Below are 58,172 nucleotides of genomic sequence, written 5' to 3' on the forward strand. Positions count from 1 at the left end.
GTACTCTATTGTATGGTAGATACAATGTTTGGCTAGACTTTATTGTTTGTTGTTGTTTAATAACATTTTTATTGTTTGGTTTGACTGTATCATATTGTATTGTAATTTATAAATTTACTAAAATATCCTTAATTATTCTAGGGTAGGAGGTTTGACTAGAATTAAATAATATAAGGTAAAGGGTAAAATAGTACTATGAAATATTATGTAAAGATATAATTGGAAAAAAAAAATTAAGTAACTATGGAAACACACCAAATTGGTTGTTCCATAAAATGGGAGTTTTCATTGTTACATAACAACGGAATTTAACAATACATTTTAAGTAACAATCAAAACAAACATTAATTGTAGGTATAGTAACGATACAATACAATGGGTAACAATGATCCAAACAGGGTGTAGGTATTATGTTGTTGTTCTCTATTTTGACCGACAAAAGGAAGGAACAAGGGTACTGAATCCTGTTTTAACAGGATTTAATTTTGTGGTACTAATGTCTTTGAAATGATGTACAAGTTGGTCTGGTTGTTGTTATTTAAGCATAATAATAGGTTTGAAAGCATGCTACTCATTTCAGGTTTCTAGTATACTCGGAAATCATCTCGATCTTATGGAGGGTTTTAATGAATTTATAGAGTGTTACAAACGAGATGGTAAATCTTGAAATTTCATGACGGTAAACTTGTTATGTCACACACACATATATATATATATGTGATTCCATTTTGACTGGCCTGGTTACTACTTTTGCAGTTGGAATTTTTGTAGGTGAAGTGACTAAGTGGGATGAAGGGCATACTAAGTCCACAGAGAAATACAAAGAGCAGAAGTGTAAAATTGAGGCTCCTCCACAGGGAAGTAATTTTGAAGAAGCTATCAGTTTTGTGAAGAAAGTAAAGGTTATTCTCTTGCTTCTTAGTTTATCAACATATCTATCGGATTCTCATACTTTTATAATAATACAGATATATGTACTATTATAATTGTATATGAGTCTTTGCGGTTATCACTTTGTGCAGGTTCGTTTCCAAAGTGATAACCCTGTGTATGGATCCTTCTTAGCCATTTTGAAGATGTACAAGGAACACAAGAACATTGATAAAGTCTATCATGAGGTGATAAACCATTTTTAAGTTGGATACACAAATATATATTATTATATAATTGATTTGTGACTCTTTTTTTGTTCTTTTTGTGTATAGGTCGCCATACTTTTTAAGGATCATCCAGATTTGCTTGATGACTTCACAAAATTCTTACCAGATTCTTCACCTAATGTGGTGCTTAAACGTTATATGGATGAGTTAACCATCCGCTTTAGTTTCTTATAATAATATTATTGGTTGCTTGGAATTATTTTTCCTATTTCTAATGACTAGAGATTCAGTTTTATTTCTATAAAACACTGATGATCATTTTGTTCTTGATTGTAGTAGAAGCAGGGGAAAACCAATTATCCCACCATAAGCTAGAAGTGCCTACTACGAAATATTAGACAACACTTCAATATCTATTAACCTTCTATTCTAATCTCAATCTACATACCCTCATATCTAGATCATGTCATCGATAAGTTGCAAGTGTGTCGTGTCTTCCTTGTCTAATCACTCCTCCCCATTGATATTTCGGGATATCTCTATCTTTCCTCAAATCCACCATAATCAACCTCTCATACCTCAAAATTGAGACGTTTGTGCATCTTCTCTCCGAGTAATCGAAATTAACGAGAGTTTTTTTTTTTAGGGATTAAAAGAGTCGGGAAGGAAAGAAGAAGGAGCAAATTATTATTTTTTAAAATGCAAAAAGATAAAAGAATATTATTGCTTCAATATAGCACTTATGTCATACTTTTTTAGTCAAATTTACAGCTAGCGTTGCTACTGGATTTAATAGAATAACATACTTTAAATTGTTTAATTGAAAACTTATTTGATTGTTGTATTCAATTATTCATCATTTATTTTCATGTACCCCAGAATTTTTATTTGATAATAAACTTTGATCATATTTAAGGTATATTAATATTTTCTTCTACATTTTTATGGTTTTGAGTGATAAATTAGTAGAAATATACAATTGTTTGTCATGGTGATAAAATTCATCAAATGTTCTCACACATAATGGTGATAAAATTAGCTCATGAGATATAACTTGTCTACTCTGTCAAATTTTGGGTTAATTTATCCATTTATTAGCCCAATCAATTTTAATCCAACCCATAAATATGTAGTCCAAAAATGATTCAGGAAAAATATTGTCAAACTATTTTCAAAAGTACTTCTTTTCTTATTTGATATGTTGTATATAATTATATAAGGAAAAAATAATTTTATTAAGTCTCGAAAATTTATAAAAATAAATAAATAATGCAACTAAAATTTAGTAATAATTGGACGAATTGGGTTATGACCCACATTTTACCCAATTAATTTTAATTCAAATAGCTTTTGAGTATATTAATAATTCATCTATTTATTAACTTTAATTCATTTTGATTCGCCTCAATTTAACACAACTCACCCATTTTGCACATCTACTCATCCGAATAATGTTGAGGAGAGTTAGACTTCAAATCACATAAAATTTGATGAAAAAAATATATGACCACATAATAACTTATTTGCCATTTGAGGAATGCATTGAATGCGGACTTATCACTAATCCTCAAAGTTCAATTCCATTTTATGATAATAATTTAAATAAACCTCATAAGTCATCTAATTCAATATTTTAGAATAATTGTATATTATAGTCGGATATAATAATTCATCATCACCAAAATTGAAGTACAATTTCAAAAATTAAATATCCAATATAGTCTTAGAATTTTGTCACATATCACACAGACTATAAACATGCATGATGTTGGTGAGAGATAAAATTGACGATATAATTTTTTTCTATTTCAGGTGTATTGCATTAATTATGAATTTATTACATAACTCAAAATACTACAAAATAACTAACTATACTTTGAAGATTTCACATGATTATCATTTATTATAGTCAAGTGTGATGCAACACAGTCTAACATGATTTAATTATAAATCACAAAAATCAAGGAGTATAATTTAAAAAATTAAATAACATCTTTTTTAGTCTACGTCGATATAAATTCCATTATATCCCGAATTTACAAATGAATGAAAAGGGAGTTGTTTAGATATAAATAAATGGAAGTGCTAAATGATCAGAAAATTAGGTCAGAATTTGGTCAGAAAATTAAAAAAACTATAAAAAAAATTATTTTAAAATAAACTGATCTTTTTTTCCATTTTTTAGTTAAAATGTATTAAAGTTAAAAGGGTAAAAATGTTTAAAAAGATAAAATAGCATAGATAAAATATCATTCTTGCCAAAAAGATTTTTCCTAAATAAAAAACAACCAATTGTTTAGTGAAAAACTACTCAATTAATGTACGAATTTTTTGAAGTAATAAAGTTTAAAGATGTCATAGTTTAATGTAAAAAATTATTAGTCAATAATAATTGTATGGATAATTTCTAAAAATATTAGTCAATAATAATTGTATGGATAATTTCTTCATGTCGAGCATGAGTCCTTTTTTATATATATAAAGTATAAACTTATGGGTCAAACTTACATTTAAAAAATATATTAAAATTATGATTTAGTAAAAACTCCAAAATAAATTGAGTATTAGAATTTTAAAAATTAAACATCTACCAGTGCTTCTTATCTTGTTCATATAACTTTATTGGATCTAATTTTGCAAATAAATGATAAGAATTTTTTAATATGAAAAAAAAATCAATCACCGATGAAAAACCTCTTCCATTATTATTTGATTTCTTAGAAGTAGTATTGTTTCAAAAATGGAAAAAACTTACTTATGTATAATAAGTTTACAATGAGGATTACAATGTCGAAATTTAAACGTTCAACAAGTTTAGTATTTTATTGTAAATCACATAAACTCAAATTAATACCGTAATACGTATATTGGTGAAAGAGATCTCTGGCCATATAAAAAAAATCCATTTTGAAATTGATTGCATTGACCACAAATTTAGAACTTAACTAAAAATACTAACAAGAAAATTAATTGTTCTTTTGGGGAAAATTAGTAAAACTTATAATTTAGTCATATTAATATAATCTGATCCAAAATAGTTTAATTTCTAATCATAAAAGTTAATAAGAATAATTTTAAATTTTAAAATATTCAATACCATCTTTAATGTCCAATAAACATGAACTCCAATACATCTTAATTTTTCAAATATACATAAAAAAAAATTAAATTCGAATAAATTGACAATCAATTGTAGCATATGTTGTGCTTTTTGAGTAATATTTTTGTGACTTGGTATTGTTTCGTGATGAAAAAAAATTAATTATACGTAATAATTGTATAATTACAATTTTAATGCATAAATCATATGCTTATTGGTTACTCAAACACATTTGTCTGTGTTGTGTTAGTTATTTATGAATATATGTATATCTCGTCATCTTATTTGCTTGTGATATACTTATTTTTTATTTAATGTATCAGTGGAACTACCTTATTTTTAAAATATGTAAAATTCAACTTCTTTCTAGCTATTGATTTAAGGAGGTTTATTGCCTTATTTAAAATGTGAAGGGAGTATCATTTTCCATACTCAAAATATTAAGGGATAAAGTTTTTATAACAAATTTAGTTGAGTGATTTTGTAAGGGAAGAGTCATTAGTTGAGTAATTTTATCGATACAAAATAAAGTTAAATAACTTTGAAACATAATTCTTCATAATTAAAATGACTCAAATGTGACATTAAGTAATGTATTCAATTACGAAAAATCAAGTTCTTTGCATTTTGCTCCCCTATCATGAACATCTTTTTGTGATTTAAATGTTCAACGATTTTAGTTTTTTATCACAACTCACACAAACTTGTACGGTTGTACCAATATGTTTATTGATGGAAAGAGATCTGACCGTGTAATTTTTTATTTATTTTGAGTTGAATTACATAAACCGCAATTTTACCACTTAATCAAAATACTAGTAACAAAAATCAATTGCTCTATTTTGAAAAATTAGTAAATCTTATAATTGCAGTCAAATGTAACCTAGAGTAATATAGTATGATCTAAAATAGTTTAATTTCTTATTATGAAAGTTGATAAGTATAATTATAAAATTATAAAGATTCAATGGTATCTTAATGTCTAGTTAGTATGACTTCAATTATCTCAAATTCACAAAAAAAATAAAAATCTTTAACAATTAATCAATCATTGCGTAAGTGGTGCTTTTTGAGTAATGGAGTATCTATTTTTTTCAAATTCTAATTAGTTTGAGATGGAAATTTTACTTATATGTAATAAATTTACTATGACAATTTCATTACATAAATCAAATCTATGTTTATTAATATTCCAAGCACATTTGTTTGTGTTGTGTTACTTTTGAAAAAAATAATTTAAGAGGAAGATTTTTGTCCAACTTGATATCCTAATTTTAATTTATCGATGTTATATATTTACATTGTTTCAATATATGTTTAATATCTAGTAAGTTACTTATGAATATTAATATATGTATATCTCGTCATTTCAATTGCTCGTAAATTACTTATCTCTTACTTAGAGCATGTTTGGCTTTGTTGTTATAAATTTTAAAAAATTAAATTATTTTTTAAACGAATTTTCAGAAAAGTGTTTTTTAAAAAAATGATTTGTTTTTGGCTATTCATTTGAAAAATATTTTTCATAAGTAATTTGTGTTTGACTGATTTTTTTTAAATTAAAAAGTGTTTTTGAGAGTCAAATACCGAAAATGACAACTATTGATATACTTTTAATATTAAAATTGTTTTATAGATAAAAATTATTTTAAAATATCTATTATAAAAAAGTTAATTAAACTTTATATTTTTTAAAATTAAAATGTACATATTTAAATTTTCAATCAAGAATACCTTTTTTGGGAGGGTTGAAATCTTTAATTGTTATTTTCTTCTCTTTTTTCTAACCTTGCAAAATTATTGTTATTATCGTTTTTTTCTTTCTAATTCTTTATAATTCTGTTAAATTATATGTAAAATATAAAATAATAATGTATAAACATAAAATAAAATATAAAATTTATTATATAAAAATATAAATAAATTTATTTAATAAAATTTAACCAAACTTGTGAGATATGTTAATTAATAAGAGATATATTGGTAAATATGTATATATGAAAGGGATATTTTAGTCTTGAGAAAAATATATTTTTTGTTTCTTCTTTTGTTTTTCTTCTAAGAAGCAATTTTTTTTAGCTTCTTCCCAACAACAACAAAAACTGTTTCTACTTCTATTTAAAAGCGCTTTACTGATTTGCCAAACACGTGATTTTTCAATAAAAGTGTTTTTTCTCAAAATAAGTGTCTCTAGCCTCTCAACAGGAATGTCAAACTGACTCTTAATGTATTAGAAGAATCAATTTATACGCGCCACGTTGCACAATATTCCAATAATTAATAATTATTTAGTTTAGATTCGGATAAGATTTTCAGTGCAAAGTAAGAAAAAAAAAATTGTCGTCATGTAATTTGGTCGTACTCTGTTACAATATTTATGAGTTTAGTTACCAAACTAATAAAGGAAACATGATTTGCACAAAAATGAGTGTAAATATATAATTGTGTTGAAATATATATTATTTCTTAAGTAATTAGGGCACGTGCATTTTATAACCTTCATAAGTTATGACGGTAAAAGTTACTATAACTACATTAATAAATTGTTAGTGCTGTTATAACGTTATCGTGCATGCTTTTTTTGCTTTTACGTAAACGCATATTATTAGGTTAAAATCTAAACTTAGAAGAATATTATAAATATAACTCAAAATCTTAAAACCTGTCAATCAAATTGGGGATAGATGGTAGTCGTGGTTGATTTTGATTCGAGGATCTTACGCGGCGGAGCGAACTCTTCTATCATGTTGCATTTTCTCTGGCGGACCCCCCCCCCCCCCCCCGCCCGGTCCATCGTACTGGAGCGATTCGAGAAGAACGATTAGGCTGTTATAACGTTATCGTACATGCTTTTTTTGCTTTTACGTAAACGCATATTATTAGGTTAAAATCTAAACTTAGAAGAATATTATAAATATAACTCAAAATCTTAAAACCTGTCAATCAAATTGGGGATAATATATTGAAAAATAAGACCCGGGCATAACAAATGAAAACTTGGGCTCATTCATAAACTTGAAAATGTGTACACTTGTCACTATATTCGAGCCCATTTCAAGACTTTTTCCATTTTAGCCCCTCAACCAAATGTTTTGGACGATATATATGTGCAATAGTCTGATATTACTTATTAATTTATTAAATTAAGATAAAATTTAATTAATTTTTTTCTCATTTTATCCTTACAATTAATGCTCTTAAGAAAATATTATTAAAAAAATTAATTTAACCATAAAATAATGGACATTTATTAAATGTTTTGAATTTCATGAAAACTAGTAGTACTTACTCAACATGAAATATAATTACAATAAAATCTTTCTAAATTAAAATTATATTATTGAAATTATAAAATACTATTATTTTGTAGAGGTATTAATTAATTAATAAATTAATAAATATTAATTTAAAGAATAGTTTGAAATTTAATGAATATACCTTATTTTTTTCCCTTAAAAACAATATAGACATACTTGCTCATGAGATGAAATTTATGAGCAAAAATAGTGGAAAGGAAGAAGAATGGAAGAATAAACAACAATGAAAAACTAAAAGATTGGAAGAAAAAAAGTGAATAGAATATTAGAGTGAATATAAATAAATGCTTTCTTGGGTAAGGTTTTTGATTTGAAAGGAAAAAATTATTGGGCAGTGTAATTTCTTGAAACCATCTAGTGGTTTAGGACTTTTCTCAGTGATTTGACTTTAAAGAACAATTTGGGTGAAAAAAATGAATTTACAGCAACACTATTGTCTGCCCTCTCTAATTACGAAAATAACCCCAAAAAGTAGAGTCATGCCAAATTTGTGCTTAAATAGTCGTGCAAAATATATTTAGGAAAAATTACAGAAATCCCACCTTTTAGTTTACTTATTACCATTATCCCCTATAAGTTTTACAAATCTCCAAAATCCCTCATTTTCGCGCATCAAATTAGTGTATCTCGCGCATTATATTTAATGTATCAGCGCTGATATTATTGTATCTCGCGCATCAGATTAGTGTATCATGTATAAAATGTAATGTATCTTACTTAACGATTAATGTATCTCGCACATCAGATTAATGTATCAGTGCTTATATTATTGTATCTGTTTGAGGGATTTCTGTAATTATAAACTTTTAAGGGATAGATTGTAATTTTGCTTTAAAAGTATGTGATTTCTGTAATTTGCCCATATATTTATTGTTTTACTATATAACTCTTTGAATATAATTAATACAATGTTTTGAAAAAAGTAATAGATAAATGATTATAATTTGTGATAAGGGTAAATTAGGAACTAGGTGTAAAATTATCCATTGATTTCATAAAATGGACAAGTATTGTTGGACATCCCAAAATAGTATAGTGGACAACTATTATTGGACGGAGATAGTAGTAAGTTAGTTATGAATATGAATATATGTATATCTTGCAATTTCAATTGCTCGTAAAATTACATATGTTTTAGTTAATGTATCAACGAAATCAATTTTTACGCGCCACGTTGCATAATATTTCAATAATTAATAATTATTTGGTCTAGATCCAGATCAGATTTTCAGTACAAAGCAAGTATTATTTTTTTGTCGTCATGTAATTTGGACGTACTCGGTTACAAAATTTGCGAGTTTAGTTACCAAACTAAACAAGGAAACATGATTTGCATAAAAAACGAGTGTAAATATATAATTATTTCATAAGTGATTATGGCGCATGCATTTTATAACCGTCACAGGTTATGGCGGTAAAGTTACTATAACTACAGTAATAAGTCGTTAGTTCCGTTATAACATTATCCTGCATGTTTTTTTACTTTTATGTGAACACATGCATATTATTAGGTTAAACTCTAAACTCCGAAAAAAATTATACTCAATAGAACTCAAAATCTTAAAACCTATCAATCAAATTGGGGTTAATAGATTGAAAAATAAGACCCGATCATAAGAAATGAAAACTTGGGCTAATTCATAAACTTGAAAATGTGTACAGTTGTCGCTATATTTGAGCCCATTTCAAGACCTTTTCCTTTTTTGCCCCTCAACCAAATGTTTTGGACGATATATATGTGCAATAGTCTGATATTGTAAGTACATATTTTGTGTAACTGAGGCCGCGTTACATAATATATAACAGCACCAACATTATTTTTATCAATTCATTTTTTTCTGCCTCACCTCTTCGCCTTTTACCTCTTTGTTTCTCAAAACTTGTCTTCTGTGTTGTGTGTTGTAGTTCTGAGTCGGAGAGGAGGGAAAGAGAACAGGGGAAAGGGAAAAAGGGCACAAAGAAAATGAATTGAGAGAATTTTTTTATCTGATCTAAACCATTGGATTAACTCTTTGTTTGTGTTGATAGATCTGTTGTTGAGACTTTTGGTTTTTCATCCTCAGAAAATCTGAGGAAAATCTCAAAAGTGAGTTGTTTTGAAAATGGAAGCAGATTTTTTTCTATTTTTTTTCTTTGTTGATGTTAAAAAACTTCTTCTCGCTGTTCTGTTTTTTTTTTACAGGATGAAACGATTGAGAGATGATGGGTATGATAGCCCTTCATTTAAGCGGCCATTTGGTTCTAACCGAGGAGAATCGTAAGTTGTTTGGCTTGTGTTCATTTTGTATGTGATGATTTTTTTGTATGTACTTGTTTTTGATGGATTTTTTTTTTTTGAATTCTTGGTAACTCTAGGTAAATCAGTGATTTCTAGTTGTTATATCTTTATGTGTTGTGTCTAACTTTGTGATAAAAAAATGTTTAATGAATTAGAATAGGTTTATCATTTTTTTTTATCAGTCAGAATTATCAAGCAGATATGAAAATAAAGATTGGATCTTTACCCATGTTGTTTTTGTTTGGGTGAGTCTTGTTTGCTTTTATTTTTTTGTCTGTTAGTTCATTTTTAGGGCAAAGGCTATAAACTTACCAACATAACCATTATTTATTTGGTTGTATCAAATCAAGGGATTAGTCAATTTTGAATGAACTATGAATTTGCTGAATTTCTGGTAATTCTAGGTAAATCAGTAATTTTTAGTTTTTCATCATGTGGTGTGTTGTGTGTGATTATGTTACCAGAAAATATTTGGATGCCATTTTCTGCTTTATCTAGTGTTTTAGGGTAGGTCCTATCATTTTTCTTACATCACTCAAAATTATCAGGCACAATTGAAGATAAAGATTATCTTTATCCATGTTGCATTTGTTTGGGTGGGTCTAGTTTGCTTTTTGTTTATCAATTAATTCATTTTTAGGGCAAATGTGTTAACTTAGCACCACAACCACTATTTATTTGGTTATATTGTATCAACAGTTTTTTCAATTTTGAATGAACTATAAAAATCATTGGTTTGAAGTGGATGAGAGTATAATTTAACCTATTGTAGCATATGGGGATGAGGTCTGTGACAATAAATTTGACTGGCAAATTTTCGCTGTGGTTCTCTGTGTAATGTTTTTCTTCTTTTCTTTTTTCCCCGATGAAGCTACAGTCCATCACAAGTTCCAGGAAGTGGTCCGGGTGGAGGAGGTGGTGGCAGCAGTGCTGGTGGAGCTGGTGCTACTGCTAGTAACCCAAAGCTGACAACTGGTGATGCGTTGTCTTATTTGAAGGAAGTCAAGGACATGTTTCAAAGCCAAAGGGATAAGTATGACATGTTCCTTGACGTTATGAAAGACTTTAAAGCTCAAAGGTTTGCTACTTTAATTTGCCTAGTGCCATTTTCATTTCTATTCATATTTGGTGATTTATGTGGGACTTATCTCAGAAGTCTGTGATTTTTTCTTCGCAGAATTGATACTGTTGGTGTCATAGAAAGGGTAAAAGACTTGTTTAAAGGGCATCCTAGGTTGATCCTTGGATTCAACACTTTCTTGCCCAAGGGTTATGAAATAACCCTCAATGATGAAGATGAGGCTCCTCCAAAGAAAGTTGAGTTTGAAGAAGCTATTAGCTTTGTGAACAAAATAAAGGTTACATTTCTGCTACCTTCCAGTTTAAACAATAAAGGTCTGCCTTTTTCTTTTATAAAATACTCTAGTCCTAACTTACAAGGTTATCATTTCCTGCAGACCCGTTTCCAAAATGATGATCACGTTTACAAATCCTTCCTAGATATTTTGAACATGTATAGGAAGGAGCACAAGGGAATCGATGAGGTGTACCGTGAGGTAATAATTTTTTAAAATTGGGTTACATTACATAAATATGTTATAGATGATCTTTATGTTTTAATTTTTTGTTACTATTTGTCATATCATATGTGTAGGTTGCCGTACTTTTTAGTGACCATCCAGATTTGCTAGATGAGTTCACTAGGTTCTTGCCAGATAATTCAGGAACTGCATCAGCAGCACAAACTTCAGTTGGCAGGCCTTCATTCCATCGTTATGATGAGAGGAGCTCAGCTATGCCCATTCTTAGGCAATCACACATGGACAAGGTTTTCCTTTTTTGCTTTTTCTTTCCTGGTTGTTTTATTCATCTATTAGTGCTGGTTGCCCTACAACTATACTCACCTCCTTCAATCTGTTGTATCTGAAGCGCTTCCGGCGGGATAGGATTATTGGTCCTTATGCTGAAAGAGACCTTAGCATTGAGCGGCCTGATTTGGACGACGAAAAAACAATGATAAAGTTGCATAAAGAGCAAAAGAGACGTGCTGAAAAAGAGAGCAGGGACAGAAGAACTCATGATCAGGATTATAAAGAACCTGATAATGAGAATAATGAAGATCTAAGCATGCAGCGTCACACTGATAAAAAGAAATCTGCTCGGAAGGTTGAAGAATTTGGAGGACCTCATGAAGATAAAGATGCCCTGAAAAGTGAGTGCATGATTACCATTGTCTGAATGTATGTGTTTGTTGTGCTGCATTAAAACTTCCACCATTAAGGGCTATGGTTTGTGATAAAACTGATTTGAAGGCCATCTATTTGCTTTGTGTTAATTTATGGTGAATTACAAGGGCTCGTTCTTAACTACTCTAAAAGTTGCTAAATGTTCCCAATTTCTTTTCAGGCAGTTTTACTCTTCATTTTTGGTGTTCTTGATGTATGCATCTGTTTTCAGAGTAGACTGTTGCTGAGTTTGATTATTAACCTTTTAATATAATTTGCTTGATTTTGCCAGATATGTATAGCCAAGAGTTCAGCTTCTGTGAAAAGGTCAAGGAAAGACTACGAAGTCCAACTGATTATCAGGCTTTCTTAAAATGTCTTCACATTTATAGCACAGAAATAATTACAAGGACCGAGTTACAAAGTTTGGTACGTCTATCATGCAATTAGTTTAATCCTTTTTGCTCCTATGTGATGGTAATCTTTGTTTATAATTTTTGCTATCTATGGTTTGCTTTGGTTCCATTTGGTTTTTCCGTACACAGTATTAGTTGCTCTGCTTATGCTGCAAAATGGTTCTGATGGTATGCTAGGACTAGATCCATTATGCTAAACATATCCTCTCTTTTGACTGAAAAAAGGGATAAAAAAGGTTCCCCTCTTTGTTGAGGTGGAAAATGAACTGAATCCCGGTTTTACTGGATTTTGTGGTACTAATATTTTTGAAATGATATACAAGTCAGTCTGGGATTTGAAAGCATGCTCATCTCAGGTTGCTGATCTGCTTGGAAAACATCCTGATCTTTTGGAAGGTTTTGGTGAATTTCTAGAGCGTTGCGAACAAGATGGTAAGTCTTGAAATTTCAAGATGGTAAATCTGTTGAGCCACATATATGTGAGTACATTCTGATTGGGTTCCTGCTTTACAGATGGATTTCTTGAAGGTGTAATGAGGAAGAGTAGGTGGAATGACGGGCATGCTTCCAAGTCAGTAAAGGACGATGGGAAAGACAAAGAGCTGAAGCGTGAGACTGATGGAACTAAAGAAAAGGACCGATACAAGGAGAAATACTGGGGAAAATCCATCCAAGAACTTGACCTCTCAAACTGCAAACGCTGCACGCCCAGTTATCGGCTTCTCCCTGATGATGTAGGACATTGGTCTATTGGTTTTCCTAATACGATCATAGATAGAAGAATCTCAATGTCTATGGATCATGTCTTGACACAGATTTGTTAATATCTTTATTCTGCAGTATCCAATACCTACAGCAAGCCAAAAATCCGAGCTTGGAGCTCAGGTGTTAAATGACCATTGGGTTTCTGTGACTTCAGGGAGTGAGGACTACTCTTTCAAGCACATGCGCAGAAATCAGTATGAAGAAAGCCTGTTCCGCTGTGAAGATGATAGGTAAGTCCTTTCCTAAGTTAAGATCCCCCCCCACCTCCCCCTGGGTTCAATCTCAGAGGAAGAGTCTTGTAAGCTACTGTTTTCTTGACAAACTAAGAAGCAGTGAGCATAAATCATCTGAAGTAGTTCTCTTGAAAATACTCTTTGTGATTTTGCTCTTGCATTTTGTCAGTGATGATTGGAGTTTTTTAATAATTCAGGTTTGAGCTAGACATGTTATTGGAGTCGGTGAGTTCAACTGCTAAGCGTGTAGAAGAGTTATTGAATGCCATTAACGATAATTCAATTGGCGGGGCATTCCGTGTTGAGGACCACTTTACAGGTTTGTCAATGTTGACTTAGACGTTAGCAGGCTGCTTTTTCACCATCCAGTTTCAGTCGCTTACATTAAAAATACATAACTATGTAGCTTGTTGATAAACAAAGTTTTTTACATTTTGTAGTCTTAAACTTAAGATGCATTGAGCGAATCTATGGTGATCATGGTCTGGATACGGTGGATATTCTGCGTAAAAATCCATCTCATGCGCTGCCTGTTATACTGACCCGCTTGAAGCAGAAACAGGAGGAGTGGACCAAGTGTCGCACAGATTTTAACAAAGTTTGGTCAGAGATCTATGCTAAGAACCATTATAAGTCACTTGACCATCGAAGTTTCTACTTCAAGCAACAAGATTCAAAGAATCTTGGCTCAAAATGTAAGTCTAGCATCTTTTTTATATGTGATGATCTTGCTTTGGCCGTGGTCTGTTTCCTCTGTTTCTTTTCTACATAATTTTAAGTAACCCTCAGGTCTTATGGAGCTGAAAGATGGTATTTCAGTTGATGATTGCATCACTTAATGTGTGTTCTTCTTCAAATCTTCCTCTTCCTGACATTACTTTACTTTTTGTTGTTACCAACATCATCAGATTTGATGAAATCTCATTCCTCCAAATCATGTTTCAAGCTTTGGTTATCATATTTTAACTCACTGCATACATGCTAGCCTTTCTATCTGCACTTTTTTCATGTATATAACTTCCTCCCCTTCTTTGCTGGAGCTCGGGGATTTCTCAGTTCTGCTTTTCTTTTCCAAGAAAGACACTTCTAGGTTGTGTAGCACACTTATGACACAGTTCTTTGGATTTTTTATTCTATTTTTGCACGTCTTAGGATGTCACTATGAGTTTAGCAGAAGGGAAGTACAGTATGCACATTTCATGAATAGTTGGTGTATCTATCTTCAATTGGGCAGTTTCTGTGGTTCTTGTTTTTTAACTTCCATGTTTCCGATTAACAGCCTTACTAGCGGAGATCAAAGAAATTAAGGAGAACAAGCAGAAAGAAGACGACATGATTCTTTCTATTTCCGCTGGAAGTAGACATCCTATAACACCAAATCTTGAATTTGATTATACTGACTCTGAGCTTCATGAAGACTTGTACAAACTTATCAAGTATTCGTGTGAAGAGGTTTGCTCCTCCAAAGAGCAATTAGATAAAGTACTGGGGTTATGGACCAACTTTGTTGAGCAAATCTTGGGTGTTCCTTGTCGTCCTCATGACTCAGAGGCTACTGAGAATGATGTCTTATTGAAGCCGCATGGCGCAAAAGTTGATGGAACTAGCATTGGTGAAAGTGATGGCAGTCCTAGTGCAGATGCTATTACTAGGAATTGTAAACAATCAAAAGTTATCAGCAACAGAGATGCTAATGCTTCCCCCCTACGAGTAACTCCTTCTAGGACAAGCTTTGCAAATGCAGATGCTCTCCCCAAAGAAGATGGTTTGCCAGTGATTGGTGAGCACCTAACTAGTTCCGATGCAGCTCCTGCTATGGGAGCAGATACTGTTCATGGAAGAGTGGAAATAACTTCAGGTATATATGTACCTCACCAAGTCTAAACCTGTTCCAATATCTCAAACTGTTTGGTTTTTAGCCAAAACATAGAATAGCTGATGCTTTTTTTAATCCAGGGCGTGGCGCAAGACAGGGCAATGGTGCTTCTGACGATGGTCAAGTATCCAAGTCTAACATCGATAATGTGCCAGCATCGGAGGTATGAGACTCTGAATTGTGTCAATTTTGGTTAGTGCTAATCATCTCGACTACTTATCATTAAGGCATGATTTTTCTTTGTGAGACAGAGTGATACTTCAAGATCGATTCCGTTGGGTAATGGAGGGTTTGCAGAAGGCTCTACAATTAATGGGTACAATGATGATTCAGCTGATCCCTGTAAAAATGAGAAAGAAGAGGGTGAGTTATCACCTAATGGTGATTTTGAAGAGGACAATTTTGTTGCCTTTAGAAGTGGTGCCTCGCACAATGGAAGTGTGCAATATCAAACCAGAGGTGCTGAAGAGATTGGTTCTCAGGATGCTGCTGGTGAAAATGATGCAGATGCTGATGATGAAGATAGTGAAAATGTTTCTGAGGCTGAAGAAGATGTTTCTGGCAGTGAGTCTGCTGCTGATGAGTGCTCTCGAGAAGAGCATGAGGAAGAGGATGACGGAGAGCATGATGAACTTGATGGTAAAGCTGAGAGTGAAGGTGAAGCTGAGGGGACGAATGAAGCACACTATGCTGGAGGTGATGGCAATGTGTTGCAAATGTCTGATCGGGTTTTGCTAACTTCAAAGCCACTTACAAAATATGTGGCTTCACCTGTATATGAGGGAGTGGTGAAGTACCCACGGGTATTCTATGGAAATGAGACATTCTATGTGCTTTTTAGGCTACAGCAGGTAAGGAGATTCACCTTCAAGTTCAATTTTCTATTTTGCAGTGGTTAAATCTGAAGCCCCCTCTTTTTTCTAGATTCTATATGAAAGGTTATTATCAGCAAAGCTGAATTCAGCATCGTCTGAGTCAAAATGGAGAACTGGAAAGGATACTGGTTCTATTCCCTATGACAGGTAGGTTGCGATTCTTCTTCGCTTGCAGTTATACTAGCCTTTCAGTAAGTTTGTTTTTGAGGACAATGGGTATGCTTGCAGATTCATGAATGCGCTGCATAGTTTGCTCGATGGTTCTGCAGAAAATTCAAAGTTCGAGGATGATTGCCGATCAATCATTGGAAATCAGTCATATGTGCTATTCACGTTGGACAAATTGATATATAAGCTGGTCAAACAGGTGTCCTTGTTCTCCTCTATCTGAATTTGACTTGGGGTGCTACTACTTGGTATTCTTTGAATGTAATTTGTTTTTTTTTGCTTCAGCTTCAAACAGTCTCGAGTGATGAGCTGGACTGTAAGCTGCTTCAGTTATATGAATATGAAAGATTAAGGAAACCTGAGAAGTTTGTTGATTCAGCTTATTATGAAAATGCTCATTTCCTCCTCCAGGAGGACAGCATTTACCGGTTTGAATGTGTAAGTTTCTGAGTAGTTACTTCCCTTTTTCTTCTCTTTCTGTTGAATATGCTGAAGTTGAAGTGCAGTAAAAAAACTGTTTTTTTTTGTGTTGTAGACGTCTTCGCCTACCCGTCTGTCCATCCAGTTGATGGATGATAGAGGTGACAAGTCTGAAGTAGTTGCAGTTGCTGTAGATCCCAATTTTGCAGGTTATCTGCACAATGATTATCTGTCAGTTAAGCATGGGAAAAAGGAGTCTTCTGCAGTTATGCTGAAGAGGTAATTACGCAACTGTCTAATATTCAGTTTAGAAATGCAGCGCATCAGTTCAAGTACTAAGTTGTAGGATATATATAAATAAACTAAGCGGACAGAGATTCTTTTAGAGAGGATGCTGGAGATGCTCATCAGTCTGCTCTGTGATTGAGTGCTAATTTGACTTGCCATCCATTGCTTTCCATGTCTGATCGTTTTGTTTCCATAACCCACAGAAATAACCGGAAACGCGCCGACAATGATGAATCAACTGCTTTGTGCATGGCAATGGAACATGTTATTCTTGTAAATGGTCTGGAATGCAAGATGGCTTCAAATTCATCGAAGGTAAATGAGTTTTATTCCTGTTCACATCATTATGTTATCCTGATTTCTTGTCCACTTCATTAATACCCAACTATACTTGTTTTACTTAAATTTTTTAATAATAGTTCACTGAAGATTCCTCCTTTGACATGATAAATCCTTGCAGATATCATATGTGCTTGACACAGAGGACTTCTTTTTCCGCCAGGGTGGTAAAAGAAGAAAAGTTTCAGCTGGCAGATTGTCATGTGCTTACCAGGCTAGAGTAGAACGGTTCCATCGTGTTCTGCTGTCATCTTTATGATGATACATGGCCTTGGTCAACCAGGATGTTGAACAAGGTTTAGACCATTGCTTTAAAGTAAATTCACATTGTGGGATTTAGTGTCACTTCAAAGAACATCTTTTTTAGCCGACTCCAACAGGTTTCTATACTCCAGTATTGCTTGGGTTATCGGTCCAACTACTTACTTGGCCAATTGGTCGAATGCTTTGATACAAGGATTCACGAGTGGGGTTTCTCAGTTAAAGTGTATTATCTTGTGAGCACATGTCAATGGCATTTGAGCCATTCTTTTGTAAATATGGTTTTCCGCCATAAATTATATGTTGCAAGCTGTGTTAATTAAATCTGCTTGCTTGGGATCACAAAGGCACCCTATTTCGTTTCCTCCTCGGGAGTAAACTCTGTGCCAGTGTCCTGTGAGCTGATCAAGTTCTCTAGCAGCTAGTCTTCCTGGATTATAGTGATAAATTAGTTGAATCTAGTAAAAGGTGAAAAGGCTTTATACAGTGGGGTTTGTTTGCCCTGGCTTTGTACAGAGCATACATTTGGATTCCTATACTACTTGCTGAAAAATAGAAGGTTTATTGCCTTATTTACAAAGGCCTTTTCATTCAAAATGTTCATCTGTTTATTGGTTCTTCTCCTTTTTAGCCGTAACATGTATAATATTTTGATTCATATGATTAGCTTTTTTTGGAATCGAGGTGAGGCGTAGTAATTGTTGACTCAATAGAGGTTCTCTAACTCTAGCGCAATTTTCTCTCGCTGGGGTATTAATATGAGGAGGTAATTATCACTATTACCAATCAGGGTTGGTTGTGTTACGATGAATATGCTTTTTTTTAATATCAAAGATCTTAAATGCTTCTTCCGTTTTATGCGGAACGAAACTGGGGTCGATACGGATATCGGATACTGGAAAGGAAACCGGAATAAAAAGCTGTCATTGTTATTTATTTGTTTGATGCTTTTTGTTCACTCGATTTGCATAAGAAAAATCCAATAGAATATGGCCGTGCCCACAAGGTACATTCTGTTCGAAAGGGACAACAACGATAAAAATAAATGCTGTTCATTGTTTTTACGGAAATGAGTTAAAATGTTTTCAACGTTTTAGAAATGAGTCAAAAATATTCTTCTTTCACTTATTGGTTACATATTTATATAATGTAAATATAATTGTACCGTTAATTGAGGGACACTTTTAAGCTTGAAAATATCAACAGGGGTAAATTTGATTAGATAGGTGGAAGTAGAGCATTTTTGAGTCCTTTCTAATACGTTAAGGACATTTTTTATTCAATAGGAGAAACAATGACCTTTTTAACAAATTCTTTTCTCCCAACAAATTTAAACCATGTAGCTCATAAAAGATTTTAAAAAATTCTCAACTGCCCAGTGCAATAAAAAAAAGTTGGAGAGGACTAAGTGAAACGAATACATTTCTGTTCTTTTTTTCATTTTTCTTTTTGGCTTTTCATATGATATTTTATAAATATTAAAATTCAATTTAATTTGAATTTGTCTGAAAATCTCATATTAAAAAGTAAAGTTTTTCCTGTAAAAAACGTAATTTTATCATAATGAAGTGAAGCAAAAAGAATAAAAGGAAATTATCATCTCTGGGCATGAGACAAACTGAGCCATTGACGTGGAGAGAATAATCACAAATTTTAGACCTACATATAGTTGACAAACAAGAAAAATGTACGCTCCACAATAGGAAATTAGCAAAAACAAATAGTGGTCCCTTGTCTAATTTTACATGTCTATATTTGACTAGACAATTTTTTCAAAATAATTAACAAAATAATAAATATACTATATCACTCTTTAAATAAAATAAATTCAAAATTTGCGAAAAACATACTGAAAATTAATAATAAAAATAAATAATAAATTAATTGATAAATCATCTAAGTGAGTAAGTAAAACAAAATCACCCCAGCGTGCATATGAACTAGTCAGAAATAATAGAAACGCCCACATATTTTGACTGCACATGCCAGTAAAAAATAAGTTATATTCAAATCACACATAAAATAAATATAATGGATTATTTTCTAATATCTCTCCAAATATACTTTATTTTTCTGTAGTTGGTATTTCTGTTTAAAAAATTGCTCGTGTTGTTCTAAAATGAGCAAAAACATTTTTTAAGACTTCTATTTATGTCATGTCATGGCCTGAGTTCATATACTCTGTAAATTTAGCTGCTCCGGATTTGTCTTCAGACAAACATGATTGAAATTGTGCAAGCAAATTTTAGATGTAAGCGATTATTGAATTGTCATATTCAAATTTTAGACATACACAATTTGAGTTTGAATTGTCAACGTCAAAAAAATTATATACGCAATTGAAGTTTGATATGGTCACTCAATTATGAACTTTTTTCACAGAAAGTCACTCAATCTATTTAATTAATTTTTTCAAAGGCCTCAATAAAATTGGTTTTAAATAAAAGTTTCTTGTCAACAAATTTTATTGAAAAAATAAAGTAAATAAGTTGAATGACTTTGTAAGTAAAACATCTATAGTTGAGTGACTTTCTATGAAAACAACTCATAGTTCTGTGATTTCTATGCAAAAAGCTCATAATTGAGTGATCATATGAGATATTATCTCATTTCTGAAGTTTCAGACATGTATCTACAAAACTATAAAAAGTAGTTTATCTGAAGTTTCAAACACGTAAATTCAAAATCATAAGTAGTTTATTCGAAGTTTGAACTACATGACTTTGTTCCTATTATTATTTCTAAGTTTCTCTAAAAACATTCATATGATTTGAATTTACTTTTTAGACTCAAAATTCCTGAGAGACTTCTTCAAATTGCTATAGTGGTGATTTTCAAAGTGCGGTTTGAGTTTATTCGCCCAAAAACAAGCTTGTTTATGGGTCCATGATTAATTAATCAGGTTTACGCATAATTATTACGCTCTTCATTTCATATTGGTTGATCATTTTTCTTTTTACACGTATATTAAGAAATCATAAATAAGAAGATAATTTTGCCAATTTACCTCTTAAAAAACTTTTTGAAATTTTACAAACTAATGTGAACCCTTACAATTAATTGCAACGGTAATATAGAAAAAATATAAGTAATATTTTCTTGATTTAATAAGGTGGATAACTAATATAAGACAATTATTTTTAGTAAGATCATCAATTAATACGAAGACCGAGGGAGTATTACTACTTATACCTACAAGCAGGCATGAATTCGTCAACATGCCTGCTTGTATGAAAAAGGGTATTTTCGAAACTTTCAACTTTTTCCTTCTTCAACTCTTTGTAATCTCTTGCTTTAAGGGTGTACTTTTTCATTATTAGACCAAAAAACCAATCAACATTTACCTAATGACTCATATGTCCAATCAAAAAGTTATTCGTTGATGAACTGTGTGGGCCCAACTCAGTATGTCGGCTCTTCATTCCATTTTTCATTTAATAATAGTAATAGTAATAATTTTTCATTACTATTTAGTATTTTCACTATATTAAATTTATTTCTCTTATACTTTTTTGTTAGTTGTAGATTTAAAAATTATATAAATAATACTGTAATCACAATAATTAACGATATAAATATTTAAAAATTATATAAAAAAATTCAATTGACTCTTGACATTCTATTGGTACTACATAAAACGGGTTAGATGATAAACATATATTATTTGAAATTGACGTAAATATTTCAAAGCTATATTAAAAAATCCGACTGACTCTTGACACTCTATTGGTACTACATAAAATGGGTTAGATGATAAACATATATTATTTGAAATTGATGTAAAAAGTACAATAAATTGCAATAATTAACAATCTAGAAAAAAAATTAAAATACATATAAGAAAATCACTTGACTCCAAAAAATCTATCAATGACACATAATTTGGGACATGAGAAGTAATATATATTATTTAAAAATTAAAAAGGTGCTATAAATTATAATAATTAACAATTTAAAATATTTAAAAGACATAAAAAATAGCTAATTTTTGAAATCCCATTTATGCCACATAAATTGAAACAAACAAAGTCCTATAAATTACCACAATTAACAATTTATAATATTTTTAAAAATCATATAAATTTTTTGATAGCTTCTCAAGTTTCATGATAGAGAAAATGGTCAAATGCCCCCAATCTATTACCGGATTCTCAACTACACACTTCAACTTTACGGGTATCCTATCACCCCCTAAACTGTTTAAAACTAAAATTATTACACCCTTAAAAAACAACAACCACATTTATATTAACGGGTGAAACCCACGCGTTTGACACATAAATTTCTTTAAAAACTATTATTTTTACCTTTTTCCCCTATATTTTCATCTTCCCTTCCAACACCAAAATCTTTTCACCATTTATTTCCTTTGCTGCAAGCAGAAATTAATGCTTTCACCATTTTTTTCTTTCAACAAAAGTTTTTCCACCAACATTACCAAGTCTTAAATCTTTTGACATATCAAAAAACCTCAATTATTAGTGCTTCTTTTCAATTGCCCATAAATTAATTCATATCTTTTTGGTGGAACTCTAAACAATTTGACGACTTATGAAAGCAAAAGGAAATTTCTAACTATCTTCCGAAATCATTAGATCTGAATTCATTTAAAAAAAGTGTCACACCATCTCATCACAAAATAACCAGCCAGCTGCTATTGTCAACGGGCGATAGCAATGACAATTTTGAAGAGGAAAAGGCCAGCAAAATTTTCGATTTATATATGTTCCATACACTATTTGATTGATACTAGATAATTTTTATGGAATTATCTGTAAAATTGCTCAAATTGAGGCTATGTATCCATAACAATGCGACATTGATCTATCCAATTTCATTCTCAAAATCAAATGTGGGTTTCGTCGAAAATCCAAAATTCTTTTTGGATTTGAAATAAAATTGCCAAATTGAGGGATCGAATAATCAAGATATGAATTTCCAACTCAATCGGCCTTGTGGGTTGGCATGTAAAGTGATGATTAACAACTCTAATAATATCAATAAGGAATTGATTTTCAAAATTTTCTAATTTGATGCACAAATTGAAAAATAAAAATTCAAGAATCAAGAGGAATACTAAAATTTCATTGTCAATTATGTGGAGATGATAGTGACGGTGACAATGGAGAAAATAGTGGCGGTGGAGATGTAGAGATGGTGAATGGTGGAAAAGTCTATGTTGTAATGAAGAAGAAAGAAACAAATAAAGAAAAAAGAATAATTATAAATACAAGTATTTCTGAAAGAAAAATTAAAAATAAAAGTTTACTAAAGTGAAATACACTCACTTTGCCACATAAGCGTTTAGAAAGATGATAATTTCAGTTTTAAATAGTTTGGGAGATGATAGGACTCCCGTAAAGTTTAAGTGTGTAGTTGAAAATTCAATAATAGATTGAGAGGGCATTTGACCATTTTCTCTTCATAATATCAAATAAATTGAAATAAAAAATATTAATATATACCAGCACGGGACCCTATATCTAATATAGAAATAGAATACTAGGATGAATGAGAAAGAGTGGAAAGAGAAGGAGAGAACTGTAGCGGAGGAGACTAGGCAATTTTTTTAACGTTTATTTATCACCATTGATTACTAGTTAAATATTTTTTTAAAAAAAAAAACTAAATATAACTTAAATAACACGATGAAAAGTATATACCACATAGATATATTATTTATATTAAAAAGGATTTAACTTCTAAATATAAATAACCAACAGTTTAAAGTCATTTTCTCTAGCTTAATTTAACACTATAGTTAGAATGTTGTGTACGGATTAAAATCTGTCAAGTTTAAAATTGTCATATACTATATTTTACATAAGAAATTATTGCCAATGGGTGCAGAGCACGTGGTCACATGTTTTTGCATTGATGCGTGGACCAATTCACTTAACCGGACCGAACCTAACACTTCACCTTAGGTTCCTCGAAACAACATCAAAGAACCAAACATAGTTCTAGAAGAATAATATAATTATGTTTTGAATTTTTGTCCTATCTATTTAGAAAATTCATAATCTTTACTGCCTCGGAATCATATTAAGTGAATCATTAAAATTCCTTTTATAGTTCAAAATAAATTAATTATTCAAAATTTTATTTTTTCAATCAGTTAGTTAAGGTGTGTCAAACTCCAAAAATTCACGTAATATGGACCCAATGGGTATTAGCTTAAGAAATTTATTTTCCAATTATATTTGGCAAAGAAAAATAATTGTCCTAGTAGAATTGAGAAATCTTTTCTCTTATAGATTTACGATTATTAAGACCTTTTAAATCCTTTCTCTTATAGATTTACGATTATTAAGACCTCTTAAATCCTTTTTCTTATAGATTTACGATTATTTAAGAGCTATAAGAATCGTATTTGAGGATTTATTATCAATTGTACACTTGTTTTATATTTACTTTTGTGTGTGATGGTGTGCTAATAAACGTTAGAATCTTTCGGCAACGTAAAAACATTGAGTATTATTATAATTAATATTCTCCTAACGCGTTTGTGTTTTCCTAAAAACTTTTCTAGTCCCAACAACGCGATACGACCAATAAGGCAAATACTCGTCCAAATCTGAACCTCTATTTATATGTCAACTTCTCACAAAACTTCAAAACGCGTTTACTTTTTAACAAACATTCTTTGCTTTTCTTCTTTCATCTTCTTCTTCCCTTTGATTCAAATTTCTTTTGCTATGATTCTTTCTAAAAAACTCATCCTTGTTCTGTTTTTGTCGATTTCTCTGTTTCTAGTTCCAGCAAGTGCTATCAGAGGTTTTGTTGAGAAGCCCAGAAATATTAAAATTGATGGGTATTTGAATTATGTTGAATCTCCAGAGTATCGTAATAGCCAAGAATGTCCAATTTTAGATTCAAATTTGTTGATTTGTGACCCAAGTTTGATACATGTAGCTATGACTCTTGATGTCAAATATTTTAGAGGATCAGTAGCAGCAGTTCACTCTGTTCTCAAGCATTCATCTTGTCCAGAAAATGTTTATTTCCATTTTGTGGCTTCGAAGAATAAAGATTTTCAAGAACTGAGACAGATGGTGAAGTCCATATTTCCATCTCTGAGTTACAAAGTTTACAGCTTTAATGAGTTTCGAGTGAAGAAATTGATATCATCTTCGATTCGTCAAGCTCTTGATAATCCATTGAACTATGCTAGGACTTATTTAGCTGAGATCATCCAGCCCTGTGTTGAAAGGGTAATTTATCTTGATTCTGATGTTGTTTTGGTTGATGACATCCAAAAGTTATGGTCGATTTCTTTAACTGGTTCGAGAATTATTGGAGCTCCAGAGTACTGTCACGCAAATTTCAGAACATATTTTACCAACAATTTTTGGTCTGACCCGAAATTATCGAATGTGTTTCAAGGGAAAAAGCCTTGTTATTTCAATACAGGGGTGATGGTTATAGATTTAGGGAAATGGAGAAAAGGAGATTATACTGTAAAGATTGAGAAATGGATGAAGATACAGAAGGAGAAAAGGATTTATGAATTGGGATCATTACCACCATTTATGTTGGTATTTGGAGGGGAAATTGAAGGAATTGATCATAGATGGAATCAACATGGGCTTGGTGGAGATAATTTGGTGAATAGTTGTAGAACATTGCATCCAGGTCCAGTTAGTTTGTTGCATTGGAGCGGTAAAGGGAAACCTTGGGTCAGGCTTGATAAAGGGAATCCTTGTCCTGTTGATCTTTTATGGATGCCTTATGATCTCTATAGACTTAGCTCAATTGATTCTTTTGACGATCAAGAGCCAAGAGCCATGATTTGATTGTTTAAGCATACAAGTTAAAACCCTATAGTGATAATTTTTTTATTCTTTTTCTACATTGGGAAAAAGTGACAACTTAGATCCAGGGGATGATTTTGTTGAGTCCCCTTCGAGTTATTTCTTGTGTATAAGAGCAAATTATTTTTGTAAAGCGATTATTCTTTCATTTTATTTGTGATAATCAGAGTATTCATTTGATATTTTCTCTTCCATGATTTTGAAGTCTTAATTGGAGTACGTTGAATAGTTAATGATACGCATTCTAGAACAGAGTTTTGTACAAGATTCAGAATTTTTTTGCCCTCTATCTGCCTAATGTATGGTTCAAGGTTCAGTTAACGAGACATTTGGAAATTAATAAATGGATTGCTGAAGTTTATTGCCGCTAATAATATGCCTAATGGATGAAGATGTACCACCAATATTTATATAATACACCATTTTTTTATTTGACATGATGTGTTTACTATGAATATTTTTAAGTATTAGTTCGTGCATAGTTTTTTCCTCCACAAGAAAACATTTGTTCTAACTGATGCATCATTTAATTTTACATGTTTAGAAAAGATACTTCTGTCGAGAAATACTAATTCTAGATCGCTTGTATCTTGACACCAAATATAAAATGAAGTTTCGGACTACCTACCACAATATTAAGATAAACAATACCCCCACTACTTAAAAACAATGCTAGTATTATAATTTCACCTAATTAGTATAGCAGGACTTTATCAATCAAAGCAGCATGCCCCTTCTTTTTTTTGCCAACAAAAGCCACTTTTCACCAACCATTTTGAATCCTGAGTGAAGTGTGGACACTTCTCTTTCAACCACCACTCTAAATTCAAGGAAATTCCACCATTCTAAATTCACAGACGTAAAATTGAAATGATCCATACCATCCTTCACGTTTATAAACCCCCCAACATCATCCCCACCATGCAGCGCACAATGAAAATCTTTCCTTTAATGTTTGATTTTGGTGATAGTCTTATTGCAACCAACTGTTGAAGGTTGATGGGAGATCAGCAAAGAGGTTATACATAGTGGTTATTATGTGACGAATGATTATCCTACATTAGAATTTGCTAAAGGAAAATGCAAGCTAGGATCAACTATCAACTGCAGATTGCATGCATCATTTTGAGTGTACTTGATCAATTTATGCTATCAAGGAAAAGAGGATCTGAGAAATGGATTTATCATTTTCAACAGTACACCCTCCCATGCAATTACTCGTGACTTGCAAGAACAAAATTTTACAGGATATGTGGATTATTCTTATATAAATAACAGGAAATAATTGAGCTAGAAAGAGAAAAAGAGAAGGGGAGTAAAAGAGAAGCAGAATGTACATCCCTCTTTGTACTTCCCAAACTCATAACAAGCCGACGACACAACTTAGATGCAATCTGTTCTCCAATCCTCTCAAATGATGGCCCAATAACATACACCTGCCAATTACAACGATGCTTTATTGACCTACTCAGAAGAATCAGTTCAGATAAAGCTAGAGGATATCTGAGAAAAGCTAAGACAGTTGGTGACTACAAGGGATAAAGTAATAAATAACAGAGAGATGTCACGTTACTAACCAGAAAAGTAGTTTTGCCAAGTAATCCCGAGAAGTGCCTATTGCATCGCATAATTCGGTATCACTACTTTGGTAGTCTTTGGCACCAGTGAAATTAGAATCTTCTTCTTTGTTAACGTCGTCCTCTTTGAAAAATCTTTGCAAAATGTTTTGAGTAAGTTCCTTAATAATTTCCTCCACCTCAAAGGATGATGGTCTGGATAGTTCAGTCACCTGTTCCAGTAGCAGACACATCAGGATTCAATCTCATGGATTTCACACAGTATGACATACAAATAACTACAATACCATGTCAGATTCCAATGACCGAAGGTAATCCAGCAAATCATTGTTACTTTCGTTGATATACTCCATTTGCAAATTTTCCTGTTGCTGGGAATGCAGTTCCTGAGAGAAACAGAGAAGGACAGTATAACGTTTAGCTGAAGCTTTTATTTTTAATGTCAAATCGGACATAGCAATGTGCCACTGAAGAAAGGAACAAGAAACTATCAGTTTCAATGAGCAAGTTTGTACCCTAAGGAATTCAGCTGTCTCAATCTTATGTAGGCAAATTCAAATGCTTAATTATTGAAGAAACACAAGAGTAGTGAGTTCAAGTAACATGATTAGCCAGAAGCTAAATGTTTGATCTAGGCAAATATCTGATTTTCCAGCAGAAGTATAACTATTAATTAAATTATGCATAGATAAACTTGGAGATAAGCAAGTAGCAACACACTCACCCCCAGCATATTTATAAAAACGACAGGGAGAAGAATGGGGAAGATGTAGTAATTCATAATTCCTCTATGCACCAACTCTTACTTGAAAATATCCATTTAACATAATCAAAATAATTTGCAACTGAAAAATATTCTATGATTAAGGTCATGCTTCAAGAATGAACTGCAGAAAGCAGGGCTTAGACACTACTTATCCAGAAATTTGATTTTATTTGATTTACGCACAAGTGAAACTTTGAATGTTTACTTTTTCTAAAATAATGACCTGTCACAAATGTAACTGCTTAACCTTACTAGTTACTCCATCCACCAACTTTTTTGCAATAGCGACTAATTCATAATTTTTAGTAAGATAATTAATAATCTCTACTTTGAGAGTATAACTTCAAAGAAAATTTACATGATTAACTAACAAATGTGTGTAAAGTATCTAGAATTTCATACTAATTAAGTTTTGCACCAATGAAAGCATCCAAATAGCTTTTGTTTTAGACTACTCTTGGCAGTAGAATGAACATAATGGAACTTTTACAATGAAGAGTCTTCTATATGAAAAGATTCATGAATGAGTGAAGCACTTTGGCCAAACATACTTGATAACTTCAGTGGTTGACAACTCTTACACCTCTCAAATTTAACCCATATGGAGTAGCTAGTATTCCAAAAATTATCAGATGGACATTTATCAATGAGTTCTGAAAAAGGAGCTGTTTCAGACGAGCTGCAGTGGCATATTCAATTAACATATTAAGGTAAAAAAATACTTAGATTAATCCATAAACATGAGTTGAAATGCCACAAATATTTCTTAATCAACATCAGTCCACACAAACTCGCTATACCAGATAACGAGAACACTCCTGCAGTAACCAAATGTTCTGTAACTAAAAAATGACAAGCCAATAGTTCACATATAATCAAACACTGACAGTAGCTTGGATAGATTACAAAAGAGGAAGAATTTCACCTGCTTAACTGATGAGAGTTCTTCTTCTAATTGTTGAACATATTTCAGAGCTTCCGGAGATAAATTCCCAAGAGCTTGAATATCCATTCTCTCTGAAACCGCAGAAGACATATTTACACCAACTCCGCTTTCTCCCCGCTCTATCCCCTTGCTCTTTGAGCCTGAGTTCACATCTTCCTCCGATGAGTTGAAGCCTTTCAAATTATCGGATGGGATATCAAAATTCCTCATCAAGGATATCCTGTACTCCGCATTCCACAACGTATACCTACCACCACAAATCAACACCAATTGAATACACCATAACTTATTCAGATTGATCCAGAACTTTAACAAATTAACAATCACTATTTTAGACTTTGTGCATAAATTAAATTTAAGAGATTAGGTACCCGGTAATAATAGAAGAAACAATGAGGCGATCGAGAGCGTGTTTGGAAAACCGAACAGTCACTGAGAATTGATCTGAAGGGAGCAAGCCTAACATAGTAGAAATCGTCTGCTTCATTGAGTCCTTAGCAGAATCAGAAACGCCTTTAGATATAACAGAAGTGTCCAACGGTTCAATTCGCTTGAGCATATTGGCAATAACAGAGAATTCACTGCCGAAACTGGACTTCCTGGTGGAAACAAAGTCGTCCGAAACACCGCCGCCGTCTACGCCGGAAATAAGGCAGTTAACGGACGTACGCCGCCTGGTGGAAGCGGAAAGAGAAGGAAGCAAGGGACGGATGAGGAGATGGTGGGTAAAAGGAGGGGGTAGGTGAGGAGGATGTTGATGAGACTTAAGTGAGAGGTCTGCTAGACGAGATGCGAGTAAAACCCTAGCTGAGGCGGCAGCCATTAAAGACGGAGATTCTTCTGCTTCTTTCTCCTTCGTCTATTTTATTGTGTGGCTTGCGATGCCTCCGGCGAAGTTCTCACATCTTCCTTTCATTCTCTCTCCCCCTCATCTTTCATTTCATCCCACCCAATTCGTTTTCGTGTTTTTGTTGGCTTCTGAATTAACTGACTCTATGCCCTTCTTATTTGATTTATTTACGGATTCACCATTCTCGTATGCCTGGTTGTGAACTCCTTCCGTAAAACGCGAGAATCTTTGAAAATCTGGTCATTTTCTAATTTCTTTTTAGTGACGTTTCGACATAAAAATCCTGAATTTTTTATTTAAAAGAAAGAAAAAAAATACTTCATTAGTTTTTAATTTGATGGAATTTTAAAAATTAAATTAAATTTTATAATCTTAATTAGGATATGCTAACTGTATAAAAATATGCATTTTACGAAAATATACTAAAAAAGCAAGTAATACTAACAAAGTAAAATAGAGAGAATATTGTATTTATTTTTTAATTGAAAATTTAAGTTACGTTTGAACACAGATATTAATTAGAGTTAATTTTTAATTTTTTTGGATAGTTTGAAATGAAAAAAAAAACAATCTTCAAATTAACAATAATAACAATAATATATATCCAATGTAATTCCACAAAGTTGAGTTTGAGAAGGATTGAGTGTATGCGGACGTTACTATTACCTTAGTAGCAAAAAAAATATTTACGATGGACTCTAAGCTCAAGAAAAAAAATTCAAATCAATATAGAAAAAAAAACTAGAATAGAAAAAGTCATGAAAAAATAGTATAGAATATCTGACAAATTATTCTAAACAATAGTCATTTCAAATAAAACGATAATTAAAATATTAAAAAATATATAAATAATAACCAAACTCAAAAACAAACGACACAAAATAATACTATCACTAATAGTAATATTTTTGGAAAAGATTGAAAACTATGCTGAACGGGCACTTGATTAAATTTTGCTGTAGAGTGAACCTCACCACTAATTTTCATTTTGTCTTCTTACTCATAGACACTAGTAAATCCTTATCAATCAAATGGTCCAGCAAACATAGCTGTCTACCAAAGAGTAAATTTATTCAAATATTATTTCATTTCAGGTTATTATAAGTACTTTTTTAACTTTTGAAAATATTTATATTGATATTAATAACAAAAAGTGATGGATATTTTATTTTCAGCTCTTATATTCTTTTATCTCTTGATAATGATAAAATAAGTGAATTCATCAAGTTTTTTTTTCACTCACAAATATTTAAGTACTAAGAAGTAATTAGAATTATATTTATGATTCTTGTACATTTCTCTCTACCATCTCTCCTTGTTTATTGTTGCTATGGATGGAGCCATACTCAAATTACTAACAATTTGAGTATATATGATATACCTAACTAAAATATTACTCCCTCCGTCCCTATTTAGTTGTCCACTTTAGAAATGACACACAAATTAAGACAACAATGATTAGCATAGTGAAGTTACAATTTTATCCTTATAGTACAATTTACAATTTCAAAATAAATTCACTCAAGATAACTAATCAATGTTGGGAAGTTCATAAGTTTATTTATTTTATTTATGACAACTTTATTTAAATAAGGGTATAATAGGAAAAATTTTGTTGTCATTTCTTGATTTGTTAAAATGGACAACTAAATAGGGACAACTAAAAGAGGAAATATGAACAACTAAATAGGAACGGAGGGAGTAAAAAGGAATGGCGTCCTAACTTGCAAAAATAGGTTAATTTGTCAGATTATAATTAGGAAAAGCCCACATTAATAGTGCAAAGAATAAAGTGTTTTTAATTCATACATCGGATTATAATTAGGAGAAGTCCACATTAATAGTGCAAAGAATGCAGTGTTTTTAATTCACAAATTCCTTATTGAAACATGTGCATGTCTTTAATTAATCGCGTTTGAGATGCACGCATAAAAAATGGACAAAATTTTATTTGTGGACTGTGGCGTCAGGATGGAGGGAGGCCCAAACAGAATTTGTCAATTTGGTTTCTCTAGTGGCAAAAGTAGAAAAATGAGAACCAATTGTTTGAATCATGAAGAGCCAATGAGAAAATGGTCAAATAAGTAGGCCATTTGTTCATGCATGGAGACGCTTATGATAGTTGTAGCTTGCCAGGAGCCACCCAATTGGAATGGTCGGTCCAATCGTATGCATTTCATAATTTTATAATATTGTTATGTAACGCTTTGGTTGCTACTAGAGGTACTTTTTTCTTTCTTTTACGCTTCTTTAATAGAATTAAAAAGTATGCAAATTTGCCCCTTAAGAAGTTGTGATTGTTATTCATAGTCCCAAAAGCATAATAAAATGACCTTCAACTCTAACATTGTTGAACATGGTTGGATTAACATTTGAAATATTGTTGCATAACACTCATGTTAGTAGAAACGCTACCAATTTATGGATTCTAATTCTTTCTTTCATCGAAAGATAATAAATTGATAAATATTAATAGGTTGCTTTTTTTGTGTAATTTTAAAATGAAAAGTATGCAAATTAGTCAACTACGACTATATATAGCTTAATAATGTAAAAACAAGCTCTAAAAATATTGAAATTTTGATATAAATATCACAAGATCTTTGTTTGAAAATTTAATTTGAACAAATCAATTACCGAGAGATGTTTATTTCTTTTTTTTACATACACAATTTACTTTTTTAGTTAATTAAAAGAAAGTAAAGAAAATATATATGATTTCAAACTCATGAGAATATTAATATAGTAAGATCTATTTATAAACAATTAAACTTCTATAACATTTTGTTATAACAATTATTTTTTAAAAAAAAATCAATTTAACATTCTATATTCTATATAACAAAATTTTGTTATAACAAATAAAAACAACACGTTATGTAGAGATTTTATCGTATTTAATGTTGGACTATGTATTCTAAAAAACTTTTCAATTTGTTCTAGAAATTGAAAAGAAAATTTAGAGCTTCAAAGATTTCTTTAAAAAGTTTATGGGCCTTTTCGTAAATTGAAAATAAAGCAAATTGCAGTCAACGAAGAATTTCGATTTCGCGAGACTATATAAATACGGAAGGGGGCGAAATGAACAGGTTAGGTCATCATCATCAACAGTCTCAAAAAGATCGTAAAGTTTGCGTGTTCTTTCCCCCGTTTTTCTATGGCTTCTTCCACCATTAATCGATGGCTGAGGCCCGAGGTTCGTTTTATTCTTCCGCCATAGATCTCCTCCCTTCTCTTTCCTTATTATAAATATTTTTTTTAAATCTTCCTATGAAATCGGCGATTTTTGATGGATTATTGGGGGCTTTTCTTGTTTTATGGTTGAGTGTTGGTTTATCGATTAGATCTGATTGATTAAATATGCTATATTTGTGGTGGCGCAGGTGTATCCACTTTTTGCAGCCGTAGGCGTTGCTGTAGGGATCTGTGGAATGCAATTGGTTCGTAATATATGCACCAACCCTGAAGTCAGGTATCTATTCATATGCCCTCTGTATACATCTTCGTTTATGCCTTGTCTAATTTGTGTTAATTTGATTTAACCAACTTTAATTGGATACATGGTACTTTTTGAAAAATAAAACGAAGAGTATGCTTGATAAAATTCTCTTTCAATCATTGTTTGCAAGAGTTTTTTTTGTCGAATTAAAGATTGTTATGTCAATACAAGAACTAGATCGAGCATGTATGTAGAGAATTTATGTGACAGCTTAGAATTTACGCTTAGTTGATGAATAATTTGAGAATTCAAGGTTACTAACTCCATTGCTAGGCTGCCCAATCCTCCACCCTGGAGCCTGTAGATTATAGGTAAAGCCATTTTCCCCTTTTCATCCTCATAGGTAGAATGAATAATAAAGAAGTAAATAGAAACATAATTTTTCAATAAAATTAGTGATTGATCTACCCTTGATTTATCTCCCTAAAAACTGTATGCCTCCTTTATGTTTATTGTTTATTTAGATGCTGATGAAAGAATATATGTATATGTGTGGGTTAGAGATGGATTCAAGATTTGAACAATATGGGTTCAGTTTTCATGATTTTACTTGCTGGTTTCGAATTCTATTACTTTGGTACTTATTTAGTTAATTTTAAACCCACATACTTTGAGTGAACTAAAGCTACTAAATTTGAATGGACCAATTAGTAATACATAGATCCACCACTGATTGTGATTTACTTGAGTGTTCTTTGACAATCAATAATTCGATAAAGAAGAAAAGCTTCTAAGAGTATAACTGGTAGGACTTTAAAGCAACAGATGAGGTTACAATTGCGAGACTGAGAAACGGAAGAAGGAAAACCTGGTAAAATTTCTCTAATTTTGGATCAATTTTATTTGATTCTTTGTTGGTGGTACAAATTAAGTCAGTTGATCAACTGGTATAACATCTGCTAGGCAATGAAACCGCCCACATTTAAGTTGTGTCGTACCAGATTGCATCTTTTTTAGCTGTGGCAGAGTTTGGAATATTATGAAGGAGATAATTGAAAAGTGTGAATGCCACACCCGAGGTTAGAACACGTGACCGGTAGCAATTTTTGAGCCACATTTGCTACTATACTAGAAGCTTCTTTTGTGTCAACGAGATTCCCAATTTATTTATTTGACATAAAATGTTTTACCCTATTTGCACGATATTATCTTTTGAAAGGTGATTCAATTGACCCCTACTGAACTCTCTACATGCAAGTTGCATCCACCCCCACACCCTACTGACCGTGTCTTCTTGATGTTTGCAAAATTCTCAGGGTGACGAAGGAAAACAGGGCAGCAGGAGTGCTGGATAATTTTTCAGAAGGGGAGAAATATTCAGAGCATGCTCTAAGGAAGTTTGTTCGAAACAAGTCTCCAGAGATTATGCCATCAATCAACGGCTTCTTCAGCGATCCAAACTAATGCCCTAGTCAAGTTTAATATGGATTATAACATCATTATTCTTTGTCCTCTTCTTTTCCATTGAATGAGATAGACATGAAATGCATTTTTCTGGCCTGCGATGGGCCTAAAAGATATTGAAAGAAACTTGAATAAATGTAATCAGAACCACAAGTTCCTCCCTTTTGACAGGGCACATCTTTTCATATACTATTGAACTGTTGTTTTCCGGAAGAAAAATTCATTTACTTTCATGCATGAATAGCACTATTTTGGATTGGACATTTCAGACGTTCTGATGTATGATCAAACTGTGGTGCACTAGTTACAGCTTCAAGAGTTTGAATGAGAGTTTGGGACATTCTATTGTTGGAGCACTTTTCTCCGATTCTCGTTGATACACCGTCACCAACACTCAATTATGGCCCACTTCTCTTTTCCTTTTAGGCAAGAAACTCTTTTCCTTGTCCCGTATTTGTTTGCACCTCTTTAAACATTCAATATTTTTGCCAGTCCTTAGCATGAGTATTTTTCATGAATATATCATTGATCCAGCATTTGCCAATATAATCAATAGCCAAACAGGCTATGAGAAACCAGACGTCTGGCAGCCCCTTATAGGCCATTTGTAGAACAAGTATTTACATTGGACTAATCTACCAACTTATAATCAATCATACAAATACCTATCTTTGTGAAGCAACCTCTTAACTTGTTCTCTTGTTGAGTTGCTGTTTACTGGCTTTCTTCCCATGATCTATTACATAAACAACCCAACCTGGTCAAGGATTTTGCGTGAAAGTTGTTTAATCTTGGTGATTCTCCGGGTTGTCTGACGCAAGGTGCTCCTAATCTGTTGGATTTTAAGGCCTTAACTTTTGAATCAAACTCTTCCGAAGAGTTTTCACCCTTATCCAGTGAGTCGATCAATCTGACAAAATTGAACCTGTCAGGGCTATTGGTCTCTCGAAATCCTTCAAATCTTCTATGACCTTGCGCAGCAAAAACATAACTTTCAAGGGGTACCATATAGTCTACAGTAGCAAGACGATTTTGATAATTCTTGAAAGCCTTGGGGTCTTCATTTGTTGCAAGGGTTGAGTGAGAGAACACATTCGGGTAATGCAAACGGAATTCATCCATGCTGTTGTTACATAAATTTCCCCTGCAACGATGTATATTCTTCCATGATCTCAGACTGGAAACTACAAAGGCACCGAATATTGCTAAGCATCAGGGCTTGGATATCACAAACTGATAATAAGCCGCCGCACACTCAACTTATATGTATGCTGGAGATATTCAACCAATTACCGCCATCTCTTAAGTGAGAGTAACATCATCAGAGATGTCCTTGTTGAATGTGTTTGCTACCATCTGAAATAAAAAAGATCCAAGATGACATTAATGTTCATATTGTTTGTGCAGCTCGTTGGCACCTTCAACCTGCCTCAACATAATGAGCAAAAAAGCTCATTTGGCAAATGGAAACATTTTGAGTCTGACAGTAGCTGAATTGGATAAACTGTACTTCCATTCAAGAAATGTAGTCTATCATGGGTAACTCTTAAAATGGCAGAAACAGTTGCACCTAGAAACCTTTTCAAAGGCATGCTATAACTGTTGGGCGCGCAAAATTATCAGGCTTAATTGGAAAATATAAAACATGAAATAAGAAAAACAACACCAAGCAAATTGGAGTTGTCATCTTCAGATAAAAACATGACTTAGTGATAAAGGTAGAGTTTTCTTATTTCTTCTCTTTGCTTGTGGCATTTCTTATATGTTGTTCAACATTATGAAGTCTAATTACCAAAGATACTTAATGATTAGCTACTAGTTCTTCATATCTCATGGATTAAGAGGTTAAAGACGATGATTAATCAAAAAAGAGGCGAAAATGTAGTAAAAGTGGGGTCTAGGGAGGATAAGATATAAGCAGAAATAGGTTCAAACGTGTGATCCTGCCTTAATATGAGGAACTTGTGAAATGAGTAGACTTCTGGACCAACATATCATGAATATAGCCAAGAAAGGTGCCATTCTGTTACGGTCCCTTGTTATGGATATGCTACAAGATAAAATCTGAAGTTTTCTTCCTACGATCTATGATGCTCGTTCGTTAAGAGAGAACCTGCAATCTCTTGAGTCAAAGTACTCAAAAACTGAAATTGTTTTTTGCTTATATTTTCTGAGACAAACAGATATTTTAAATACAACACTATTACATGATCTCCTAACATTACTAAAATGAAAAACTGCACTAGTACAGGAAAATAACTACTACTAAAAAGAAATAAATATTGTTCTAACTATTGGATGACTAAGGAGTGATAACATTACTCTCCTCCAAATCGCGCTTGTCCTCAAGCACACTAAGTGCAGAAAGTATTAGTATTTCCCTCCTTTCCAACAAACTCTTCCTCATCGTCTATAAAGTCAATCCAGAATAGTTTCTTGCATTGATAACCTCGGGTGAATGGTTCATCACAATTGAAACAAAGTCCCTTAAGTCACCTAATTTCCTCCATTTCAGATCTAGTCAGTTTCTTCACAAATCTGGCATGTTGTTGAGGTGAGAAATCTGTTGCCTTGGACTTGCAAGCATCTAACAATTGTGTACAAACGGGTTGTTCCTTGCGTTCATAAAGCCGGGATAAACTCATCGTCGTAGCCAAATCTGGAGGATTATGCAGCTCAACCTCAATAGCTATATAATCAGTAAGACCGCTTATATAAAGTTCAATTTTTTGCGACTGAGTGAGTATACTAGCCCGCAAAATTAACTGCTCAAACTTTTGTTGGTAATCTGCCACAGACCTAATCTGGCATAACTTAGCCAATTCTCCCAATTTCTGACTTCTAATTGGTGGCCCAAAGCACAAGTAACATTGACATTTGAATTCATCCCAAGATGGTTGAGGCATATCTATCTCTAGTTGAAGAAAACCTTCTAAATGAAAAGAAGCAAGTCCAACCTTTTCTTCCTCTAGAGTTTGTTGGTGTCAAAAGAAGTGTTCACATTTGTTCAACCATCCCAAAGAGTCTTCTTGGCCATTAAATCGTGGGATATCCAACTTTGTATGTCGAGGAACGATGAAACTTCCTCTTACTTCTGATCTTGACCATCCTGCCACTTTTTATTTTTTTTCCTTCCAACTGTGATTCTGACTTGTATTTTTAGTTGAATTAGAATTGACCTTAGAATTCTCTAAATCCTTTGCGAGTGCATCCAAACGAGCATTTATTGCTTCCCGTCTGGCCAAATTGGTTGCACGTTCTTCTTGGAACAAGTTCACCGATTGTGCTAGTTGATGTTGAGTTTGGTTTCCCATATCTCCTGTCTCTGATACCAAGTTGTTACGGTCCCCTGTTGTGGATCTAGTTATGGGACGTTGCAAGATAAATGTGAAGTTTTCTTTCTATGACCTATGATGCTGGTTCGTTAAGAGAGAACCTACAATCTTTTGAGTTAAGTACTCAAAAACTGAAATTGTTTTTCTGCTTATATTTTCTGAGACAAACATATAGTTTAAATACAACACTTATAAGATAACTACACCTAGAAACTAGGACATGATCTACTAACATTACTGGAATGAAAAACTACACTATTACAGAAAAATAACTACTACTAAAAAGAAATAATTACTTGTAACTATTGGATGACCAAGTAGGGATACACATTCCCTCCTCCCTACCACTCTTGGAATGGGTAAAATGAAAGCTATTCAACTTATTTAACTGAAATTTAGAAATTACCCTTATTCTGATACTGAGGGTGATATTTAGATGCAAGATCCTCCCAGTTCTGAATCTGTTTAAAATTTTCTTTACCAGGAACTCCTGATCTAGGCAGGCTTGATGGACCAAAAGGACCAAATACAAAATCCTTTGTACCACGTTTATATATTAAGCTGCATATCTCCTGTTTTTTATCTTACAATTCATCATCTTTTTCAACTTTCAACTTTTATACCTGCCCGTTTGACATTATTGATCAGATGAAGAATCATCCCTGAATCGGTGGGAGTTATATTTGTGATCTCTGCCCCAAATGTTCTCCTTGTTGAATCACCTGATTTAGCAGCTGCAAGGGACCACCTAGGATTTTCTTTCCAGGCTATCCACCTAAATACTGGTTTTCCATTATCTGGGCTACATATCTATTGCAAAGATCAGAAGAAATAATTCTCAACATTTGCAATATCATACAAGCGTCTGGTTTTTGCTGCAACACAGTTTATGAAAAACAAATTTTCTGTCAAATTTTTCATCATAAGTTAAACATAACAACATATTATGAACATGAATTACTCTTCATAGTCATCTGATCGTGGACATCACCAAGGCATTAGCTTGCAAACAACTGACAACTAGTCAGAAAATCTGTATGGCTCCACTTACATCAGAGCGATGGAAAAGCTTTACAAAATTTTGTGCAAGAATCATCATAGACTTCTCCTTCCGGTTGTCTACATAATCAGACCTCAAGTTAGTCTCACTAAATATTGAATAGGGATATATGATATCCAGTAGTTCTTTAGAATATATTAGAATAATGTTCTCTCCACTGGAAAAGAATTCAATTCAAAAACCACAGGTCCACAACCATCACACCTACATAGAAGCACTTACCTATTTTATGTGATCCAGAAGTTTTGCCTTCTGCTTTTTCCTAAAGATCTGAATGATTACAAGCTATGACTTAGTAGAAGAAGGTGCAATCGCTGAGGAAATCTAAGTAACTAATTGAGTGAACTAATGGGAGAATATCCACATTTGAACTATTACAGTCCCACTCCAAATCACTCTATATAGATGGCTCATTGTGGACAAAGAAAGAACATGGTGTACATACATTTGAAAACATTGTGGCAAGTGGAGGAGACAGTGTACAGATCTTTTAGTCCTCCTTTCTACAAAATAAGCAAATAATATTAACTAGACAACTACCTTAAGCAAATCTACAGCTTTAGGAATTGCACTATACCCATTCCATATCTATACTGATTCTTAGCTTTTCGTGACAAAAAGGGAAATAAACTGCCTTACTCATTCATCATATAAAGATTATGAGACGAAGATGAAAAGATAAAGAATTACCCCAACGCTTTCCAAAATATTGACAATATCATAAATGTGCGCCTCTCGACACCCACAACCACAAAGAGATTCTTTGTAATAACATTCAAGAAGATATCTGCATTTTGTGTTGACACGGTTGGGAAGACAATATGAGGACTTGTAGATGAGAAGACAGGGCAAAGACCTAATTGATCTGCAGTATTGTCCAAGCCACTGGTGGAGTCCACACCTTCCCGATCACATACTTCAAGAAACTAAATAGTAAGAAACTTATCAGTTCAGGAAAGTAATGATATATAGATGATATGTTGATTTATAGCGAAAAATCCAGATTTTTTTACTTAAGTTTTTAAGGCATTTCATCAGCTCCTTCCACACATTTCTACCTAACTTTGTAGATGAAGGGGACAAAAACAAAATGGCAAAGAACATACGATCAATATTCAAAATTTTCCAACAAACTGAGACATGATAAAACTCCTACAAAGAGACATAGCCAATTTACAAAAGATTTGCAAAATAGTTTCTTGAAGCTGCTGTGCTAGAAAACCACCGCTGTGTCCCTCCAACATATTAAGGCAGCGAGAAGTCCTAAGTCGCTATGCAAAAGGTGCTCCTTGCATTCTATAAACATGAAGGTTCCGATAGAAAGTGATTCCAAGGAGGTGAGGGACATATTTAGGGCTTCAAGTGGAAGCGAACCACTTGAGGAAGTTGAGACGAAGAAAGAAGAGAGGATCAAGGCCCTTCATTCTCAATCCGAGCATTTTTCTTTGATTGTCCTGATGATATCTATTAAACTTCTCATGGTTTTGTTTAATTCCTCTATCTTATTCATCCTTTAGAACTTAAATAGAGTGTTTGTTTGGTCATCGTCTGGTACTTTTATCGACTCTGTTTCAGAGAGGACTGCATAATTGTACTACCAGCGCTTAAAACCCATGGCGGTGGCGGTGTGCCATCGGTGGATATTGAGAATTTTTATTGACTAGGCTAGAATTCAAAAAGAATCACAGAAAGTCGGAAAAAAAATACTTAATAACTTTTTTTTGTAAAAATAAAAAAATTGTGAGAGTTGGCAGCTGAAACTATTCGAGTAGAAACTTGATCATCAATTTGAAGAAATATATTCATTTAATGAACTCAATTTCTCACAAACTAAAATAGCTAGCAACACTATAAATTTGATCTCCTACTCCAACTTTGAATTATCCACAAGGTGGTTATATTCGTTTATTATGGTATATCCAAAAGGTGGTCATATTCCAAAAAATACGAGCGTGTTAAATTTATGAATGAGCACAAGTCCATATATTATACATCATTTATACATAGGCTTGAGTTTGTCAAACTGTGCGTGTATGATTAAGCTCATTTTAGAGGAATAAGACTCGTCAGATCCAAGCTTAAAATAATAAATATCCGTATCAAACATAAGGTAGGCGACATACTGCATATTTCACTCTTGCACAATGAAATGCAATGATATTTCAATTTCTAATTTACATTCCCACACAGTGAGATGACAAGCAAAGATTTTGAGATGTCTGCATAATATTTACAACACGATTAATTTAGCTCAATAAAATTAAAGTTCAGTTTGGAATTGCTTCAAGAGGTTTGAATAGGAAAAAGGAACCGGAACACAGATAACAACATCAATGGTAGCAGGTATTTGCCATTTAAAAACCTAGTAAGCTCATACGAAGAATTTAAGTACGTAGGAGAGATTGATTGTCTCTCATGGACCTGTGCACGAAACTCATCAGATAAAACTGGGAACTACAATGGCACCAAATATTACTAAAGGGCTTGGATATCACAAACTGATAATAAGCCGCACACTCAACTGATATGTATGCAGGAGATATTCAACCAATTACCGCCATCTCTCAAGTGAGAGTAACAGCATCAGAGATGTCCTTGTTGAATGTGTTTGCTACCATCTGAAATAAAAAAGATCCAAGATGACATTAATGTTCATGTTGTTTGTGCAGCTCGTTGGCAGCTTCAACCTGCCAAGACTCCCATGCCTCAACATAATGAGCAAAAAGCTCATTTGCAGCTGTAACATTTGGCAAATGGAAATATTTCAACCTCTTCATTAATGCAATAATTACATGGGATATAAACATACATTCACATGAACAGAAAAACAATTTTTACTCTAACAGTAGCTGAATTGGGTGCTAGAAATTGGATAAACTGTACTTCCATTCAAGAAATGTAGTCTCATGGGTAACTCTTAAAATGGCAGAAGAGTTAATCAGAGCTGATTCACCTTTTCAAAGGCATGCTATAGCCGATAGACCCTCAGCTCAAAAGAAGTGTAATCAGAGCAGCATGGAAAGGAAATAACGAGCGCAAAAATGTATACAAATATCTTTTTTAATTCTTTTTCTTTTGTTCATGAGGAGTAAGGAGAGGGGAATAGAAACGGGTTCAAATGTGTGATCCTGCCTTAATATGAGAAACCTGTGAAATGAGTAGACTTATGGACCAACATATATGAGAATATAGCCCAAGAAAGGTGCCATCCCCTCCTCCCTACCGCACTTGGAATGGGTAGAATAAAAGGTATTCAACTTATTCAAATGAGATTCAGAAATTACCCTTATTCTGATACTGAGGGTGATATTTAGATGCAAGATCCTCCCAGTTCTGAATCTGTTTCAAATTTTCTTTTCCAGAAATTCCTGATCTAGGCAGACTTGATGGACCAAAAGGACCAAATACAAAATCCTTTGTACCACGTTCATTAAGCTGTTCTGCTGATATCTCCTGCTTTTTATCTTTTAATTCATCATCTTTTGCAACTTTCAACCTTTTTAGCCCATTTGACATTAGATCAGATGAAGAGTCATCCCTGTATCGTTTGGGAGTTATGTTTGTGATCTCTGCCCCAAAAGTTCTCCTTGTTGAATCATCTGATTTAGCAGCTGCAAGGGACCCACTCCTCGGATTTTCGTTCCAGGCAATCCACCTAAACACTGGTTTTCCATTATCTGGGCTGCGTATCTACATATGTATTGCAAAGATCAGAAGAAATAATTCTCTACGTCATTATTTTGAGAATACGCAGTTACTGATCATTCAAACTATATGACCAACCTTCTCAATGAGATTCAAAGACACAAAAACATTTGCAATATCATACAAGCGTCTGGTCTTTGCTGCAACATATTTATGAAAGATAACAAGCTTTCTGTCAAATTTTCCATCATAAGTTAAACATAACAACATATTATGAACATGAATTACTCTTCATAGCCATCGGATCGTGGACATCACCAAGCAAAGTTGATGCAGCCTTGTCAAGAGATATCAAGTCAACCTACAGAAGATAAGGCATTAGCTTGCAAACAGTTGACAACTAGTCAGAAAATCTGTATGGCTCCACTTACATCAGAACAGTGGAAAAGCTTTACAAAATTTTGTGCAAGAATCATCAAAGACTTCTCCTTCCGGTTGTCTACATAATCAGACCTCAAGTTAGTCTCACTAAATATTGAATGTGATATATGATATCCAGCAGTTCTTTAGAATATCAGAATAATGTTCCTTCCACTGGGAAAAAAATCAATTAAAAAACCACAACCATCACACCTACAGAGAAGAACTTACCAATTTTATTTGATCCAGCAGTCTTGCCTTCTCCTTTTTCCTTAACATCTGAATTGTTACAAGCTATGACCTAGTAGAAGAAGGTGCAATCGCAGAGCAAACCAAAGTAACTAATTGAGTGAACTAATGGGAGAATATCCACATTTGAACTATTACAGTCCCACTCCAAATCACCCTATATAGATGGCTCATTGTGGTGAAGGGTGGACAAATAAAGAACATGGTGTACATACATTTGAAACATTGTGGCAAGTGGAGGAGACAGTGGACAGATCTTTTAGTCCTTCTTTCTACAAAATAAGCAAATAATATCAAATTCCCAGGACATGTCCATATGAGACAAGGAAAATGCATATCAACTACCTTAAGCAAATCTACAGCTTTAGAAATTGCACTATACCCATTCCATCTATACTGATTCTTAGCTTTTCTTGACAAAACCTGAAATAAACTGCCTTAGTCATTCACAATCATATAAAGATTATGAGAGGAAGATCCAAAGATGAAAGATAAAGAATTACCCCAACGCTTTCCAAAATATTGACAATATCATAAATGCGACGCCTCTCGACACCTACAACCACAAAGAGATTCTGTGTGATAATATTCAAGAAGAAATCTGCTTATTGGTGTTGATACGGTTGGGAAGACAAAATGAGGACTTGTAGATGAGAAGACAGAGCAAAGACCTAATTGATCTGCAGCATTGTCCAAACCAATGGTGGAGTCCTCACCTTCCCGATCACATAGCTTCAAGAAACTGAATGGTACAAAATTTATCAGGTCAAGAAAGTAATGATAGAGATGATATGTTGATTTATAGTGAAAAAAATACAGATTTTTTACTTAGGTTTTTAAGTTGTATAAGGCACATCATCAGCTTCCTCCACACATTTCTATCTAATTTTGTAGAAGAAGGAAGCAAAAAAAATGACAAAGAACATACAATCAATATACCAGATAAAAAATCTCACCTTCAACAATTAATTTTCAAAATTTTCCAACGAGCTGAGACATGATTAAACTCCTACAAAGAGACATGTTCAATTTACTAAACATTTGCAAAATAGTTTCTCAGAGCTGCTGAGCTAGAAACCACCGCTGTGTCCCTCCAACATATTAAATCAGAGAGAAATCCCTAAGTCACTATGAGAAAGGTCTTCCTTGCATTCTATAAACATGAAGGTTACGATAGAAAGTGACTCCAAGGAGGTTATGGACATATTTATGGCTTCAAGTTGAAGAGAACCACTTGAGGAAGCTCACAAAGAGAGGAGACGAAGAAAGAAGAGAAAAAGAAGAGAGGATCAAACCCTTCACTCCAAGCATTTTTCTTTGATTGTCGTGATGATATCTATTAAACTTCTATTGGTTTTGTTTAATTCCTTATAAGAGTTTTTTGAGTTAGGAGTACGCGAAACCAATGTCTATGGTTTGAATTTGTTCAATTGAATTCAATCTAACTATGAGCATTCATACTCTTGACTCTAAAACGTGCCTGCTTAGCAGGGCAGATCCATGGAGGGAGTATATATGTATAGGGGCGGAGATTTTACCATGTGTGCACTCAAAGGGTAGCGGCTGCAGGTTTCCCTTGCCATCCAAAAAAATGATTCTTCAATGGTGTAAAATTATATGTATTAAAAGAAGGGTAATTTTGGAAGAATAAGATCAATTCCTTCTTAAAATCCTAAAACATGGAAGAATAAGATCAATTCCTTTTTGAAATCCTAAAGCACCACTTATTTGGAAACAAAATAAAAAGGCTAAAACACCGCTTATTTTGGAACGGAGGGAGTATAAATGTATAAAGTTTCAAGAGTACTATGTATATTCACTAAATATTTATTAATACCTAACTGTGAACTCAATTAATATCATATATCAACTTGAAACTGCTATAGAAACCCATAAATTCAAATCTTGGATCTGTTTGTGCTTCTTAAGGATTTTTCTTTAGTTTCCATATATAATTTATTTAATTCCTCACCCTTAATCAGAATCTTAAAGTCAAAATAAGTTCAAAACCCTAAAATTCCTCGAGCATCAACATTCTCTCATCAATCAATCACTTACACTAACACGACTAGTATACTTACTACGTATTTCACATAAACATCTCGTTCTAAGATTGAATTGTGGCGTAGATACACTTACCACCTATGAATCTCAGGCATAAAACACAAATGCAAAAGAAAAGAAGAGAGAGATTACTTGGAGCAAAGAAGACCGAGCGATTTGTCCTTGCGGCTGTAAATGCTAGGGTTTTTCCATTGAGAATCTTCAGTATGGAGTGACGATGACATTGCTAGGTTTCTGTGTTATCGAAAGTTGAAAGCGATCGGAGAAGAACCCTACGGAAAATTCGAGATAAACCGCTGAAGCTTTGAAGAAAGAGAGAGGGAAATAGATGAAATTGGCGGGCACCATGAAATTACATTTAACTCGTTCTTCATTTTATTCCCCAAATTTAACTATTCACTTTTCCCGAATAATTTTTTACTACTCCCTCCATCCAATTTATTTGTCCATATACTCAAAGTAGATTTAAAAGATTAATGTACCACTTAATTCATCATTTGAAAGAAAAAATTATATTTTATAACTTGATTGTAAAGTTTTCAAATCTAATTTGGATTTGTATTTCAAACTCAATAAAGTATTTTAAAGTGAGTTTTTCTTTCTTTTTTCATAAATTTAAAATAAGGTGAAAAAGTATTTAAAATCTATGATTCAAACGTCTAGTTTTAATTTGAAATTAATATTTATTTATAAAATATGTACAAAAATTTCAATTTAAATTTCAAATTATAAATTCTTCGAAAGGTAGGATTTAAATTTTTTTAAAATGTAAAACTTGACTCGTATATTTATACTTTTTATAAAAAGAATCCATAATTTAAATTTAAAAAAAAAAAAAAAAAAAAATATCACACTCGACATGAATTGTAACACGTAAGAGGATTATATCAAAAAAGCTACTTTATCACTATTGTTAATTTATTGATTCAATGGATCTAAAAAAGTATTAGTATTTAAAAATGTAAAAGCCTGCTAATTGAAAATATTTATTTATGAATGAACATGGGATATGTGAGTAATTAATCTAGGACATTTCAATACCTAATTTATGAATCATGATTTTCTCATTTGATAAGATAGTATAAAAGCTGGGAAATTCTAATAGTTTTCACAACCTCTATTTTCTTCTTGTTTATGAGGAGGAAATCAAATCACATGTGCAAACAAAATTTCAACTTCAAATCATTTCCAAACGGACCATCAGCTACTCTACTTCTAAGTGTCAATCACAATAACAAAAATGGTGGAATAACTAATTTAACTACTTAATACCTTCAACCCAATATGCAATTGTTATTCCTTATACCTCACACCAAACAAGCCCTAATAGACAAAAATTCTCATAACAAGCGAGATTGTTATATAGAGAGGTTTTGACTATATTAACATTTCTTTTAAATATTATTATAAAAAAGAAGAAGTTTGCATTTAATATCAACAGTCACCTTAATAGAGAAGTTTATTTATCAATATGAGTTGAGTCTAGCCTATCATTTTTATCTAAATTCAAGCTGAAGCAGGTAAAAATATGTTATATGAATAGATAAAATCTACTCGGTTCAAAAAAATTCGATGGCTATAAATTTCATATATTTCCCTAACAATATAAATTCTGGGGAGAGGGAAATGACAATTCCATGGCATAGTCAAAAAGTGGTCATATAATAAAACCTGACACATTTAATCACCAAGTATATTCAAAATTCAACATAAAAAGGCATGCACAAAACAGGCAGAAAGAAAAAGGTCTATAGCTTAACTGAAATTGAATGCATACTGAGTAAAAGGAGAAGAATCAAATCGAAGTAAACAGTCCTTAAGTAAAGGGCTAACTCTCACTCAGGCCTCAGCTAGGAAATAGGTCTGAATGGTAGAAAGAGAACACAAAAACTTGAATTCTATTACTTCCCAAGGTCCAGCTCTATTGGTCAACAGTGGAGGCTTGTTGCCACTCCCCATCAACAGCTTCTTTCCACAAAGTGACATTGTTATCCCCAGCTGCAACTGCCAACAAGTTTCCGGTAAGAGACCATGAGACTCTCCAAACAGGAGATTTGAAGTCTTTAAGAACCTTGCCCTCCCACTGATCTCCCTCCTTTCCCACAGTCCATATGACAACCGTACCATCCTCTGAAGCACTAGCAATTGTTGACTTTGGAAGTCCCAAGTTTGGTGCCCAAGCTACATCTCTCACCCAGTTAGTGTGCATCTGAAGTGCAGGGAAGCAATCCATCTTCCAAACACCATTATACAACTTCCAAACCTTAACAGTGTTATCACATCCACCAGATGCCAGCTTTTGAACAGGTTCAAGCACACCTGCACCAACTAAAGCACCAGGAGCCATTGATGGCGCCCATGAAACTGATGTTACCCCAACTGGATGAGCTTGGTCTATTCTCGTAGTGTCCCAACCACCATCTGACCTGGCGGTGTGCACTGAAATATTACCATCAGAAGAACCACAAGCCAAGCAAAGCCCAAGTTCATGAGGAGCCCAGGAGATGGAATTAACCGATGATTTGTGCTCGCTAAAAACATGAGCTTGTGTCCACTCATTCTGATTGCCTTCCTTCCAGATTATTACCTTACCATCATAGGAACAGGACGCAAGGATTGAGCCAAATTTGGGGTGAGCCCAGGCAGCCTGCCAAACAGGGCCGGTATGACCACTCAAAGTAGCAAGGTGTTGCGAAGCAGCATTGTTGCTCACACCAGTAATTTTTATGGTGGTATCAGAAGATGCTGTAGCCACACGTTTTCCATAATAGTCCATAGTAACATCGTGAACTGTGTCATTGTGACCAGTTTCAATCTTCTGGGCTGGCATTTTCTGCTGCCGCTACTGATATCTCACAGCTCCTGCATTTATGCTTAGATCCAATGTTAGTATAGATGTCAGTTAAAAAGATAAAACATTGAAGAGGTTACTCTTCCCCACCCCCTATTTGGTTAGAAAAGAAGACAGCCTCTTCATCCAAAATCTGTTAAAAAGCCTAAGAACAGAAATGCAACTCAAACAACTACACAAACTAAAAAAATATACATAAATCGTAAATAAGCCAAAGTAATAACATAAGAGCCTTCAGGTGAATTAATCTTTACAAATACAATTTTTTTAGAGAAAATATTACTATGAGCTTTCTCGTGTCATGTTATGAGCTTGTTCGTTTTAATACACCAGAGAGAAAGATAAAGTAGAAACCTTCCTTTATCATAAATGCAGGCAGAGTGAAAAAAAGAAAAATGGTTTATTGCTGAACATGTTATATTTGCAGAAGGGGAAGGGGATTATATAGGTGAAAAGTCACTAAAAGGCAATAGCAGTTGATTTGAGGAGGCAGAAAATCTAACACAAAACGGATTAGCTAACATATAACTCATATTAGGCATTGAATTGATCCAATATATCTATACATGATAGGGATGATTATTTCGGGAAAAGAATGCAGCTTAATTCATAAACCCTTTTAAGATGGTCAAAAGAGATTGTTAAGGCAACAAAGTACACACCAAAGTACTTGATAAACTAGAACAAACTAATGAGTAAATAGTCTATGGGCCCAAAAGTGCAAATCCAAATCCTCTCCTCTACCCCAGTATTCTACTTGTTGCTCTCACCAATAATAAGTTAAGCTGCCCAGATCAGGATTCCTAGTTTTAGTAACAAATATTAGAGTTGGCTTCTGCACTCCTTTTAACGTAATACTCACAAGTGTTCCAATGTCCTTGCACTGCAGACTAGACTGCTATTAACTGCAAAGGTACTCCATTGATATTACAATACTAAGATGACCATCAATTCAATCAAAGATAATGTTATCGTGAATTATCAGCTAAATTCATCAGGATACTCCTGAATATAATATAACTATGTTTTCCAATAAGAAATTCTCCTGAAGTGACTACTTTACAGAATGGATAACCATGATACATTTTTCTAGAGAGGACTTCCAATCAAGGTTTGTATATTATTATATAAGCATGAGTCATGAAATAAGAAAGTGTTTTCATAGATATAAATAGCAGATTATAGAAGAATTCCTTCATGGCACATAACTAGACTTCAAATCTACCTATGCTTTCATCAATTGTAGAAAACTAAAAAGATACATTTTTATCTGTTCTGCTAGATCTCTTTGGGTAGTATTTCAATAGCTTCCCACACTAAGCCTAGAGAAGAAATAGATTCTCTTGTTTGTGGACAGTAATATGGCAGAGAAATTGATCCTATTGGTAACATTTAAAGAAAACCCTTTTTGCAGAAGATGCAAAATTCAAACAAGTTATAAGCTTCCACATTTATTCCCTTATAAATGCTCAAGTCCTCAGCAAAAATAATTGCTACATGAGCATCTCATCTTACAGAACTTACTAGACCCATACTATATAGTTTACGACATAGACAAAGATACCACAAAGATACATAAACAGTCAATCAATTAACACAAAGATACCATAAACCACTCAATAAGATGTGTCTACCTCAGAATTCTTTACTCCTAACACACGAGGTTCTAAGACACAGTTTAACCCCAGTTAAGAACTGTTTGCACTATTGCCTCGTCAAAAGCAACAATCTTTCATCTTCTATTTCCTACTTCTATTCATTTCTCCGGCATACCTTAATATAATATTGAATCGAAACTGATCCGATTCTAAGCAGTTTTCCCCCAATTCAGATTAGGATTTCCGGATAATAACCACCAATTCGCGGATCGCCGAAAATCAGACATATAAAACAGAACGGTATAGCTAAAAACGATATATATGGGGAAAATTACGTCCATTGAGGATATCAAAACAAATCAAAAAGATACATGTCTAACTAGATCTGGGATTTCTGCGTGAATCTTAAACCGGGTCGACCCAAACCGAATAAAGCGAATGCAAAAATAATGCTCAAATACAGATCTCAATTGTAAGCAAATGAAGGGTAAAAAGGGATTGTTTTACCTGTAAAAGAAAAATTCTGGATGCAAACACGATAGAGAGGAGAATGGCTTGTTCGCGTCGAAGCTGGAGAGAGAGAGGGGATGATATTTAAGTGGTTTTTACTGGTAAAATGCCTTTTAAATTAAATCAACATTTTATGCACATCCCTACTATACATTCTTTAAAGTTTATTTATTAATCCAAATTTTTTTTCTTTCTTTTTTTTGGTGTGTGCATTAGAAGTATTAAGACAAATAGTCTCATTATATAATTTGTATAAAATAGTACTATGATTTTTGGTTGAAGAGATATAACTTTATATGATTAATACTAATGCGATATTTGGTTAAACCTATGAGAAGAAATAGTAATTCCATATAATTCATGGGTAGTATATATAGTTAACGAAATAACTAATATCTTCTCTTCTTCTTTTTTACACATTTTAATAACTACTATTGAAATAACAAATATCTTCTTCTTCTTTTTTAACACTTTTTATAACTAATGAAATATGCATATACACACACTTCGTTTGGATGGTACTACTTTTATTTTTTGGATAAAACTTACGCTCTTATACAATAGCTCGCAAATCACATATGAGAGGTAATTCGCTTTAGACACGAGCCTTGCAATAACTCGCATATCACATAGGAGAGGCAATCCACACTAGGCAAATCCGGTATGACGAGCTTACAATAGCTCGCAAATCACATAGGAGAGGCAACCCGCACTGGGCAAGTCCGGTGTGACGGGCTTGATCCAAAAGGCACACCCCTTGCTTTGTTGGCGAGGGGTTTCAAACTTGAGACCTCCAACATGGAAGTCTCAAGCCCAAACCACTAGGCCACTCCAAAAAGGTGGTTGTTTCGTATTGTTTCATAATATGTTGTATTGTATTGTTTTGATGAACAAAATGTTTAAATAGATTGTATCGTTCTCCGTCGTTATATTGTTAAGTGTTCATAATTTGAATGATAAACTTGTAAGAAAAGTAAGGTACGAGGTAGAGTTGCTATGAAAATGTTGGATAAAAGATGAAATATGATTATTAAATAATAAATAAAGACAAAATGAGGAAAACATATTAAGGTAACGATGCGATTACGCCAATTCGATTGTGTTATGGATCTTTTCGTCGTTATCTAACGATGGATTTAAACGACACGATACAATATAATTTAAGTAACGACCAAAACAAACATTATATTTAAACTAGCAATACATGACAATACAACAGGTAACAACCATCCAAACAAGGTGTAATGTAACATTGTTTTTATATTGATATATCAGATTTTATTATTTTAATAAATACAATATTATTGATTTTGTAAAATAGTAACAAACATTAAAACCATTTATTTTTAGTAACGACGATAGGGGTGTCAAATGGGCGGGTTGAATTGGAATTGGAGATATTAAAATGGGTTGAAATTAAAATCGGGTTGGGTTTTGACCCGTCCAAATTTACTTTGGGCTCAAATGGATTGGGTTCAAATGGCTAAAAAATGGGTCGGGTCTTGACCCGTCCAATTTGGCTCGACTAATCTCAATAATTTTAACATAGTGATAACTAACTTTTATAATCACAATTCAAATTTCAGCTCAAGTTTTTTTTTTTTAAAGTAACAAATGCATAGATAAAATCCTAAAATATGTTAAATAAATAATAATTTATACCTTTAATATAAGAACATATCTTAGTAAAGAGTTTTAAAATGGGTTTTGGAGATTGAATTGGGCTCAATTGAAGATTCTCTTAAAATGGGTTGAGATTGAACCAAATTCAAATTATCTTGAGCCCAACCCTTAAAATTATGGACGGGTTACATAAGTTTGGGTTCATTTTTGACACCCCTAAACGACGACATATAAATATAAATAAAATAAATATTCATATTATGAAATTATCTATTTTTACTAAGGACAACGTATAAATAAAAATGGAAATAATATTAATTATCCAAACATAGCAGCGTAGCTGAATTGAGATTAGTAGGTGATTATTGTGAATTGAGAAAATATCAAAGTTCTGCCTAATTTTAGGTGTAAAAGTACAAGTCTTCCTTTTCATCACATTGGACTCAGTACTTCAGATACAGTTCCGATCACTCAATTTCAGCAGATCTGACTCCTCCACCGCTCATCACCGCCCTTTCACATGGCCTTTTCCTCCCGCCGCGGCGGAACTGGGTGGGCCCATTCACTCCTCCCCACCAGCAAATCATCTTCCCGACAACCTCGTAAATCCCGCAGACGTACTGCCCTCAGAGACTTCTTCCTTTCAAATTTCTTCACCATAGGCCTCTCTTTCTCACTCTTCATCTTCATTCTCATCGTCTACAGCTATGGAGTCCCTAAACCCCTTCTCTCATCCCATTTCCGGGCTGCCCGAACCCGATTCCATCGACTCAGGAAGCCCACTTACCGGAAATCTCCTGGTAGCGACGCTGTGTCAGGTGCGGTTGTTGATATCACCACAAAGGACTTGTACGATAAGATTCAGTTTCGGGATGAAGATGGTGGAGCTTGGAAGCAGGGTTGGAACGTGAACTACAAAGGCAATGAATGGGATTCCGAGAAGTTGAAAATAATTGTTGTTCCACATTCACATAATGATCCTGGTTGGAAGCTTACGGTTGAGGAGTATTATGATAGGCAGTCCAAGCACATCCTAGATACCCTTGTTGAAACACTTCCAAAGGTAATTTCAGTGTCAAGTTTAGTTGAGTTTCATCATGTGATAAATTTAGATTGTTTGGATTGAACTACCATTTTTTAATTTGATCTGATCGTTTTAATTGATCTTGATTTAGGTATGAGCTTAGACAATGCTAATTTTCGAGAACCCCTTTATTGATTATTGGAATGAAACTGGGAAAAATGGAGCAGAATGAGTATTGACATTAATATAACAGGCCTCTAGTTTGAGATTGAGGCGTATTAGTAGTGGTAGTTGTTGTCATTGCTTAATATGGATGTTAAATTTCTGAATAACTTGTTGATTGTTGAATTCTGTTCCTTTTAGGATTCCCGGAGGAAATTTATATGGGAAGAGATGTCCTATCTGGAGAGATGGTGGAGGGATGCAACCAATGAAAAGAAAGAGACATTTACCAATCTAGTGAGGAATGGGCAGCTAGAAATTGTTGGAGGTGGTTGGGTGATGAATGATGAGGTAAACCTCCATTAATGTTATACAACATTGAAACAATAGAAAATGCGGATTAAAGAAAAATTCTGGTGTGTTTAAATTTGACAGCTTATTATGAGGGAGTCATGATTCTTCCTATAATTGAAGTCGCAAATAGCTTTTTCGTTGCATAAATTTGGATCAAATATTTAAAAGGAAATGGCATAATTATAAGAAAAATATGTTGAAATACAGAAATTTGGATAATTGTAATTGCTTTTGAAGGATTCAAATTTGTTCTGAATAAATGGAGCTTTGGCAATTTTATGCCATAATGGTTGACTTACGGCCTTTCAATTTTCCTTTTTCTGCAGGCTAATTCACATTACTTTGCAATTATTGAACAGGTAAACAAGAAATTTTCTGTTATTATTCACTGCCTTGGTATCTTTACATATTTGCAATATCATGTAGTAAGAATTGTATCTATAAATGAAAAAACAGAGATTATTTTCTCCATTTGGTTGTAATATAGGATGTCTAAGGTCTTCTTGCTTATGATTTGTAATTTACAACAGATTAGAATACTAGTGTCTGAAATCGAGACTGATATTTCTCTAATTTAGAGTAGTGCTATGGTGATTTTGTCACTCTAAATATTATGCTAGAATTTTTCTCAACACTGTTGTGGTATGGATGCTTATTGCTGGAATACTTGACATGTAATTATTACTCATTAGATGTATACTGAAAGGAATAGTGTGAAGATGCTATATTTTAGACTCTGGTAGATAATAGCTCATTTTGAGAAAATTAATGAGATATCGAAATTCTCATAGAGGCTAGAATTGGATATGAACTGGTAGGTTTTACTTTACATACAAGAACAACGACAACAACATACCCAGTGTAAAATTGATATATTTTACTTTATCTATTTATCAAAAAGGGTACCTCTTACATATGAAACAGTCACATCCTTTTCTCTAAAAATATGTTATAGGAAATTTCCTAGAATCATTAATCATTGGATTAATCAATGGGGTATCAATTATTACAGGCAACTTAATTCGTCTGGTATATGGTATTTCGTGTCATGACAGTTTCAGTTTCATATTTGTAGGTTTTATGTCGTTTGACTAACAATCAAGAAAAGATTTGTTGTTTGACTCTAGTTAGTCGCTTGATTGTTGCTAATTTATTTGCCAATCTAACTTGATTTGGATCAACTTTTTTATTGAATTGGAGATGAAGTGGTTTTTCTACCTTGTTTTGCATTTTTTGGTGGTCATTCTGTTTTCTTCTCAATTCATATTGGTCTCATATTCATTTGCTTCTCATTTCATTTTGTACTATTCACTAATCTAGATCTCGATTTTTTGCATTTATGCTCAGATTACAGAAGGAAATATGTGGTTGAATGAGACTATAGGTGTAATTCCTAAAAATTCTTGGGCCATTGATCCCTTCGGCTATTCACCAACTATGGCATATCTTTTGCGGCGTATGGGTTTCGAGAACATGCTAATACAGAGAACTCATTATGAGTTGAAGAAGGAACTGGCTTTAAACCAGAATTTGGAATATGTGTGGCGACAGAGCTGGGATGCCGAAGAAAGAACTGATATTTTTGTCCATATGATGCCATTTTATTCCTATGATGTTCCACATACTTGTGGACCTGAGCCTGCAATTTGTTGTCAGTTTGACTTTGCTCGAATGTATGGGTTTCCTTATGAACGATGTCCTTGGGGAGAGCATCCTGAGGAGACCACCCAGGAAAATGTGAAGGAAAAAGCACTTAAACTTTTGGATCAGTATAGAAAGAAATCAACACTATATCGAACAAATACACTTCTTGTTCCTCTAGGTGATGATTTCCGTTTTGTCAGTGTTGATGAAGCAGAAGCTCAGTTTCGGAATTACCAAATGCTGTTTGATTATATCAATTCCAACCCTGGCTTGAATGCAGAGGCTAATTTTGGTACTTTAGATGATTATTTCCGAACACTACGTGATGAGGCTGACAGAGTAAACTATTCTCGTCCACATGAGATTGGATCTGGTGAGATTGGGGGGTTTCCTTCTCTGTCAGGTGATTTCTTCACTTACGCTGACAGGCAACAGGATTACTGGAGTGGCTATTATGTCTCCAGGCCTTTCTTCAAGGCAGTTGATCGTGTTTTGGAGCATAACCTTCGCAGTGCCGAAATGTTGATGGCTTTCCTATTAGGTTACTGCCAGAGAATACAGTGTGAAAAATTGCCTACTGGATTTTCCTACAAATTGACCGCAGCGAGAAGGAACTTGGCACTTTTTCAGCATCATGATGGGGTCACTGGTACTGCCAAAGACCATGTGGTGCAGGACTATGGAACACGGATGCACTTGGCTCTGCAAGACCTTCAAATTTTTATGTCCAAGGCTATTGAGGTGTTACTAGGGATCCGCCATGAGAAAAATGACCAACCTCCTTCTCAGTTTGAACCAGCACAGTCGAGATCTAAATATGATGCCCAACCAGTGGTTAAAGCCATCAGCGCTCGTGAAGGAACTGTTCAGACAGTGGTCCTTTTCAATCCATCAGAGCAGACAAGAAATGAAGTTGTCATGGTCACTGTTGAGAGGCCGGATGTAACAATCTTGGACTCAAACTGGACATGTATTAAAAGCCAGATATCTCCAGAGTTGTCACATGATAAGAGAAGTACTTTATCTAAAAGACATCGTGTGTACTGGAAAGCTTCAGTACCTGCCATGGGATTGCAAACATATTATGTTGCGAATGGATTTGCTGGATGTGAGAAGGCAATACCTGCACAACTTAGAATATCAGTGTCTTCTGGAAATATCTCCTGCCCATCACCATACACTTGCTCAAAGTTTGAGAGCAATGAAGCAGCAATCCAGAATGAACATCTGACACTCACCTTTAGTACCAAGTTTAGTTTGTTGCAGAAAGTAAGCCATAGTGATGGTAGACAAAATGTTATTGATGAAGAAATTGATATGTACTCTAGCACAGGTGGAGCCTACCTGTTCAAACCGGAGGGTGAGGCTAAGCCAATCATACAAGCTGGTGGGATTATGGTTATCTCGGAGGGCCATTTGGTACAGGAGGTCTATTCTTACCCAATGACAGCATGGGACAAGTCTCCAATTTCCCATAGCACCCGTATATATAACGGTCACAATACCATACAGGAACACATTATTGAGAAGGAGTATCATGTTGAGCTTCTTGGTCATGAACTCAATGACAGGGAATTGATAGTTAGGTACAAGACTGATATTGAAAACAAAAGGATTTTCTATTCTGATCTAAATGGATTCCAGATGAGCCGTAGAGAATCCTATGATAAGATCCCTACACAGGGCAACTATTATCCAATACCTTCCCTTGCATTTATGCAAGGACCGCATGGAAACCGCTTCTCTGTCCACACTAGGCAGTCTTTGGGTGTTGCAAGTCTCAAGGATGGATGGTTAGAGATAATGCTTGACAGGAGATTGGTAAGGGATGATGGACGTGGTCTAGGCCAAGGAGTGATGGATAACCGTGCAATGAATGTTGTTTTCCATATCCTTGTGGAGTCTAATGTTACAGAAGCAAACCAAACTACAGGTCCTCATCCTCTAAATCCGTCTCTTCTATCGCATTTGGTTGGTGCCCACCTAAACTATCCTCTTCATGTATTCATTGCCAAGAAATCTGAGGAAATCTCTGTACAGCCACCCCCTAGGTCCTTTTCTCCCCTGGCAGCTTCTTTACCATGTGACTTGCATATTGTCAACTTCAAGGTTCCTCGTCCTCTCAAGTATACTCAACAACAACTTGAAGAGCCTAGGTTTGCCCTAGTCTTTCAGAGACGACACTGGGATTCTTCTTTCTGTAGAAAGGCCAGGTCAGAATGTTCAAGTGTAGCTGATGTGCCCGTTAATCTGTTTTACATGTTCAAGAATCTGGCTGTGTTGAATGCAAAGGCTACTTCTTTAAATCTTTTGCATGATGACATAGAGATACTTGGCTATGGCGACCATTTTGGAGATGGAGCTCATGATGGGCATGTCCTCATTTCACCCATGGAGATACAGGCTTACAAGTTGGAACTAAGGCCCCACTAGTGAAGGTATAGATCACGTGTATATTCTTTTCCCAACTGAAAGCTGAATTAGGGTGTGCTAGTTCAAGGACCACCACTGCAACTCTGTTTTCGACATCACAACTTCAAGATCTACTGTATTTTGGAGAGATGAAGGTAGAAATTCTCACAGTTGCGGTTTGCCTAGAGGGTTTTTGACATTGTCAGTTGAGGCTTGAGGGCTTGAGAATTGTTCCTGCTGTAACACAGCTACTTCAGAACACTTCCAGAGAAGAACGTTATGTTATTGAAACTGCGGGTGCTAACAGAAGATCTCATCTTATATGAAGGAGAACTGCTTTGCACATGGTTCTCTTCCAAGAAGATGTTAAAGTAGGCGGGATTAGAATGCTTAGGTAATTTTATAGGGCATAAGTTAAGGTTGTTATTAGAATATAGTAGTACTACATGTCTTTGATATTAAGCTAATGATGACATTGCTCGACAGATTGTATGCAAATGATGAGTCTTTTTGAAACATTTGTTTTTGAAAAAAAAAAAAAAGATTTCCTCGGAAAGTAACTTGCTGTAGCTGGGATGGAAAGTATTGTGTTTCTCATTACGTCTTGCTTTCATAAACTTGATGCGCTAATATTCCAATTCCTCCGAATAGCAGTAGAAGGGTTCAAACATAAAGACATCAAACTTCTTAGGCAAGTGTCTGAC

The 58,172-nt window shown here is 33.6% G+C and overlaps 8 protein-coding genes and 2 pseudogenes across 11 annotated transcripts; 5 read left to right on the top strand and 5 right to left on the bottom strand.

The window, feature by feature from the left end:
• The first annotated feature begins 507 nt into the window (after positions 1-507).
• On the top strand, positions 508-1,311 carry LOC125810993 (paired amphipathic helix protein Sin3-like 3; annotated as a pseudogene).
• A 7,987-nt stretch (positions 1,312-9,298) lies between these two features.
• LOC125811058 (paired amphipathic helix protein Sin3-like 2) lies at positions 9,299-18,249 on the top strand. 2 transcript variants are annotated; one of them, XM_049490548.1, is made up of 22 exons: positions 9,299-9,603; positions 9,700-9,774; positions 10,667-10,873; positions 10,973-11,153; positions 11,253-11,351; positions 11,450-11,623; positions 11,725-12,007; positions 12,313-12,449; positions 12,793-12,868; positions 12,950-13,170; positions 13,277-13,431; positions 13,632-13,753; positions 13,875-14,129; positions 14,714-15,292; positions 15,391-15,473; positions 15,562-16,161; positions 16,235-16,332; positions 16,414-16,552; positions 16,639-16,791; positions 16,889-17,052; positions 17,265-17,376; positions 17,522-18,249. In XM_049490548.1, exons 2-22 carry the CDS (start codon positions 9,701-9,703, stop codon positions 17,657-17,659), a joined length of 4,050 nt encoding a protein of 1,349 aa, XP_049346505.1. In that variant the 5' UTR covers positions 9,299-9,603; position 9,700; the 3' UTR covers positions 17,660-18,249. The 2 variants fall into 2 exon arrangements, with proteins under 2 accessions (XP_049346505.1, XP_049346506.1); XM_049490549.1 differs by having other exon boundaries at positions 9,585-9,603; positions 10,673-10,873.
• Positions 18,250-24,297: 6,048 nt separating this feature from the next.
• Positions 24,298-25,655, top strand: LOC125811066 (probable galacturonosyltransferase-like 10). The gene has a single exon (XM_049490559.1). It carries the CDS (start codon positions 24,360-24,362, stop codon positions 25,455-25,457), a length of 1,098 nt encoding a protein of 365 aa, XP_049346516.1. The 5' UTR covers positions 24,298-24,359; the 3' UTR covers positions 25,458-25,655.
• Positions 25,656-26,642: 987 nt separating this feature from the next.
• LOC125811065 (uncharacterized) lies at positions 26,643-29,711 on the bottom strand. Its single transcript, XM_049490558.1, has 5 exons — positions 29,136-29,711; positions 28,744-29,011; positions 27,340-27,438; positions 27,053-27,264; positions 26,643-26,911 (listed from the first exon to the last, which is right to left on the bottom strand). The coding sequence occupies exons 1-5, from the start codon at positions 29,585-29,587 to the stop codon at positions 26,836-26,838; spliced, it is 1,107 nt and encodes a 368-aa protein (XP_049346515.1). The 5' UTR covers positions 29,588-29,711; the 3' UTR covers positions 26,643-26,835.
• A 2,954-nt stretch (positions 29,712-32,665) lies between these two features.
• Positions 32,666-34,706, top strand: LOC125811068 (uncharacterized). Its single transcript, XM_049490561.1, has 3 exons — positions 32,666-32,810; positions 32,998-33,086; positions 34,370-34,706. Exons 1-3 carry the CDS (start codon positions 32,772-32,774, stop codon positions 34,515-34,517), a joined length of 276 nt encoding a protein of 91 aa, XP_049346518.1. The 5' UTR covers positions 32,666-32,771; the 3' UTR covers positions 34,518-34,706.
• A 525-nt stretch (positions 34,707-35,231) lies between these two features.
• LOC125810994 (O-fucosyltransferase 19-like) lies at positions 35,232-37,423 on the bottom strand. The gene is made up of 2 exons (XM_049490486.1): positions 37,014-37,423; positions 35,232-35,661 (listed from the first exon to the last, which is right to left on the bottom strand). Exons 1-2 carry the CDS (start codon positions 37,421-37,423, stop codon positions 35,232-35,234), a joined length of 840 nt encoding a protein of 279 aa, XP_049346443.1.
• Positions 37,424-38,247: 824 nt separating this feature from the next.
• On the bottom strand, positions 38,248-41,473 carry LOC125810995 (E2F transcription factor-like E2FE; annotated as a pseudogene).
• Positions 41,012-45,654, bottom strand: LOC125811063 (E2F transcription factor-like E2FF). Of its 3 annotated transcripts, none has more exons than XM_049490555.1 (11): positions 45,423-45,654; positions 43,898-43,968; positions 43,730-43,782; positions 43,572-43,649; positions 43,442-43,498; positions 43,209-43,278; positions 42,989-43,056; positions 42,876-42,918; positions 42,696-42,757; positions 42,197-42,602; positions 41,012-41,649 (listed from the first exon to the last, which is right to left on the bottom strand). In XM_049490555.1, the coding sequence occupies exons 1-11, from the start codon at positions 45,512-45,514 to the stop codon at positions 41,558-41,560; spliced, it is 1,092 nt and encodes a 363-aa protein (XP_049346512.1). In that variant the 5' UTR covers positions 45,515-45,654; the 3' UTR covers positions 41,012-41,557. The 3 variants fall into 3 exon arrangements, with proteins under 3 accessions (XP_049346512.1, XP_049346513.1, XP_049346510.1); XM_049490556.1 differs by having other exon boundaries at positions 41,012-41,530; positions 42,846-42,918; XM_049490553.1 differs by having other exon boundaries at positions 42,846-42,918.
• Positions 45,655-46,952: 1,298 nt separating this feature from the next.
• On the bottom strand, positions 46,953-50,404 carry LOC125811067 (protein transport protein SEC13 homolog B-like). The gene is made up of 2 exons (XM_049490560.1): positions 50,247-50,404; positions 46,953-48,152 (listed from the first exon to the last, which is right to left on the bottom strand). The coding sequence occupies exon 2, from the start codon at positions 48,118-48,120 to the stop codon at positions 47,212-47,214; it is 909 nt and encodes a 302-aa protein (XP_049346517.1). The 5' UTR covers positions 48,121-48,152; positions 50,247-50,404; the 3' UTR covers positions 46,953-47,211.
• Positions 50,405-52,232: 1,828 nt separating this feature from the next.
• On the top strand, positions 52,233-57,845 carry LOC125811059 (alpha-mannosidase 2). The gene is made up of 4 exons (XM_049490550.1): positions 52,233-52,935; positions 53,260-53,409; positions 53,739-53,771; positions 54,760-57,845. Exons 1-4 carry the CDS (start codon positions 52,393-52,395, stop codon positions 57,487-57,489), a joined length of 3,456 nt encoding a protein of 1,151 aa, XP_049346507.1. The 5' UTR covers positions 52,233-52,392; the 3' UTR covers positions 57,490-57,845.
• Positions 57,846-58,172: the final 327 nt, after the last annotated feature.

Source organism: Solanum verrucosum, unplaced genomic scaffold (genome assembly GCF_900185275.1).
Source record: "Solanum verrucosum unplaced genomic scaffold, falcon-dt-bn FXZP01000032.1, whole genome shotgun sequence".
NCBI lineage: Eukaryota > Viridiplantae > Streptophyta > Magnoliopsida > Solanales > Solanaceae > Solanum > Solanum verrucosum.

What these genes read in the sequence shown, in the direction of transcription:
- LOC125811058 (XM_049490548.1), top strand. Translation starts at nt 9,701, where the DNA reads ATGAAACGATTGAGAGATGATGGGTATGATAGCCCTTCATTTAAGCGG. An exon ending in GGCAATCACACATGGACAAG is followed by an intron (nt 11,624 to 11,724) that starts GTTTTCCTTTTT and finishes TTGTATCTGAAG; the next exon opens with CGCTTCCGGCGGGATAGGAT. An exon ending in TGGCTTCAAATTCATCGAAG is followed by an intron (nt 17,377 to 17,521) that starts GTAAATGAGTTT and finishes AAATCCTTGCAG; the next exon opens with ATATCATATGTGCTTGACAC.
- LOC125811066 (XM_049490559.1), top strand. Translation starts at nt 24,360, where the DNA reads ATGATTCTTTCTAAAAAACTCATCCTTGTTCTGTTTTTGTCGATTTCT.
- LOC125811065 (XM_049490558.1), bottom strand. Translation starts at nt 29,587, where the DNA reads ATGGCTGCCGCCTCAGCTAGGGTTTTACTCGCATCTCGTCTAGCAGAC. An exon ending in AACTCTCATCAGTTAAGCAG is followed by an intron (nt 27,439 to 28,743) that starts GTGAAATTCTTC and finishes TGTTTCTCTCAG; the next exon opens with GAACTGCATTCCCAGCAACA. An exon ending in TTGGCAAAACTACTTTTCTG is followed by an intron (nt 26,912 to 27,052) that starts GTTAGTAACGTG and finishes TGTAATTGGCAG; the next exon opens with GTGTATGTTATTGGGCCATC.
- LOC125811068 (XM_049490561.1), top strand. Translation starts at nt 32,772, where the DNA reads ATGGCTTCTTCCACCATTAATCGATGGCTGAGGCCCGAG. An exon ending in ATCGATGGCTGAGGCCCGAG is followed by an intron (nt 32,811 to 32,997) that starts GTTCGTTTTATT and finishes GTGGTGGCGCAG; the next exon opens with GTGTATCCACTTTTTGCAGC. An exon ending in TGCACCAACCCTGAAGTCAG is followed by an intron (nt 33,087 to 34,369) that starts GTATCTATTCAT and finishes CAAAATTCTCAG; the next exon opens with GGTGACGAAGGAAAACAGGG.
- LOC125810994 (XM_049490486.1), bottom strand. Translation starts at nt 37,423, where the DNA reads ATGCCTCAACCATCTTGGGATGAATTCAAATGTCAATGTTACTTGTGC. An exon ending in TCTGAAATGGAGGAAATTAG is followed by an intron (nt 35,662 to 37,013) that starts GTGACTTAAGGG and finishes ACATCGTTGCAG; the next exon opens with GGGAAATTTATGTAACAACA.
- LOC125811063 (XM_049490553.1), bottom strand. Translation starts at nt 45,514, where the DNA reads ATGTCATCGTCACTCCATACTGAAGATTCTCAATGGAAAAACCCTAGC. An exon ending in AGCTTTTCCACTGTTCTGAT is followed by an intron (nt 42,919 to 42,988) that starts GTAAGTGGAGCC and finishes TATCTTCTGTAG; the next exon opens with GTTGACTTGATATCTCTTGA. An exon ending in CCCTCAGTATCAGAATAAGG is followed by an intron (nt 41,650 to 42,196) that starts GTAATTTCTGAA and finishes CAAATGTTACAG; the next exon opens with CTGCAAATGAGCTTTTTGCT.
- LOC125811067 (XM_049490560.1), bottom strand. Translation starts at nt 48,120, where the DNA reads ATGCCAGCCCAGAAGATTGAAACTGGTCACAATGACACAGTTCACGAT.
- LOC125811059 (XM_049490550.1), top strand. Translation starts at nt 52,393, where the DNA reads ATGGCCTTTTCCTCCCGCCGCGGCGGAACTGGGTGGGCCCATTCACTC. An exon ending in TTGTTGAAACACTTCCAAAG is followed by an intron (nt 52,936 to 53,259) that starts GTAATTTCAGTG and finishes TGTTCCTTTTAG; the next exon opens with GATTCCCGGAGGAAATTTAT. An exon ending in ACTTTGCAATTATTGAACAG is followed by an intron (nt 53,772 to 54,759) that starts GTAAACAAGAAA and finishes ATTTATGCTCAG; the next exon opens with ATTACAGAAGGAAATATGTG.